The sequence below is a fragment of the Rhinoderma darwinii genome, chromosome 3, assembly GCF_050947455.1.
Source record: "Rhinoderma darwinii isolate aRhiDar2 chromosome 3, aRhiDar2.hap1, whole genome shotgun sequence".
Taxonomy (NCBI): Eukaryota; Metazoa; Chordata; class Amphibia; order Anura; family Rhinodermatidae; genus Rhinoderma; species Rhinoderma darwinii.
This window is the reverse complement of record NC_134689.1, coordinates 428,668,834-428,740,922: the sequence shown is the minus strand read 5'-3', so window position 1 is coordinate 428,740,922 and position 72,089 is coordinate 428,668,834. Positions and strand designations below refer to the sequence as shown.

Below are 72,089 nucleotides of genomic sequence, written 5' to 3'. Positions count from 1 at the left end.
TCTTCCAAATGCAATAATGTCTGTTGTTCCACAAACATGAGTCGCCTATAATGATTTTCATCCGATGTAATAGATGTCTCCTCAGATTGTATTGGACTTTCAGGCTGTGATGTTAAAAAATGCCTTTTGACCGTTAAATTTCGGACAAATTTATTTATGTCCAAAAGGGTTTTGAATATATCGAAGTCCTGGTTAGGTACAAAGTTGAGTCCTAATGAGAGGACCTTAGTTTGGGCGGGGGAAAGTGGCACTGAGGATAGGTTCACCACATCAAGATGTTTGGTTATCTGTGGTTCCTTAATCTCCGTGATTGTGCGTTTTCCGGGGTGCTTGTGTTTCTTGCCCCCCCTCTTCCCCCGTTTTTTGACGGACCAGGGTTGACATCATAGTTGGATCTAAGTTTACGTTGACCCTGAGGGAAATCTTGATCAGACTCTTCCTCTGCCCCATCCGTGGTTTCCAGCTCTGTGGAGCTAAAACTCACCCTTTGTGAGCTGGAGTTGAATCTTCGTGGATGATTGCGATTTTTGAGAATGGACTTGTTGCTACGTTTGTGGTAGCTGACTTTGTTCCAAGTATAGACCTCGTCATTATTGTAGTCTTGACTGTCTCTCAAGAATTTTGATTTTTTGATGTCCGCAATCGATTTTTCCAATTGTGCAAGGTGTTCGTCTGTTCTTCTTTGTAAGGTCAAAAAATCTGGTGAGCTGGTATGTAGATTTATTTCTTCCTTAATTTTGGAAATGTCATTTTGGATTTGGGACAACTTGATTTCCTCATGTTTGGTGATGAGTACCATGAGGTTAATAGAACATTCTGATAAAATTTTGTTCCAATCAGTTGTAAATTCTTCTGAGTACTTGTTGGTTGGCACTTTACGTAGTCTGAGACCTCTTGGGATCATGTTCTTTGATATATAGTTTCGTAAGGTGGTGAGATCCCACCATAACCTGGTTTCATGTGAGGAGAGTTTCTCCAATTCCTTGAAGTTGCTACTTAAGTTGGGGCTGGACAAATCTGTGTGTCCAGGTTCCCCAAATACTAATGCAACCATTTCAGCCCTGGAACGTTGGGGATTTGGTAGTGTTGGCATAGTTACACCTAAGAAAACCATGATTAAGAGCAACACGCTTGCTCGAAACGCGTAGGCCAAGGCCATCTAGCCCGCTATATATATACTCCTTGAGACTGCGTCTCCTGCTATTTTTAACCATTTTCTACAATAAATTTGGGAACGAATTTCCTTTTTAACTAAACACAGCGCTGGATCACTTTCTTCTCTTTCCTGATCTACTGACCGCCGGCCGTAGCGGGGATCCGTGCGAGGTGTTCGGAGACGGAATTACTGGTGAGCTGGAGGTTTCCTCCTTTTTTTCTTACTACAATCAAGTTTACGGCACATACCTCCGTGCCCACCGGACTATCTTTTACCTTTATTTGAATAATATTTCATGCATTATTGGAAGGATTTACACCAGGAATTCAACTGGATATATTAATCACTAGATGAACATTGTGAAATACGCATGAAATAATTGGAATATGTATTAAGGTGTCTCAAGGAGTTTACACTTGACATCTATTCAACTACTGCAATATATATAACTTAAATATGGCTTGTTTTTAACCACTATATGACCGACAAAATATATACCTGTACGAGTTATTTCTTTTCCAACAAATACCAGAACTGGTTTTCTTAGGTGTAACTATGCCAACACTACCAAATCCCCAACGTTCCAGGGCTGAAATGGTTGCATTAGTATTTGGGGAACCTGGACACACAGATTTGTCCAGCCCCAACTTAAGTAGCAACTTCAAGGAATTGGAGAAACTCTCCTCACATGAAACCAGGTTATGGTGGGATCTCACCACCTTACGAAACTATATATCAAAGAACATGATCCCAAGAGGTCTCAGACTACGTAAAGTGCCAACCAACAAGTACTCAGAAGAATTTACAACTGATTGGAACAAAATTTTATCAGAATGTTCTATTAACCTCATGGTACTCATCACCAAACATGAGGAAATCAAGTTGTCCCAAATCCAAAATGACATTTCCAAAATTAAGGAAGAAATAAATCTACATACCAGCTCACCAGATTTTTTGACCTTACAAAGAAGAACAGACGAACACCTTGCACAATTGGAAAAATCGATTGCGGACATCAAAAAATCAAAATTCTTGAGAGACAGTCAAGACTACAATAATGACGAGGTCTATACTTGGAACAAAGTCAGCTACCACAAACGTAGCAACAAGTCCATTCTCAAAAATCGCAATCATCCACGAAGATTCAACTCCAGCTCACAAAGGGTGAGTTTTAGCTCCACAGAGCTGGAAACCACGGATGGGGCAGAGGAAGAGTCTGATCAAGATTTCCCTCAGGGTCAACGTAAACTTAGATCCAACTATGATGTCAACCCTGGTCCGTCAAAAAACGGGGGAAGAGGGGGGGCAAGAAACACAAGCACCCCGGAAAACGCACAATCACGGAGATTAAGGAACCACAGATAACCAAACATCTTGATGTGGTGAACCTATCCTCAGTGCCACTTTCCCCCGCCCAAACTAAGGTCCTCTCATTAGGACTCAACTTTGTACCTAACCAGGACTTCGATATATTCAAAACCCTTTTGGACATAAATAAATTTGTCCGAAATTTAACGGTCAAAAGGCATTTTTTAACATCACAGCCTGAAAGTCCAATACAATCTGAGGAGACATCTATTACATCGGATGAAAATCATTATAGGCGACTCATGTTTGTGGAACAACAGACATTATTGCATTTGGAAGACCTCGCTGAGGAACACACTGAAGTTGCCATTAGCAACCAGTCAACTAAGTTTATAACCAAAAATCCTTATTACTATCCAGTACAGTCCCGTACAGAGTCCATGGACAGATTCCAATACATCATGGAAAGAGAGTTACACAGAATTAAAGATGGGACAAAAAATAACGCTCCTACCCACAACCTCACCTTGGCAGAAAAACACGCATTAAAATCTCTACAGGATAATGAAGATATCATCATAAAAATGGCAGACAAGGGTGGTTCCGTTACCGTCATGGATAAGGACATATATATTGATCAAATCAACATACTATTAAGTGATACAAACACCTACACTAAATTACAACTAAACCCTACAAAGGTTTTTTCTCTGGAGCTGAATAAATTATTGAATAGGGGTTTGAATGGGGGTATACTTACCAAGAAACAATATGATTATCTGTTAGTGGAATCTCCCAGAATACCTATACTCCAGTGGCGGATTATCATATGGGCGTTTCGGGCGGCCGCCCGGGGCCCGAGGCTCCCAGGGGGCCCATGGCAGCCCGAAACGCACATCATCTCCTAAATCTATTCAGCGCGCTAGCGCTGCTAACGGCCGAAGATGAGGAGGAGCAGGGAATTGGCCGGGAAATAGGTAGGACACGCCTCCCTGACAAGTGCGGGCCGCCGCCATTGAGTAACAGAACAGCGACGGACGGCTGTTCTGTTACTCCAAAGCAGCAAGAGAAGAGCCGGGCGGGCGGTCACCGGCACTGAGGTCAGTACAGGCTTATCCTCCTGCCCAACTGGTTCCCGACCGCTGGCTGTATTTTTACGGCCAGCGGTCAGGGACGGGTCCTTAAAACCCGAGCCATAGACGTTCTACGGCTCGGGTTTTAACTTGCTGCCCGCGCGATCGGGCAGCTGAATGTCGGGTCTCCGGCTGTCAGTGACTGCCGGGGACCCTGAGGAGAAGATAGGAGCAGCTTTCGCTGCTTCTGTCTTCTCTGATCTCTTTTACACAGCGTTCAATGAACGCTGTGTACAGGAATAGAGACAGCAGCAGCGGCGCTGTCTCTATTCCTCCCGGTGATCATGTGACTGGTCACATGATCGCCGGGTGCCGTTAGTGGCAGACTGCTGCTGGGTCTTACTAGACCCAGCACAGCCCTATTCGTGACAATCGTCACAGTGAGAGGGCTGATTTCCCCTGTAACTGGGGCTGCTGTGCAGCCCCAGTTACAGTGGAAAAACATGCTGTAAAACAAAGAAAAAAATATATAAAGTTCCCCAAAGGTCTTTTTTGACCTTTAAGGGACAGACCATAGTAATAAAAAAATAGTAAAGTGCAAAAAAAAATTAAATAATAAATACACATAAAATACCCACCCCAAAAAAAACGTTCCCCCCGACAATCATTGTTGTAACGCTAGCGCTGACTCAATTAGCCTAATATAGACATGTAATATATTAAAGTTTACGGTAGACAATGGCGATCACAAATAAAAGGTCTATTTTAGGGTAAAACTATGTTATTACCAAAAAAAATAGCTCAAACGTAAAAAAGCTTATTTTTTTACTATTATTTTCAAACTTTATGAATAAAAATTCTAAAATAGCAAAAAAGGTGTGCATAAAAATGATAAAAAACGAAACCTGCATTGTCTACGGAAAAAACGTCGCAAAAATCACGTTGGTTTTATTTTTTTTAAATAAAAATGTGTGTTTGGTGCAACTTTGTAATTACGTTTTATTAAAAAATATTTTCACTTTTTGAGATACAGCTGCTTTGTATCCTGTATCCGTCAGGTCAGCAGGACTGACGGGATCAGTGAAACGGGCCCTGCGCTAAATTATAATCTTAGATGTGATAGATTTGAGGTGGATCCTGCGTGTCACTGATCCTGTCAGTCCTGCTGACCTGACGGATACAGGATACAAAGCAGCCGTATCTCAAAAAGTAAAAATATTTTTTAATAAAATCAATCAATCACACTGATACACACACATACTATATATATATATATATATATATATATATATAATTATAATATAACGTTTTTAAATGTGTACATAGCATTGTGGCACTATATACAAGGGGGAGCGCTGTGAGGCACTATATACAAGGGGGAGCGCTGTGAGGCACTATATACAAGGGGGAGCGCTGTGAGGCACTATATACAAGGGGGAGCGCTGTGAGGCACTATATACAAGGGGGAGCGCTGTGAGGCACTATATACAAGGCGGAGCGCTGTGTGGCACTATATACAAGGGGGGGCTGTGTAGTGCTATCCACAGTGGTATGTGTGTGGCGCTCTTTATAGGGGGGGCTTTTTGGTGCTATTTACAAGAGGGGGAGGGCTGTATGGCACTATCTATAGGGGGCTGTGTGTAACGCTCTACGAGGGGGATGTGTGATATATAGAGGGGGCTGTGTATGGCGATATCTATGGGGGTGTGCAATATCTATGGGGGTGTGTAATATCTACAGGGGCTGTGTGTGGCACTATGTACAGGGGGCTGTGTGCAGGTGGTGTTTTACAGTGTGTGGTATTATTATATTCAGGCGCGCAGTGTTTGGTGCTATTATATTTAGGGGCACAGTATGTGGCACCATGATAACTTTATTTTCGTTTATAGGTGTGGAAATGTTGGAAAAGTGAGGAGACGTCTAAGTGGCAAATTCTGCAGAAATGAGTCATGGCCGGGAGAAGTCGTCATGAGCGCTGGACCGGATGGAGAAGAAAAGAGGAAAAAAACTACTAGAATCTGAGACGTCGTCACCTGTGAGTCACTAGATTTATAGAGAATCTGTCACATTTCCTGACATGTTTATTATAGGAAATCCTTGTATTTCACAAAAAGTCTTTCTGCAGTCCAGGACTGATAGACAATTTCCCTTGTCAGGAGGTTGTGTCCCTGCACAGTGTGATACTGTCAGTATGTAGGGACACCGCGCTGTGACAAGGGGAATCGTAACACTGTTAATGCTTGCCCAAAAAGGTAGTGTTAAAAATAGTTACGGTGAGGAAGGGGGGCCCAAGTTTGGGTAACAGCCCAGGGCCCATGGTCTACTTAATCCGCCACTGCTATACTCCATGCCTTACCCAAGACACATAAGGGTACAAACCCCCCTCCTATGAGACCCATAGTCTCAGGTATAGGGTCTCTCACTGAGAAAACATCCGAATGGCTGGATTCCTTTTTACAGCCATTCGTATCCAGGGTACCAGGTCATTTGAGGGACACCAAAGATGTTCTATCCATCTTCCACAACAAAATTTGGAAACACAACCATACATGGTTAACTTGTGATGTGGTGTCTTTATATACCAGCATTCCCCATCCAGTTGCCATTACAGCTCTCACACATCACCTTCACAAATATAGCTCATTTGATGCAACACTACAAGAATTTTTGATAGAAATAACCTATTTTCTAATGACACACAACTATTTCAACTTTGCTGGTACCTTTTACTTACAACAACGTGGGGTGTCCATGGGAGCTAAATTTTCTCCATCTTTGGCAAACTTAGTTATGGCATGGTGGGAAGAGTCCTTTCTCTTTTCCCCCATCAATATGTATGCGGACAAAATCCACTGGTATGGCAGATACATCGATGACCTTCTATTCATTTGGGAGGGAGATGTATCTGCCATTCCTACATTTCTGGAATTTCTAAATGGTAATGATCTCAACCTTAGATTCACCCACTCGTTCAATCAAAATACTATCAATTTTCTTGACATAAAATTTATATCTATTGTAGGTTCCTACATTGATACAGAAATCTTCCATAAACCCATTTCAGGGAACACTATCCTCCATGCCACTAGTTGCCACCCAAAACATACCATCATGGCAATACCTGTAGGTGAACTAACGCGTGCAAAAAGGAATTGTAGTACAGAGATGGGTTATACTAAAGAGGAATCTGAGACGTGTCACAAATTACAAGCCAGAGGTTATAAACACTGGATACTAGACAGAGGTAAAAAAATTGTGGGTACCAAGACAAGAGATTCCCTGTTGGAGGTTGACAATAAGAAAATTACCAAGTTGGTCGAATCTAATTCCAACATGCCGACCTTGGTACTGGAATACAGTAATCAATTCAATTTAATTAAAGAAACAGTGCTGAAATATATTCCGCTTCTATTCGAAGATTCCAAATTAGAACAAGTTTTGCAAAATGGGTGTAGAGTGGTATCCCGCAGAGGAACCACCTTAGGTAATAAGTTGTCCCCGTCACTTCTGACATGTAGTGACACTAAACCTACTTGGTTAACACACAAGGGCTTTTTTAAATGTGGAACACATCCTTGCAAAACATGCAACATGTCCAAAACCATCAAACATTTTTCTAATTCTAAAGAAGATACGAAGTTTCAAATTAAATCATATATCAACTGTAACAGTACGAACGTGGTCTATATTATCGAATGCACCACATGTAAATTAAAATATGTAGGATGCACAACCAGGAAACTTAAAATACGCATATTAGAACATTTGGGCTATATTAGGAACCCCAATATAACCAATATATCCAACGCTGCCAGACATTTTATATCTTGTCACAACAGAAATATAGACTCTTTTAACACATATGCGATAGAGAAAATTAGGGGTACAACAAGGGGAGGAGACCTCAAACATCTTCTGTTGACCAGAGAGGCTTTCTGGATATACAATTTACAGACACGTTTCCCAGCAGGTTTGAATCTCAAAAAAGAGCTCATGTTTCATTATTAAACATGTTACTTGGTTAACCAACTCTATATAGTTATAGTCTGAATACATGTTACCTTACCAACAAACTATATATAATTCTTAGAGTCCCCGCATGTCCATAAAATCTATAGGTTTTAAATATTAAGATAAATTATATCACATAGATTTATACCTGACTAACCAGATTACAACCATCAGTGCATATAAAACACATCTGACGAAATTTTAACACAAGTTCGTTTAGAAATCGGGTACATTACGAGAGGTCATAAATTATTATGGATCATACTTATCCAGTGCACACAATTCTGGCAGTTAAGATCGGAACATGGATCAAACATTCCTGAACCACTGTCCAATAAAATATATAAATCAAGTCCCACAGAGCTAGGGGAACAATCCAAGTTTTACGGGACTCAACGAATTTATCGGTTAACTAATATATTTTTTAGAACATTCTTGTAACAATTGTTTAACATAACTGCAGGATGGAAGGTATCCGCCTATCTTACATTAAAAACACTTATTCACCTTGACAAGGTGAATCTTACATTCGAAAAATCTTCATAAATACGCTTTATATTCTTATTGAAAATATCTATAATATCCAGTTTTATAGCAAATTTACAAACTTAATTATAATATAAAAATTGTAGAGAGGAATTATACTTACTGTTTACACGGAGCGTTTCTCGGGCTGTCCAAGGTGGGACTGTGTCCTCAACAAGCTTTTGACTAAGCAAGCCCATTGTCCAGCCAGGGCTGTGCCACATATATTAAAGGCTTGCGGAGGCGATGGGGGTCTCAGTATGGACCATTATGGCAGGTTCTATTCCTAAATATTAGAACATCAGTTCATTTCTTATGCCAAGTTCAAATTTCTAAAGAATAACAATAATCCCAAAATGAGGAATTCAAAGAACTATTCATATGTACACCTGAAATATATGCCAGTATGATATCTAAAATATACTCTTATGACTTGCAGTCTACAAACATACGAAATCAAATATATTAATATGATACTTTCATTCATACGAAACCATGCATGTCTGATTTCCTTAATACAACACAAACATACCTATAAGAGGAACATGATTTTTCATAGTTTATATATACGCATATATGTTGAATTCCTTTAACTCTAAGCCGAATTGGTCATAGTGGTGGGGGGGTAAAAAATCAAATTTTTTTTTTCCCTTTTTTTTCTTTCCCCTTATTAATTTTATCTTTAATGACATTTGCCACCATAATGCTTGGTTCATATATCCAGATTTTTTGTTGTATATGTTTAAATTTTTATGTGATTCAGAGAAGTGAGATTACCAGATCACGATCTGTAAATGTTCTTTTTATTTCTGTATTTGTTTTTATCTTCACTTTGTTAGTTGCATATTTGTTATGTTCCATTTACTTATGTTTGCCCCTCTTATGCTCAGTCTACATTTTCTTTCCAATGACTATTGTATTACCTAGGACCAGCCTTAGACTCCATGGTGTCCAAACCCCATTCTTCCTGCTAATGCAACGCTGGCATGTCACGGTCAGGCCTTGGAACGTCGGCCGGCTATTTATGTCTTTCTATCTGCCCAAGAACGCACACAAAACCTTCAGAAATGCCCACTTTGGGTACTTTTACAAAGCCCACCCCCTATGAGGTTAATTTCTTGGAGTAATCCAGAAAAAAACAGGATGGTTTAGAGGTAAGCATTAAGTGGAATACAGTATCAATTCAGTGCCCCTATAAGCACCATTAATATTCACCTTACTGCAAATATGACATTTAGAGCCCATATGTTACCCCAATTAGTGCCCACAAGTTCAGTAACTGACCCATAGGTAACCCTCATCACACATCTATGGAAGAAGAGAAGACTTTCTGATGTGTCACCCAGACAATAATGAGAAGATGAAATAGAAGCTGGGAATCTGCATCAGAAGACTTTTTCTTTTTCCATGATGAGTGGTCCAAGGGCAGGAAGCCGAGACTGTGCTCCCTTAAAGTTGCCCCCATCAAACAGGTGCACAGATTGTACGTAGCTAAGGCCGGGCATGGATAGGTTTATGAATAATAATATAATAGGTATTAGCTGGAGCATATATAAGACAGCCCTGATGTTATATTAGAGGGGCAGACGGTACAATGCGGTGATCCATGGGGATGGAAGCAACAACCAGTATAAAAAGTTAATGTACAGAATATTCTGTTACTTCCAGAGACCTCAGATCTAGAATCCAGTGTGCATTTTTTTTAGGCTTTTTATTTTCTATAGAAGAGTCTATGGAAAAACGTCAGAAAAAAAAAAAAAAACACCAAACCTACCCCTTTCTAAGATTAAAAAAAAGACACTGGACCAAGGAACAAAATTAATAAAAACGCCACAAAAAAGGTCCATTAACTTCCAGCTACCATCTGGCTGCAGCAAAAAATGCCAGGAAGTTCGCCAAATAAAAACTGTATTCTTCCTAAAAACGCTATGAAGACACTAAGTCCACGTTCACACAGCAGTATTGTGGTCATTATCTACATGAAATATAAATGTGAGGAAGATGGAAAACGGTCACTGACTCCGGTGTTATCTACTGATAGGTAAGAACATTACATGTCACTAGTCAGTGGCAGCCGCCATAACAGGGGGGACTGTCAGTACCTTGGTGGGGGGGACAGATATCACCCTCCGCACTCAGCAAACACTGAAGAGGGAGTCCGGGAGACAAAATACAAATATGTAATAAGTAAAAGCTTATAATTTGCAGTTTGTAATAATTGTTAGTCTCTATTCAGATGAACGTAAATTTAGTCCGTGTGACGGACGTTTTTTTTATGGCCATCACGCGGCCGTATGTATTTCTATAGGACTATTTACACAGCCGTTGTTTCAACAGTCCATGTGAAGGGCCAGTGAAAAATAGGACATGTCTATTTTCATCCATTTTCACAGTTCTCTCAATAGACTCAAGTCTATGAGAGATCCGTGAAAACAGGTCACGCACAGCTGCGACTCAGATGTGAAAAACGGCGTGTGGTCATGATCCCTGTCCCAAAAGCCATGCCTCTTTCCACAAAAATTGTGAGGGTGGAGCAAAAAGATAAAAAGTGGAGTTGAAGGGTTGATAAATTAGCACCTATTAGTGTAGGACCAGACTTAGGCTCCATGGTGCCCAAACCTCATTCTTCCTGCTAATGCAACGCTGGCATGTCACGGTCAGGACTTGACGAGCCGACCGTCTATTTATGTCTTTCTATCTGCTCAAGAACGCACACAAGACCTCCACAAATGCCCACTTTGGGTACTTTTACAAAACCCACCCTTTATGAGGTTTATTTATTGGGTCAATCCAGCAAAAAACAGAATGGTCAGGAGGTAAGCATTGAGTGGCATACTGTACCAATTCAGTGCCCCTATCAGCAACATTCATTGTCACCTTAGTGCGATTATGCCATTTAGAGCCCATATTTTACCCCAATTAGTGCCCACAAGTTCAGTAACTGACCCATAGGTAACCCTCATCACAGATCCATGGAGGAAGAGAAGACTTTCTGATGTGTCACCAGGACAATACTCAGAAGACAAAAGAGAAGCTGAAAATCTGCATCAGAAGACCTTTTCCTCCTCCATAAATGTTGGTCCAAGGGCAAGAAGCCGAGACTGTGTTCCCTTAAAGTTGTTCCCCCATCAAACAGGTGCACAGATTGTACATAGTTATGGATAAGTTTATGAATAATAATATAATAGGTATTAGCTGAAGCATATATAAGAAGACAGCCCTGGTGTTATATTAGAGGACCTAGGCAGCTGGTATAAAGCGGTGATCCAGATCTAGATCTAGAATCCAGTGTGAAAGATCAAATTGGATTTATTCACCACTTATTTCCTTTTACTTCCCCCCTTCACACAAGTGTATTATATTATGTCCTGTCTCATCCGAAATATTACATATAGTAGTTTGTTTTTTTTATTTACATTTTTTTATTGGTAAGAAAAAGAAATCAAATAAACATTACAAAAAAATGAAATAAAGTGCATTGCGCAAATACAGCAAGAAGTACACAATATAGATAGTACAAAGTCGTAAAAGGGGTGACATTGTCACAATTAGGTAACATAAGTGACAATTCCAAAAAGCAGATAAAGAATAGGGTCTAGGCCATCTTCCTAATAAAGCAGAAAGGACACAAGTTAGTTAATGTTCCTGAAGTTCTTCCAATGTAACCATGTTTTTAAGAAAGCATCCCTTGAGTGACCCTCCCAGTGTGATATCTCTTCAAAGCGGTAGATTTGATCCACCTTGGCAATTCAGAGCTCTAAAGGTGGGACTTCAGCTGAGAGCCAGTAGGTCGGGAATAATAATCTAGTATCAACTAGCATAAAACAAAATAATTTATAGGGAGTAGTAGTACCACTAGGAGGGGAAATAGACAAACAAGCCAAATCAGGGGAGGGAGGAATATTAGGTTGGCAAATAGAGTTGCATATGGCAAAGATAGTACCCCACCAGATGTGACAAAATGTACCTCTGCCAGTAGAACATCTCCAACAGATAGAGTGGGATGGTGTATAAATGGCTGTTGTATCTGGGGTCTTATACCAATGAGATAAGATTTTATAACTGTTTTCCTGTATCCGGATACATCTCGAAATATTATGAGGGGCAATTATAATACGAGAAATCTCTATGTCAGATAAGGATCTTCCCAGATCTTTCTCCCACAATCTAATGCAATAGGGGGGGGGGGGGATGATGGACCATGGAGTGCCAATTGTTTATATATTAGAGAAATAGGTTTGTTAACAGGTAGTGCTTGTGACAAAAATGTTTCAACCAAGTAACAGGTCTCTGAGTATTAAGTGTCTCATGGCAATATGACAGCTTAGTTTTATTGTAGTTAATCAAAGGGGTGTGTGTAAGGGATAGATTGAGTTGGGAGGTAAGGGACCCAAATTATTACTAGATTTATCTAGAAGTTGGAGAAGAGGACAACATGATGAGATCACAACTCTGGAGATGCTTTCTCTTATGGCGCTAGACTCAACACATTTCTGAAACAGAGTAAAGGAGACGGTAGGAGACAAATGTCATAAGCAGTAGAAAATGTACGCCCCACCCGCAGTGTTGCTGTAGTCAGAGGATTATGGGACCCAACATTTTTAATAGCTTCCTTATTATGCAAAACTAAGGTTCAAAGAGTAATCGGGGAAAGGGCCTCTTCTGTCGCTATCCAAAATTTATGGGGAGGGGCTTGTATCCAGTCAATGATTCTAGCTAAGTGTATTGCTTGATAGTATCTTTCAGGATCAGGAAGACCTATCCCACCACTAATCTTTTGTCGAGACAAAATACCCTTAGATATTCAAGCTTTCTTGCCCTTCCATACAAACCTAGAAAATAATCTATTTATAGTGGCAAAAACAAACCTCTAGGCAGTGGTATTGGTAAGGTCTGCATAATGTAGGACAGTTCAGGCAGGATGAAAGACATTACTACATTTTTCCTCCCGATCCAAGAAAGAGAAGGCAAATCTAAACACTTAAACGGCAATATGTGGTCGATGACCAACTATAGACTGAATTAGATGTCAATACATTTTTACGAGAAAAAACATAAAGCTTTGGATTACCCAGCAATTATTTTAAAATTTGAGAGAGAGCTAAAAGAGTCAAGAATCTGCTGTATTTAAGGAAACGCAGTTTCTGGATTAGTAACTACCAACAGCAGATCGTCGGCATAGGCCGCAACCTTATGTTCCTTATCTCCCAAGCGTACCCCTGCAATCTCAGTTTCCTTTCTAATCGAGTGCATAAGAGTCTCCATAACTATTAGAAACAACAATGGAGACAAAGGGCAGCCTTGGCGGGTGCTACTCTTTATCTCAAAGGATTTTGACAAGATCCCGTTAACTGCTACAGCGGCAGAAGGGGAGGCATACATGGAAAATACCGCTTTAATAAAAGGGGCAGGAAGGCTAATAGAACTTGCTTCATGTATGTCCAACTAGTTCGGTCATAAGCCTTCTCAGCGTCTGTGCTGAGAAGGACTAAAGGTTTTTTTGCTTACAGGAGTGGTATAAGATATGTAGGAGTCTAACGGAGTTATCCTTACATTCCCTATTTTTACCAATCCTACTTGGTCAGGTGAAACGATGTCAGGTAGAATATAATTTAGTCTATTGGCTAAAATTTTTGCTATCAGTTTTAGGTCAGTGTTTAGGAGAGAAATGGGTTTATAGTTGGAACAGGAGGTGGGATCTTTCCCTTCCTTAAAAATGACGGATATGTGGGCCTGTGTCATATCGGATGAGAGTGGGTGACCCATTACTTAGTGGTTAGCTATGGATAATAAGCGAGGGAGCAGAACTTCTTTAAATGTTGTGTAGTAAATTATTGGGAGTCCATCTGGACCAGGGGATTTTCCAGAAGAGGATTGGCGTAGGGCAGTATCTAAATCTAAAAGTGAAAAAGGAGGAGTCAGATCTGAACTCTGAGAATCGGAGATTACAGGCAGGGAGAGAGAGCTCAGAAAATTGGAAATAAGGGAGTTTTTGTCTCCTGCAGAAGAAGGAGCCCCAGCCTCACCTAAGTTATAGAATTCTTGCTAAAAGGATCAAAATTGCTCAGCTATGAAGTCAGGATAATAAACAAAGTTTACAGTTTGGTCCTTTAGCATATGGACATAGTTAAGTGACTTCCTTTGTTTTAACCTTTTGGCCATAAATCTAGACGCTTTGTTTCTGTCAGCGTAACATTTGTTATTGAACCTTTTACAGCCACCTTTTATTCCAGGATTATTTTGTTTTATCAATATGTCCTTTATTCTTTTATATACGAGTTTCAGCCTTATTGATGTCTTGAGGACATAGCTTCTTGTTTATGTGAACTACAGTTCTCTTAATCTTCTTTTTCTTATTATTTCTCATATTCACAGCCTATGTTCTCTTACAGTATATCAATGTAAATTATATCAATCCATTGATTGACAGTAGGATAACAAACTTACTCGCCACCACCAACTGCATACATAATAATATATTGACAATGTAAAGTTTTTTGACACTGCTGTACAATGTAACATCTATAACATTTTTAGTTCTATTAACTTGCGTTATAAATCGTCTTCTGCTACATCTGCAACATAGTTGCGCTGACACTATTTACTACTAAGCAACCGAGGCGACTCTGGTGATTAGGGCCAAGTACCGACATTTGTAGCCTTTTTCAGTAGTATCATGCCCTGCAGCTCCGCTCTCCCTTAGAGGATTCCACAACTGCTGACTACCCCTAGTCTCTCCTTGCAGGAGCCCAACTAAATTTCAACTTTTCTGGTACCGCCTACTGCTACAATTAGGCAATAGATTTGGTATGACCAGCAGCGTAAACAGAGAAGCGGTAAATTGCCACTCTCTGAACAACTCTGGATAATCTCCCCAGTTACCACTAAGCAACCACGGTATAAATACTTGTATCTTCCCCACACCCCTTTATCCCTGGCTCTGAAACGCGTCGCCTGCATCTGTACTATCATCATCAATAAAGGATTTTTGTACTTTAAACCATCTAGTGTTAGTTTTGGTTATGCAAACTCTATAATTTAGCCATAGACCCCGTCAAAACGGGAACAGCTCCAAACTAATGGCTGATTTTTAGATAGAGTACCTATTTACAGGTGCACCTATCATTACACTACTGCTGAATTATACTGGAGAAGAAAAATCAGCGACTCCTGGTGTTGTTTGGGTTTCGTTTTTACGGCGTTCTGCGCGGTGAGAGGGGTTTTATATTTCCGGTGATTGCGCGGTGTGGGGGGGGGGGTTATATTTCCGGTGATTGCGCGGTGTGAGGGGTTTTATATTTCCGGTGATTGCGCGGTGTGGGGGGGGGGTTTATATTTCCGGTGATTGTGCGGTGTGAGGGGTTTTATATTTCCGGTGATTGCGCGGTGTGAGGGTTTTATATCTCCGGTGATTGCGCGGTATGAGGGGTTTTATATTTCCGGTGATTGCGCGGTGTGAGGGGTTTTATATTTCCGGTGATTGCGCGGTGTGAGGGGTTTTATATTTCCGGTGATTGCGCTGTGTGAGGGTTTTATATCTCCGGTGATTGCGCGGTGTGAGGGGTTTTATATTTCCGGTGATCGCGCGGTGTGTGGGGTTTTATATTTCCGGTGATTGCGCGGTGTGAGGGGTTTTAGATTTCCGGTGATTGCGCGGTGTGAGGGGATTTATATTTCCGGTGATTGCGCGGTGTGAGGGGTTTTATATTTCCGGTGATTGCGCGGTGTGAGGGGTTTATATTTCCGGTGATTGCGCGGTGTGAGGGGGTTTATATTTCCGGTGATTGCGCGGTGTGGGGGGGGGTTATATTTCCGGTGATTGCGCGTTGTGAGGGGTTTATATTTCCGGTGATTGCGCGGTGTGAGGGGTTTTATATTTCCGGTGATTTCGCGGTGTGGGGGGTTTTATATATCCGGTGATTGCGCAGTGTGGGGGGTTTTATATTTCCGGTGATTGCGCGGTGTGAGGGGTTTTATATCTCCGGTGATTGCGCGGTGTAGGGGGTTTTATATTTACGGTGATTGCGCGGTGTGAGGGGTTTTATATTTCCGGTGATTGCGCGGTGTGAGGGGTTTTATATTTCAGGTGTGAGGGTTTTATATTTCCGGTGATTGCGCGGTGTGAGGGGTTTATATTTCAGGTGATTGCGCGGTGTGAGGGGTTTATATTTCCGGTGATTGCGCGGTGTGAGAGGTTTTATATTTCCGGTGATTGCGCGGTGTGAGGGGTTTTATATCTCCGGTGATTGCGCGGTGTAGGGGGTTTTATATTTACGGTGATTGCGCGGTGTGAGGGGTTTTATATTTCCGGTGATTGCGCGGTGTGAGGGGTTTTATATTTCAGGTGTGAGGGTTTTATATTTCCGGTGATTGCGCGGTGTGAGGGGTTTATATTTCAGGTGATTGCGCGGTGTGAGGGGTTTATATTTCTGGTGATTGCGCGGTGTGAGAGGTTTTATATTTCCGGTGATTGCGCGGTGTGAGGGGTTTATATTTCTGGTGATTGCGCGGTGTGAGGGGTTTATATTTCCGGTGATTGCGCGGTGTGAGGGGTTTTATATTTCCGGTGATTGCGCGGTGTGAGGGGTTTTATATTTCCGGTGATTGCGCGGTGTGAGGGGTTTTATATTTCCAGTGATTGCGCAGTGTGAGGGGTTTTATATTTCCGGTGATTGCGCGGTGTGAGGGGATTTATATTTCCGGTGATTGCGCGGTGTGAGGGGTTTTATATTTCCGGTGATTGCGCGGTGTGAGGGGTTTATATTTCCGGTGATTGCGCGGTGTGAGGGGGTTTATATTTCCGGTGATTGCGCGGTGTGGGGGGGGGGTTATATTTCCGGTGATTGCGCGTTGTGAGGGGTTTATATTTCCGGTGATTGCGCGGTGTGAGGGGTTTTATATTTCCGGTGATTTCGCGGTGTGGGGGGTTTTATATATCCGGTGATTGCGCAGTGTGGGGGGTTTTATATTTCCGGTGATTGCGCGGTGTGAGGGGTTTTATATCTCCGGTGATTGCGCGGTGTAGGGGGTTTTATATTTCCGGTGATTGCGCGGTGTGAGGGGTTTTATATTTCCGGTGATTGCGCGGTGTGAGGGGTTTTATATTTCAGGTGTGAGGGTTTTATATTTCCGGTGATTGCGCGGTGTGAGGGGTTTATATTTCAGGTGATTGCGCGGTGTGAGGGGTTTATATTTCCGGTGATTGCGCGGTGTGAGAGGTTTTATATTTCCGGTGATTGCGCGGTGTGAGGGGTTTATATTTCTGGTGATTGCGCGGTGTGAGGGGTTTATATTTCCAGTGATTGCGCGGTGTGAGGGGTTTTATATTTCCGGTGATTGCGCGGTGTGAGGGGTTTTATATTTCCGGTGATTGCGCGGTGTGAGGGGTTTTATATTTCCAGTGATTGCGCAGTGTGAGGGGTTTATATTTCCGTTGATTGCGCGGTGTGAGGGGTTTATATTTCCGGTGATTGCGCTGTGTGAGGGGTTTATATTTCCGGTGATTGCGCGGTGTGAGGGGTTTATATTTCCGGTGATTGCGCGGTGTGAGGGGTTTATATTTCCGGTGATTGCGCGGTGTGAGGGGTTTTATATTTCCGGTGATTGCGCGGTGTGAGGGGTTTTATATTTCCGGTGATTGCGCGGTGTGAGGGGTTTATATTTCCGTTGATTGCGCGGTGTGAGGGGTTTATATTTCCGTTGATTGCGCGGTGTGAGGGGTTTATATTTCAGGTGATTGCGCGGTGTGAGGGGTTTATATTTCCGGTGATTGCGCGGTGTGAGGGGTTTTATATTTCCGGTGATTGCGCGGTGTGAGGGGTTTATATTTCCAGTGATTGCGCGGTGTGAGGGGTTTTATATTTCCGGTGATTGCGCGGTGTGAAGGGTTTTATATTTCCGGTGATTGCGCGGTGTGAGGGGTTTTATATTTCCAGTGATTGCGCAGTGTGAGGGGTTTATATTTCCGGCGATTGCGCGGTGTGAGGGGTTTTATATTTCCGGTGATTGCGCGGTGTGGGGGGGGGGTTATATTTCCGGTGATTGCGCGTTGTGAGGGGTTTATATTTCCCGTGATTGCGCGGTGTGAGGGGTTTTATATTTCCGGTGATCACGCGGTGTGAGGGGTTTTATATTTCCGGTGATTGCGCGGTGTGAGGGGTTTATATTTCCGGTAATTGCGTGGTGTGAGGGGTTTTATATTTCCGGTGATTGCGCGGTGTGAGGGATTTTATATTTCCGGTGATTGCGCGGTGTGAGGGGTTTTATATTTCCGGTGATTGCGCGGTGTGAGGGGTTTATATTTCCGGTGATTGCATGGTGTGGGGGGTTTATATTTCCGGTGATTGCGCGGTGTGAGGGGTTTATATTTCCGGTGATTGCGCGGTGTGAGGGGTTTTATATTTCCGGTGATTGCGCGGTGTGAGGAGTTTTATATTTCCGGTGATTGAGCGGTGTGAGGGGTTTATATTTCCGGTGATTGCGCGGTGTGGGGGGTTTATATTTCCGGTGATTGCGCGGTGTGAGGGGTTTATATTTCCGGTGATTGCGCGGTGTGAGGGGTTTATATTTCCGGTGATTGCGCGGTGTGGGGGGTTATATTTCCGGTGATTGCGCGGTGTGAGGGGTTTATATTTCCAGTGATTGAGCGGTGTGAGGAGTTTTATATTTCCGGTGATTGCGCGGTGTGAGGGGGTTTATATTTCCGGTGATTGCGCGGTGTGAGGGGTTTATAGTTCCGGTGATTGTGCGGTGTGAGGGGTTTATATTTCCGGTGATTGCGCGGTGTGAGGGGTTTATATTTCCGGTGATTGCGCGGTGTGAGGGGTTTTATATTTCCGGTGATTGCGCGTTGTGAGGGGTTTTATATTTCCGGTGATCGCGCGTTGTGAGTTTTATATTTCCGGTGATTGCGCGGTGTGAGGGGTTTATATTTCCGGTGATCGCGCGGTGTGAGGGGGTTTATATTTCCGGTGATTGCGCGGTGTGGGGGGTTTTATATTTCCGGTGATTGCGCGGTGTGAGGGGGTTTATATTTCCGGTGATTGCGCGGTGTGAGGGGGTTTATATTTCCGGTGATTGCGCGGTGTGAGGAGTTTTATATTTCCGGTGATCGCGCGGTGTGAGGGGGTTTATATTTCCGGTGATTGCGCGGTGTGGGGGGTTTTATATATCCGGTGATCGCGCGGTGTGGGGGGTTTTATATTTCCGGTGATTGCGCGGTGTGAGGGGTTTTATATTTCTGGTGATTGCGCGGTGTGAGGGGTTTATATTTCCAGTGATCGCGCGGTGTGAGGGGTTTTATATTTCCGGTGATTGCGCGGTGTGAGGGGTTTTATATTTCCGGTGATTGCGCGGTGAGTTTTATATTTCCGGAGATTGCGTTGTGTGAGGGGTTTTATATTTCCGGTGATTGCGCGGTGTGAGGGGTTTATATCTCCGGTGATTGCGCGGTGTGAGGGGTTTATATTTCCGGTGATTGCGCGGTGTGGTGGGGGGGGTTATATTTCCGGTGATTGCGCGGTGTGAGTTTTATATTTCCGGTGATTGCGCGGTGTGAGGGGTTTTATATTTCCGGTGATTGCGCGGTGTGAGGGGTTTATATTTCCGGTGATTGCGCGGTGTGAGGGGTTTTATATTTCCGGTGATTGCGCGGTGTGAGGGGTTTATATTTCCGGTAATTGCGCGGTGTGAGGAGTTTTATATTTTCGGTGATTGCGCGGTGTGAGGGGTTTTATATTTCCGGTGATTGCGCGGTGTGAGGGGTTTATATTTCTGGTGATTGCGCGGTGTGAGGGGGTTTATATTTCCGATGATTGCGCGGTGTGAGGGGGTTTATATTTCCGGTGATTGCGCGGTGTGAGTTTTATATTTCCGGTGATTGCGCGGTGTGAGGGGTTTTATATTTCCAGTGATTGCGCGTTGTGAGGGGTTTTATATTTCCGGTGATCGCGCGTTGTGAGTTTTATATTTCCGGTGATTGCGCGGTGTGAGTTTTATATTTCCGGTGATTGCGCGGTGTGAGGGGTTTTATATTTCCGGTGATTGCACTGTGTGAGGGGTTTTATATTTCCGGTGATTGCGCGGTGTGGGGAGTTTTATATTTCCGGTGATTGCGCGGTGTGAGGGGTTTATATTTCCGGTGATTGCGCGGTGTGAGGGGTTTATATTTCCGGTGATTGCGCGGTGTGAGGGGGTTTATATTTCCGGTGATTGCGCGGTGTGAGGGGGTTTATATTTCCGGTGATTGCGCGGTGTGAGGGGTTTTATATTTCCGGTGACTGCGCGGTGTGAGGGGTTTATATTTCCGGTGATTGCGCGGTGTGAGGGGTTTATATTTCCGGTGATTGCGCGGTGTGAGGGGTTTATATTTCCGGTGATTGCGCTGTGTGAGGGTGTTTTATATTTCCGGTGATTGCGCGGTGTGAGGGGGTTTATATTTCCGGTGATTGCACGGTGTGAGGGGTTTTATATTTCCGGTGATTGCGCGGTGTGAGGGGTTTTATATTTCCGGTGATTGCGCGGTGTGAGAGGTTTTATATTTCCGGTGATTGCGCGGTGTGAGGGGTTTTATATTTCCGGTGATTGCACTGTGTGAGGGGTTTATATTTCCGGTGATTGCGCGGTGTGAGGGGTTTATATTTCCGGTGATTGCGCGGTGTGAGGGGTTTTATATTTCAGGTGATTGCGCGGTGTGAGAGGTTTTATATTTCCGGTGATTGCGCGGTGTGAGGGGTTTTATATTTCAGGTGATTGCGCGGTGTGAGGGGTTTATATTTCCGGTGATTGCGCGGTGTGAGGGGTTTATATTTCCGGTGATTGCGCGGTGTGAGGGAGTTTATATTTCCGGTGATTGCGCGGTGTGAGGGGTTTTATATTTCCGGTGATTGCGCGGTGTGAGGGGTTTATATTTCCGGTGATTGCGCGGTGTGAGGGGTTTTATATTTCCGGTGATTGCGCGGTGTGGGGGGGTTTATATTTCCGGTGATTGCGCAGTGTGAGGGGTTTATATTTCCAGTGATTGCGCGGTGTGGGGGGGGGTTTATATTTCCGGTGATTGCGCGGTGTGAGGGGTTTATATTTCCGGTGATTGCGCGGTGTGAGGGGTTTATATTTCCGGTGATTGCGCGGTGTGAGGAGTTTATATTTCCGGTGATTGCGCTGTGTGAGGGGTTTATATTTCCGGTGATTGCGCGGTGTGAGGGGTTTATATTTCCGTTGATTGCGCGGTGTGAGGGGTTTTATATTTCCGGTGATTGCGCGGTGTGAGGGGTTTTATATTTCCGGTGATTGCGCGGTGTGAGGGGTTTATATTTCCGGTGATTGCGCGGTGTGAGGGGTTTATATTTCCGTTGATTGCGCGGTGTGAGGGGTTTATATTTCCGGTGATTGCGCGGTGTGAGGGAGTTTATATTTCCGGTGATTGCGCGGTGTGAGGGGTTTATATTTCCGGTGATTGCGCGGTGTGAGGGGGTTTATATTTCCGGTGATTGCGCGGTGTGAGGGGTTTATATTTCCGGTGATTGCGCGGTGTGAGGGGTTTATATTTCCGTTGATTGCGCGGTGTGAGGGGTTTATATTTCCGGTGATTGCGCGGTGTGAGGGGTTTATATTTCCGGTGATTGCGCGGTGTGAGGGGTTTATATTTCCGGTGATTGCGCGGTGTGAGGGGTTTTATATTTCCGGTGATTGCGCGGTGTGAGGGGTTTATATTTCCGGTGATTTCGCGGTTTGGGGGGGTTTATATTTCCGGTGATTGCGCGGTGTGAGGGGTTTTATATTTCCGGTGATTGCGCGGTGTGAGGGGTTTATATTTCCGGTGATTGCGCAGTGTGAGGGGGTTTATATTTCCGGTGATTGCGCGGTGTGAGGGGTTTTATATTTCCGGTGATTGCGCGGTGTGAGGGGTTTTATATTTCCGGTGATTGCGCGGTGTGGGGGGTTTATATTTCCGGTGATTGCGCGGTGTGAGGGGTTTTATATTTCCGGTGATTGCGCGGTGTGAGGGTTTTATATTTCCGGTGATTGCGCGGTGTGAGGGGGGTTTTATATTTCCGGTGATTGCGCGGTGTGGGGGGTTTTATATTTCCGGTGATTGCGCGGTGTGAGGGGGGTTTTATATTTCCGGTGATTGCGCGGTGTGAGGGGTTTATATTTCCGGTGATTGCGCGGTGTGAGGGGTTTATATTTCCGGTGATTGCGCGGTGTGAGGGGTTTTATATTTCCGGTGATTGCGCGGTGTGGGGGGGGGGTTATATTTGCGCGGTGTGGGGGGTTTTGTGGGACGAGATGTCGATTTTGTGGGTGACATTTTGGGGACATTTTATTCCATATGTTGGAGAATCGCCGCAACCAAAAACAGCGACGTTCACATGTGAATTATTTCTGCCGATTATAACTTGATATTTTAATAATTTGGACATAACGGATGCGGCGATTACGTTACTTATTTAATATTGAAATCATTTATTGTAAAAAAAAAACAAAAAAAACATATTACAATGTATTACACTGGTTACTGGTCGGCATCAGGCAAGTTTCTTCTGAGGGCAGCGGAAGCCGCTATCTCTAAATGATCAGATGCCGTAGTCGCTATTAGTTACGGGACGGCAGCTGACGGTTTAAACTGGCGGGATTGCGCTGTCTCTGATCTTGGCAGTTGCGGCCGTGTACGGTGCAGGCTCCGCTCCTTCTAGTGTGACGGCGCACGTACAACATAATACTATAGATCTGTCATCAAGGGGTTAAACCCTCCTGTATTTCATATTTACAGCTCTTAAAATAAATAATCACCAACACTGTGCCAGACAAAAACGCAAACTACTGCATCATGGGAAATCACCTGACTGATTACAGAGGGAACGCTAAACAACAGCGGTGACCGGAAGTCATGTACACCCGAACAGACCTGCTCCACCCCATAAACGAAAAGGACCTGTGATGACGTCACCACCGTGACCAGGGGGTACAGCACTCCGCCCCTCATGTCACGTGATCATCATCACTTTACACAGCATAGGAGCTCCGCCAACTCACAGAACTCCGCCCCTCATGTCATGTGATCCTCGCCACAGGTCCTTCAATCTTTCGAAATCTAAGCTGCGCCCCTGATGCCGCGGCCACGTGATCTTCATTTCTTCCCAAGTCCTTCATTCACAACGTCTCTCCACTGATAAGCTCCGCCCCTCTTGCGCTGGTCACTTGGCGGTGACGTCATCACAGGTCCTTCAGCTACTGCCGTGTATGAGGTAGGGAGCAGCGCTGGTCGGGTGTTTCTCTGTTATCAGTTACACCTGTATGAGTCTGTATACAGAGAGCTGTCAATCATTGAGAGACCCCGCCCACTGTACTCCTATCTGGAAATTAACCCCTCCAGTGTCGGTCTCTTTGGGGTAAGTTGTTATTTCTGGTCTTTGTAGTGGTCGGATGTTTTGTGGGATGAGTCGTATTTTATAATGACATAATATTCGCTACATACAACTTATTCACTGACTTTTATACATTTCTTGTTAATGTCGTTCACCGTGCGGTTTAAGGGAATGTTGTCACGTAGCGAGTATGACCCACAACACGCAAGGAAATCACCCCGAATATTGACCCCAAATGGTGGACGTATAATCCCCCCGAATACCTACTACAGAAATACAACAAGGCCGATCCTCACCTCTCCCAGCGTTACCATAGCAACCTGCTCTTCCGGCTGTGTCCCTGTGACCCTTATAATGACATGTGACCTCTCCAGCCTGTGATTGGCTGCAGCGGTAACATGGGATGAAATGTCATCCCAGGAGGCCGGACAGCAGGAAGAAGGAGGGCATTCTGGGTAAGTATGATTTCTTTTTTTCCGGAGTTACATTTTTCGTGGTGTAATTGCTGCTTTTACGCCGTAGGAGTCACAACACTTGGCTTTCTGTTGCAGGTTTTGCATTCCCATTGAATTCAAAGGGGAAAACCCGCAACGGAAAATCAACAAAAACGCAGCAGAAATTGATATATTACAGAATTAAACTCCGCAGGTCAATTTATTAACGTTTAGGGTATGTTCACACAAAATCCGAAGCAGAACGCCTCCAAACATCTGCCCATTGATTTCAATGGGAAAAACAGCGTTCTGTTCTGACGGGACAGTTTTTTTACGCGGCCGTTTTCAAAAACTGGTAAATGATAAATGGGAGATTTTCAAATCTACTTTGAGTTATTATAGTGCAAAATTTATTCCTACAGGTAACAAGTATAAACGACTCAAATTAAACCCCACATGGCTTACACCTTCTGTGAAAGGGGCAATACATGACAAAAAAAGGGCATTTAAAAAATACAAATCTGAGGGTACATCTGCAGCCTTTGTAAAATATAAAGAGCTTAATAAAATCTGTAAAAATGTAATAAAATCAGCAAAAATACAAAATGAAAGGCAGGTGGCCAAGGATAGTAAAACAAATCCTAAAAAATTCTTCAAGTATATAAATGCTAAAAAGCCAAGGTCTGAACATGTAGGACCCCTAGATAATGGTAATGGGGAGTTGGTCACAGGGGATCAAGAGAAGGCAGAGTTACTAAATGGGTTCTTTAGCTCTGTATATACAAGAGAAGAAGGAGCAGCTGATGTAGCCGCTGCCAGTGCTGTTAATATATCAGTTGATATACTGAATTGGATGAATGTAGATATGGTCCAAGCTAAATTAAATAAAACAAATGTGCACAAGGCCCCAGGACCAGATGGGTTACACCCTAGAGTTCTTAAGGAGCTTAGTTCAGTTATTTCTGTCCCCCTTTTCATAATATTCAGAGAATCTCTAGTGACTGGTATAGTGCCAAGGGACTGGCGCAGCGCAAATGTGGTGCCTATTTTCAAAAAGGGCTCTAGGTCTTCGCCGGGTAATTATAGACCAGTGAGCTTAACATCCATCGTGGGGAAAATGTTTGAGGGGCTATTGAGGGACTATATACAGGATTATGTGACAATAAATAGCATTATAAGTGACAGCCAGCACAGTTTTACTAAGGACAGAAACTGTCAAACTAACCTAATCTGTTTTTATGAAGAGGTAAGCAGAAGTCTAGACAGAGGGGCCGCTGTGGATTTAGTGTTTTTGGACTTTGCAAAGGCATTTGACACTGTCCCCCATAGACATCTAATGGGTAAATTAAGGACTATAGGTTTAGAAAATATAGTTTGTAATTGGATTGAGAATTGGCTCAAGGACCGTATCCAGAGAGTTGTGGTCAATGATTCCTTCTCTGAATGGTCACCGGTTATAAGTGGTGTACCCCAGGGTTCAGTGCTGGGACCACTATTATTCAACTTATTTATTAATGATATAGAGGATCGGATTAATAGCACTATTTCTATTTTTTCAGATGACACCGAGCTATGCAATATAGTTCAGACTATGGAAGATGTTTGTGAATTGCAGGCAGATTTAAACAAACTAAGTGTTTGGGCGTCCACTTGGCAGATGAAGTTTAATGTAGATAAATGTAAAGTTATGCACCTGGGTACGAACAACCTGCATGCATCATATGTCCTAGGGGGCGCTACACTGGCGGATTCACTTGTTGAGAAGGATCTGGGTGTACTTGTAAATCATAAACTCAATAACAGCATGCAGTGTCAATCAGCTGCTTCAAAGGCCAGCAGGATATTGTCGTGTATTAAAAGAGGCCTGGACTCGCGGGACAGGGATGTAATATTACCACTTTACAAAGCATTAGTGAGGCCTCATCTAGAATATGCAGTTCAGTTCTGGGCTCCAGTTCATAGAAAGGATGCCCTGGAGTTGGAAAAAATACAAAGAAGAGCAACGAAGCTAATAAGGGGCGCGGAGAATGTAAGTTATGAGGAAAGATTAAAAGAACTAAACCTATTTAGCCTTGAGAAAAGACGACTAAGGGGGGACATGATTAACTTATATAAATATATGAATGGCACATACACAAAATATGGTGAAATCCTGTTCCTTGTAAAACCCCCTCAAAAAACAAGGGGGCACTCCCTCCGTCTGGAGAAAAAAAGGTTCAACCTGCAGAGGCGACAAGCCTTCTTTACAGTGAGAACGGTGAATTTATGGAATAGCCTACCGCAGGAGCTGGTCGCAGCAGGGACAGTAGATGGCTTTAAAAAAGGGTTAGATAATTTCCTAGAACAAAAAAATATTAACTGCTATGTGTAGAAATTTTTTACTTCCCCTTTCCCATCCCACTTCCCCTTTCCCATCCCTTGGTTGAACTTGATGGACATGTGTCTTTTTTCAACCTTACAAACTATGAAATATAAGTGCAGGTCACTTCTTGGGACGTTTTTGGAGCTGTTTTTCATAGACTATTGAAGAAAGCTCCAAAAACGGCCATAAAAAATGCTGCGAAAAACGCAGCGAAAACTGCGAGTGGCTTAAAAAACGCCTGAAAATCAGGAGCTCTTTTTCTCTGAAAACAGCTCCCATATTTTCCAACGTTTTTGAGTTTGCTTGTGCACATGCCCTTACGTTGCGTTTGTTTCCGCAGCTTGGTCAGGAGGTTTTCTAAATCTTATCCACTTTGCTGCTACTATACACAAAAAGAACGGAGTACAAGGCTGTATATGTAAAAATATAACACATTATATTATCACAAGAATAAGACCGATATTTAAAAAGGTTTACAATAGAGAGAAGACTCTACAGATTAGGGATACCAGAATTTGGACTTCGATACCGATACTTCGTTTAGTATTGCGATTTTAGATTCCACCAATTCGATACTTTGCCAACAGTAATAAAAAAAAAGTTCTTCTGTTTTCTGATGTGAGGCGCGAGGTGCGATGATGAATTTTGAATGTGCCTCACATTATTAGTAATTAACCCCATCATGTTTCTCAGTCATAATGGGTTAATGTGCGAGGTACATGATGGGGTTAATTACTATTATTGTGAGGCACATGGAGGTTAAATTCATCATCGCACCTCGTGCCCCACAATAAGTGATAGACAGCAGTTTTTATTTTATTTTTTTACAGCGTACACATCATAAATGATGAAAAAAAATAGTTGTGCAGGTTATTACGGCCACGCCAATACGAATATTTGTATATTTTATGTATTGAGACTTATTTTAATGTTTATTGTAAAAAAGGTGTATGTTTATTTTTTTTTTAATTTCACATTATTTTATATTTTTACTTTATTTTTAAACTTTAATGTACTGGCATATATCTATATACTGATAGTACACTGGCATATATCTATATGCCAGTACATTAGTCTATGTAATGATAGTACACAGGCAGTTGTTAGGACATACCTAAGTATGCCCTAACAACAAGAAATATGCTAAGACAGCCCTGGGGTCCTTCAATGGACCCTGGGCTGTCTGCCCATATATGGTATGTCCCTCAATCGCGTCACAGGGATTCCTTTGATGCGATCCAAGGGGCATTCCCCCCCCCCTTCTCACTTCCTCTTGAATGCTGCAGTCCGCTTTGCTCGCAGCATTCAGGAGAATAGCGGGGGAGATGAGAGGTTTCTCTGATCTCCGCCAGCAGGGCAGCGGCTGTGTAATACACTTATTGCCCCGCTCCTGACAATAAGTGTGCGCGCAGTCAGCATGAGGTGAGCTGCGGCGCAGGCACTGAGGACAGAACATGGGGGTGTTTTGCAGTGCGCCCGCCATGTTCTATCTTCAGTGCCGCCGCTCATTAGTGCAGCGCCGGCCGAATTACATCATCCTGACAGCGCGCACACTTATTGAAGGACCCCAGGGCTGTCTTACGATATTTCTTGTTGTTAGAAATGGGAAACACCCCCCGTACTGATATGTGTATACAACATATTTCATATGTGCTAGTTAGGGGGTTTTGCAGTGAACAGTAAATCATTAGTTGGACCACTTTGCTGCTACTGTAAACGCTGCAGAATTTCCTCACAGAATTCCATTGCGGAAATTTCACAGCATTTTTTTCTAGTTCAGGGAAAATATGGGAAAAAGAGTTTTTGTTTTTTTTAACTTTTAATTTTTTTTATTTATTTACTAATGAAAACATTAATTATTTTCTACACATTTTATTAGTTCCCTAGGGGTCTTGAACCAGCGATCATCGGACACTATACAATACACCATAATTGCAGTGCCACTTAGTGGGAGACTAGACCTGGGCCGCACATCCGCTGTATCCTCTCATCTGAACCGCTGGGCATCATTTATAAAAATGAACATGAGGTTTTCTGTTAACATTCTGATCACTGTATGAGCCACTTGCCACTTCACGGCAACCTCTTTACAGTGCGTCCCAACTCTATTGGTAACAGCAATGCATGGCGGCCACTGCAGCACCGCTCCTGCAGAGGGAGCAACCCAGAGGCCAAAAAGCCCCCATGCTATCAGGCCATGCCAAGCCAACTTGGCTCTGGGCCACGTCCCCCCACAAGTGCAGCACCACAGTACAGATACCACAACATGTGAACAATGCTAATGTTTTGCAGTATTTTGTCATTTTTACAGGCTTCTGTTAAGCCCTGCCAGATGCAGAGAGAAGGCGGACCTGGGGGCCTTTATTAGACACGCAGCCAGCTATGACAACCATTGGCAGCCTGTGATCGTGTCACGGGGGGAGAGCTATGGGCTGTCAGAGGCGGCCGCCCCCTCTTTTAAATGGCTTAAATGCTGCGGTCTCTATTGACTGCTGCATTTAAGTGGTTAAACGGCCAGGAAGAGAGCGATCGCTGTTCCTGGCCGTTTGTCCGCGGTGTCAGCCGTAATATACAGCTGACATCCGCAGAGTATGGAGCGGGCTCAGCGCGTGAACCCGCTCCATACATCACCCCCCCGCTGCACCATGACGTACCTGGCACGTCATTTTGCGAGAAGGGGGTTATAGGAGCAGGAAGATGGCAGACCTTCATTAGACCCCCAGGCTGCCATGACAACCATCCATACCCCGTGATGGTGTTGGAAGAGGCCGATGAGCTGTCAGAGAGGATCCCCCTCTTTCTTACAGCTTAGATTCTGCAGTCACTATTGACCACGGCATCTAAGTAGTTAAATGACCGTAATCACAGTTCTCGCAGGTCTCCAGCCTTTACAGCAGGTGTCAGATCTTCCTTATGTCATGTGAACAACTCCTGAGCAGTAAATGTCCTGTGCAGGAAGGGGTTAAATGAGTAAAATACAAGTTTATACTGAATCTTATCCCACAAAACAATGTATCACTCTGCTCCACTCCATCTGCGCTATAACATGATGATAAGATCACATTGCCTGTTCCCCTTATATATAATGTCACCTCAGCTGCTTCAGAACCTCACAGTTCATATCAAACACTGACTGCATAGTGGGCACCATGTCTTGTGAGAGGTCCGCAATGTCTCCCCGGTATCCACCATGTGTCTTGTCTTCATTGTCTGGGGGGAAATGTCTTCATTTTACTCTTCTCACCTGAGATATGCCATAAATGTCTGATATATGGGGGTCCCACCTCTATGTGGGGAACGGGGGTCCCCAGACCCGCCTGGTGAGGTGATGACTACATCCACGTGGAGAATGAATGGAGAGGTGACCACAAATGTGCACGACTCTCTCCATTCACTTGTATAGGAGTTCCAGAAACAGCCGAGCACGGCCAGAGGTGGAGCCGCATCTATGAGATATTTCTGGGATATCCTGGGGAGAAATGTCCGTGTTGGGAATACCCCTTTATTCCATGTGGTGACGGCTCTGAGAAGATGTTTCTCTCAATGATCAATAAGTGAGGTTCTGTATGTCACACATGTTGTCCCCTGTATGATTTCCATCTTCTCCTTTCTTCATAAAGACGTCTGCAGTACTAGTTCCTCCAGTTTTCTCATCTTCTCCTCCACAGCGTTCCTTCTCCTGAATGACCCACCAAGGATGGACAAGGACAGGAATGAGATGAGCAGAAGAATATTAAACTTCACCTTGGAGATCATCTACTTGTTGAGCGGAGAGGTAAACTTTTCTACATTACACCGTGTTCCAAATTATTATGCACATTGGATTTAAGTGTCATAAACATTAAGGCCTCATGCACACGACCGTGTTTTTGCGGCCGCAATTCTCCCGTAAATCCACGGGAGAATTGCGGCCCCATTCTTTTCTATGGGGCCGTGCACACGACCGTAGTTTTTGCGGTCCGTGCACGGCCCGGGATCCCGGACCGCAGAAAGAACGGGCATGTCTTATTACGGCCCGGTTCTGCGGTCCGTGCTCATTGAAAACAATGGCCGCGGCCATGTGCATGTCCCGCGATTTGCGGGCGGCCTGCGGCTGACAGTCCGCAGCCGGCCGACCCGAAAATCACGGCCATGCACACGGCTACGGTCGTGTGCAGGAGGCCTTAATTATTAGTTTTTCAATGAAACTCATGGATGGTATTGTGTCTTAGGGCTCTTTGGATCATTGTAATCAATCTCAGACACCTGTTATAATTAGTTTGCCAGATGTGCCCAATCAAAGGAATACTATTTAAGAATGACGTTATACATTATTAAGCAGGCCACAGGTTTTAAGCAATATGGGAAAGAAAAAGGATCTCTCAAGAAAACGTAAGAGTGATCATCGTACTGTGAAAAGATTTGTGGCTGCTTCAGAGCACAGACGGGTTCGTTCAGATAAAGGTATAATGAGGAAGGTTTCTGCCAAACAAATTAATAGGATTAGGAGAGCAGCTGCTAAAATGCCATTGCAAAGCAGCAAACAGGTATTTGAAGTCGCTGGTGCCTCTGGAGTCCCGCGAACCTCAAGGTGTAGGATCCTCTAGAGGTTTGCAAGTGTGCATAAAGCTATTATTCGGCCACCCCTAAACAATTCTCACAAGCAGAAACGGTTGTAGTGGGCTCAGAAATACATGAAGACTAATTTTCAAACCGTGTTGTTTACTGATGAGTGCCATGCAACCCTGGATGGTTGCTGAATGGCCACCATGTCCCAACAAGGCTGCGATGTCAGCAAGGAGGTGGCGGAGTCATGTTTTTGGCTGGAATCATGGGGAGAGAGCTGGTAGGCCCCTTTAGTGTCCCTGACGGTGTGAAAATGACCTCTGCAAAGTATGTAGAGTTTATGACTGACCACTTTCTTCCGTGGTACAAAAAGAAGAACCGTGCCTTCCGTAGCAAAATTATCTTCAAGCATGACAATGCACCATCTCATGCTGCAAATAATATATCTGTGTCATTGGCTGCTATGGGCATAAAAAGGAGAGAAATTCATGGTGTGGCCCCCATGTTCCCCTGACCTCAACCCTATTGAGAACCTTTGGAGCATCCTCAAGCAAAATATCTGAGGGTGGGAGGCAGTTCACATCAAAACAGAAGCTCTGGGAGGTTATTCTGACATCCTGCAAAAATATTCAAGCAGAAACTGTCCAAATACTCACAAATTCAATGGATGCAAGAATTGTGAAGGTGATATCAAAGAAGGGGTCCTATGTTAAGATGTAACTAGGCCTGTTAAGTTTTTTTTTTGATTGAAAGAGCTTTTGATTTCTGTAAATATGACCTCCTGATGCTGCAAATTCAACAAATTACCATTTTACTTCTCTTTACAACCTTTCAAATGTTTTGATCTCTGTTGTGCATAATAATGTGAAACAGTGCATTTTGAGTATTTTACGTCTAAAAAAAATCTGTCATTAGGAGATTTGTTCAATAAAATTTGCATTATACTCCAACGGTTGATGGCTTGAAGATTATACTGACTGTAATTTGCATAGACTATTTAGGAAAATCAGCGAAAAATAAAATTTGCATAATAATTTGGAATGCGGTGTATAGAACAAGTCACACATAGGGAAGGGACAATACATAATAGGAATTAATAGGAAGAAACATAGAAGACGACGGCAGGAGGAGATCCATGGTCCATCTAGTGCCCCCAATATTATTTCCTTTTTAGTTTTGGCCTCGTTCTATTTTCTCAATGTCTTTTTATAGGTGGGGTCTCCAGTATTACAGATGTGGGGTCACTAGAGCTCTATACAGCGGGGTAACAATCTCCCTCTTTCTACTGAGGGGGGAATATTGTGTTCAGTTCCCTAAGTGTCTCTCTCCATACACAGGAGTACACAATAGTGAAGAAGACATCGGGTGACTGTACGACTCCCATCGTCCATGAGTCAGGAGGATGGAGCAGTAGTCAGAGCACCATCACAGAGCCTCCCCCTCACTCCGGGATACATGAGCAGAAGATCTTAGAACTGATCTACAAGATGACTGAGCTGCTGACTGGAGAGGTGACACTGCTGGGAATGCTGGAAAATTCTACAGTAACAGCACTGGAGGTGTCTGGGTGATGACTGTATCATTGTGTGTGTCAGGTTCCTATAAGGTGTCAGGATGTCACTGTCTATTTCTCCATGGAGGAGTGGGAGTATCTAGAAGGACACAAGGATCTGTACGAGGAGGTTATGACGGAGAACTACAGGCCGCGCACATCACAAGGTAAGAAGAGACAGATATATATATATATATATATATATATATATATTGGCCATTACTGGGGGCACAGGCTGGACTAGCGGCCATGTTGAAGTCTTAATATCGTCGTGTGCAGCACATATACACGTGTGTACAATGACATGTAATGTAGGAGCTCCACAATTTCAGCTCTTTTCACATCACGTTAGATCATTACGTTTCCTGTATATGTCCAATAAATTCATAGCGCTCTATTCACCAGACTAATAATAAAAGAGTTTCCTTGGCTACAAATGTTTGGCATTTTGTATGTAATGCTCATGCTCTCATTCCCGCCGTACTCTCCAGGAGTCCGCTCAGTAACTTGTAAATTATTTTGCTGAAACTGAGGGTTTTGCCGTGGGCAGGATTTGAACTCTAAACTTCATCTACATAACGACATGCTGGGGGTTCAGTGGCTGCAAACCTACTGACAGGTTCCCTTCTAAATGCTGCCAGGACTCCTAGAGAAAGCCTGTGAGACCTGCTTCCCCCACCCACTCAGAATGACTGACAACTTTTCCTTTGTGATCCTGCTCATAAAATCTGAGGGTGTGACAGACGTTCCTGATGGAGCCGATGCCTGAGCTCCGAACGCACGTTCCTTACTTTACCACCTGTCTGTGCAGACCATGTAAGAATCGATGCTGGAAGGGGTTAAAATCGGCCCCCCACAGACATTGAGATATAGCTTCTGTAAATCTGTGATGTGGGGGCCATTACTTTACACATCTGTGCACATTTGTGGGAGGGAAAATCATGTTCTGTGGCTGTTGCACAGGGACCTCGACACTGGTAGTGAGGACATCAACATTTTAATTTCGGCTTTGATCAGTAAACATAGAAGTGTGTGTTATATAGACAGATAAACAGTAGTCATGTATTCAGTCACTGTGTGTTTCCTACAGATGGATCCAGTAGGAGAAATCCACCAAAGAGATGTCCCAGTCCTCTGTATTACCAGGACTGTCTAGAGGAAAATCACAATGTCCCAGAGAATCATCAGGTAGATGAAGCTGGGCCCTATACTAGATCTATATAGGGGGGTGTGGAGCTTTTTGGTCCAGCGGTCATAGATGTGGTCATAGATTTTGGTGGTTTCTTATGTTGATCTGTTAGATTCTTCGCACTCTGCTGTTTTGTACTGAATTTTTACATATTTGAAATCAGGGGGAAGATCTGACAAATATTAAAGCAGAGGATGAAGCAGAAGAAGAGCGGGTGAGGGGTGATCAATCGTGTAAGAGTGAAGTGGAGGAGGAAATTCCAGGAGGTTTTACCACAGGTCAGTAATAATCATATTAGAAAGTTAATTGGGAGGTTTGTTAAGGTTGGGTTCCTCCTTAGTTCTAAATTACAGTAACATGTCAGACATTGTGTTCTACATAGTGCAGGACCTGAGGGAGCTGTGACTGCACATAGAAGTTCTCTACAAGTTGTTCTATGGATCCGGTCATGCACCAGGTTTGGCGTCAGATTTTGGGGACACCAGCTAGGGCTGGGCGATTTTTATGATTTAAATCAAAATCACGATGAATTGAACACGTAACCTCGATTACGGTTAATGAACAATTTGTAGGCCACACTCTTTTTGAATGCCACGCCATTGGATATAGATCCCCTTAGCCTGCTGTATATAATATATCCCCTGACACTGCCCCTCACACAGTATAATGCCCCCATAGCTGCCACCACGCTACTTTTTTTTTTAACCTCAATGCCTACGCGCTAGTGCCCGCCCCAGTGGTATATACACAGATGAGGATTATATACAGGGATGATGGGGTCCCCTATATTACAGGGGGTTCCCCAGTCTCTGTTTAGTGACGCAGAGACTAGAAAACCCTCTGCAGTCAGCCCTGGGGACATAGAAAGGACCCCAGGGCTGTCTGTTCAGTTTGCCTGCTGTTAGGGCACACTGTGTGATGTCATAGTAACACAGTATAATCTATTAGTATACATGAGTATTCTAATACTTTATAAATCACAAATAAAGTTGTAAATAAAGTTATCCTGACATGGGATTAAAAAAAAGTCTTTATTTAACAAAGTTAATTTTATTGCCCATACATTACATAAAAATAAAAAGCCTACACATATTGGGTAACCTAAAGAATTAAATGACAGATTTTTTTTAGCGTGAAACGTGAACGGGATAAAAAATAAACAAAACAAAGAATGATGAAAATCGCTTGTTCCTATATTTTCGCTGCAAAAATAAATTATGTAACGTGTAACTTTTTTCAATTCCGAAAACGCCCAAAAAAGTATTTAAGTTCTACCCCATAAAACAAGTGTCAATATGGGGTTAAAGGCCCCATGTAGTAATGCCGGTTATGTCTTTGGTATGTCTTAACCCCTTTCCGCCGCAAGCATTTGTCACTTTTTTTATTTTCGTCTTTTCCTCCTTTGCCCGGCCATAACTTTTCTGCCGATACAGCCATATGAGGGCTTGATTTTGAGGGGGGAGTTTTTTTTTTGCTGTTCACTATGCGGTAAAAACAAAATGTTAACTTTAGTCTGCGGGTCAATACGATTACGGTGATTAATATATTTTATATGTTTTTTTATTTCTATATATATATATATATATATATATATTTATATTTTACTACTGTTTTGAAGACTTTATTTAGCGGATTTGCAGAATATACTTGTCATGAACAAATACGCAGTAAACAGTGAGGTTCCTGTTCTTCCCAAACCTCTGTCCCTACCTACTTGTACGACCCAACCTAAACGACGGCGCACAACTGGGCGGCGTTCCCTATACTGGTACAAGTGAAACCGATATATAGATAAGACAGACAGTACGAAATAACAAAGGGTCACCTGGGAAGTATACGGAGGGAGAGGCAGGGCAATTGCGCCACGGACAAGTCTGGGCGCAAAAGGCAGAGTCAGGCAGGCAGGGACAAACCGTGAGAGTGCGGAAAAAACAAAAGTCAGAAGGCAAAGAAACGTCAGAGTCCAGCCGAGGTCAGGTCACAAGAAGTCAAAAAGCAAGTCGCCCAGGGGAGTCTGAAACAAGGGAAAGCACCAGGCAAGGAAACACTGATTACAGACAAAGGCTAACTATCCCAGGCTGAACTAAATAAGGAGAGGGCGGGAGCTCAGGAACATCAGCCAGGCTGGGCGACGCCTGAGAGAGTAACTCGATGTCTTGGAGACCGAGGGAGCCGCAGTCAGAGAGTACGTGACAGTACCCTCCTTTTACGAGGGGCCACTGGATCCTCAACCCCCGAACCAGGTTTGTTCGGAAACTTTTTATGAAAGTGTTTTTATAAGGGTCCGAGCGTGGATATCTTGGACTGGTACCCAAGTCCCCTCCTCTGGACCATATCCTTTCTAATGGACCAGGTAATGGATAGACCCCTGAGCCTTTCTACTGTCCAGCACCCTGGCCACCTCGAACTCCTGTCCCTCGGGTGTCAATACTGGGATGGGGGGTTTCCCTATGGGAAGGATGGGGGGAACAAATCTTTTCAGAAGGAAGGAATGAAACACTTCGTGGATGCGGAAGGAGGGGGAAAATTTTAAGCGGAAGGAGACCAGGTTAATCCTATCCATGACCTCATAAGGACCGATGTACCTGGTGGTGAACTTTCTGGAGGGTACCCTCAGGCGGAGGTTCTTGGAAGATAACCAAACCCGATCTCCCACCAAGAAATCAGGATTAGCCGAACACCTTTTATTGGCTTGAAGCCACTGGTGGTCCTGGGCTGCCCTGAGATTACTCTGGACCTGGTCCCAGATGACCCTCAAATTCCCAGTGAGTAGCTTCACTTCAGGGTTATCTGATACACTTGGGGAAAATTAAGAAAACCGGGGATTAAAACCATAATTAGCAAAGAATGGAGAAACTCCTGACGATGTGCTGATTTGATTATTGAGGGCAAATTCTGCAAGCACCAAAAACCTTAACCGTTTATCCTCCGCGTCGGCCACGAAACATCTGGGATACTGTTCCAGAGACTGATTGGTCCTCTCAGTCTGGCCATTAGTTTCTGGATAGAAGGCCGATGAAAAGGACATGTCTAGTCCTAACTGCTTGCAGAACGCCCTCCAAAACAACGATACAAATTGGACCCCCCCTGTCAGAGACGATGTTAACAGGTACCCTGTGCAAACGTAAAATATGTTTAATAAAGAGGTTAACTAGCTCTTTAGCATTGGGCAATTTCTTCAGGGGAATGAAGTGGGCCATTTTACTAAACCGGCCTACCACTACCCAGATCACAGACCTGCCCTGGGACGAAGGGAGATCGGTGATAATATACATGGCTAGATGGGTCCAGGGTCCTTGGGGCACCGGCAAAGGATACCGCAAGCCTGCAGGTCGGGATCTGGGAGTTTTAGACTGGGCGCAGGTCTCACATGAGACCACGTAGGCTTGGACATCCCGTAGCAGCCCTGGCCACCTGAAACCATGGGTGACAAGGTCCCTGGTACCAGAGATGCCTGGGTGACCTGACAAGACTGAGTCATGACACTCCTGGAGGAGCCTCAGCCGGAAGTGTAGGGGTACAAACAATTTGCCCCCTGGAAGGGCTTCTGGGGCAGAGTCCTGGCTGGCCGTGTTCTCTGTGGACAGGTCAGAGTCTACGGTTGCCACTACCGCACCAGGAAGCAATACTCCTTCCGGTTTGGTCTCAGGCGGAGGGGTGGCCAGAAAACTACGGGACAGAGCATCCGCTTTAATATTCTTTGAACCAGGACTGTAGATAACAACAAAATTGAACCTGGTAAAAAAAAATAGAGCCCATCTATCCTGTCTAGGGTTGTGTCTCTTGGCTGAATCTAGAAAGACCAAAGTTTTATGGTCAGTGAGGACCGTGACCCAATGGCTTGCCCCTTCGAGAAAATGGTGCCATTCCTCGAAAGCCCATTTGATGGACAGCAGTTTCCGATTACCCACATCGTAATTTTTCTCAGTGGGAGAGAACTTACGAGAAAAGAAGGCACAGGGTCGGAGGTGAGTGTGAGAAGTAGGACCCTGAGACAATACTGCGCCCACACCCACCTCGGAAGCATCCACCTCTACAATAAAGGGTTGAGTTTGATCTGGTTGGATTAGTACCGGGGCGGAGGAAAAGCACCCCTTAAGGAGCTCAAAGCTCGGACCGCCTCCAGAGACCAGTGGAGGAGATTGGCACCTTTTACGGGTGAGGTCGGTAAGGGGTTTGGTGATTTACTGAAATTTTTGGGATAAAACGTCTGTAATAATTTGCGAACCCTAAAAACCTTTGGAGGGCTTTCAGGGAAGCAGGCCGAACCCAGTCAGATACCGCCTGGACCTTGGCAGGATCCATGCGGAAATCTTTAGGGGTAAGGATGTGTCCCAAGAAAGGCATCTTTTGAGTACCAAAACTACATTTTTAAAATGTAGCGAACAAATTATTCTCCCTCAGAATGCGGAGGACAGTCCTGACATGTTTGACGTGCAAGTCCCAGTCTTTGGAAAAAAACAAAATGTCATCTAAGCATACCAACAAGAATAGTCCCAGATAGTCTCTAAAAATATAATTTACGAAAGTCTGGAACACAGCTGGCGCATTACATAGACTGAAGGGCATAAACAGGTACTCAAAGTGCCCTTTGGGGGTGTTAAAGGCAGTCTTCCACTCATCCCCCTTACAAACTCTAATCAGGTTATAGGCCCCCCATAGGTCAAACTTAGAGAACCATTGGGGCCCCCTGAACCTGATTAAAGAGATCAGGGATGAGCGGAAGTGGGTGTTGGTTCTTTATGGTAATATTGTTAAGCTGACACTAGTCGATACAGGGTCGGAGCCTCCCGTCTTTCTTCCCCACAAAGAAGAAACCAGCACCTACAGGTGATGAAGAGGGGCGAATGTACCCCTTGGCCAGGCTCTCCTGGGTATACACCCTCATCGCTTCACGCTCAGGGCAAGATAGATGAAAGATTCTACCTTTTGGGGAGCTTGGCTCCAGGTACCAGGTCGGTTGTGCAATCGTGTACTCGATGAGGAGGTAACTCTACAGAGGCTCTTTTTGAAAAGACGTCACTGAAGTCCTGAATAGATTTAGGAAGAGTGTTCCTCTCCTCAACGAGACTGACTCTTAAGGTGGACATACAAGATGACAAACACTTCTTACCCCAAGTAACAAGTTCCCCCGTCACCCAATCTAAGATGGGGTTATGCTTGCGCAACCAGGGGAGACCTAATAAAATCTCGGTGGATAGCTCCTTAAGGACAAACATAGTACATTCCTCAAAGTGAATTGAACCAATCTTTAAACAAAACACAGGGGTAGACTGGAAAACGTGCCCGCAAGCTAACGGGGAGGAGTCTACCCCTACCAGGGGAACAGGAACAGACAAATTAATAAGGGGTAAACCAATCGACAAAGCAAAACTGTGGGAAATAAAATTGGCAACGGACCCTGAGTCCACAAACGCTGAACCTATCCCAGTCTTGCCCAAAAATGACACATGGGCTGGCAAAAAGACCTTATTAAAACGAATAGGAGATACCTGTGCACCCAAGTAACCTCTTAGTCGTGGAAGTTTTCCGGAGACTTCTTTCTTGCGTATGGGACGCGATGAGTAGATGGTCCGCGTCTCCACAGTAGAAGCATAAGGCATTTTTGCGGCGGAACTCCCTGCGAACTTTCGGATCTCCTGTGATCCCTATCTCCATCTGTTCCTCCTGGTAGTCAGCTGAAGAAGATGGCACTGGGACAGCTCGAGACCTTGGAGGATCGGCTGGAGTAGGAGGACCGGACCGTTCCTGCCGACACTCCTGGATGCGTCAGTCGAGACGGACAGCGAGATTCATGAGCTGATCTAGGGAGTCGGGGGGGGGGGGGTAACCTACTAGCAGGTCTTTCAGGGCGTCAGTCAGTCCTAGCCTGAAGTGGTACTTCAGGGCTGAGTCACCCCAGGTAGATTCCACAGACCACTTCCTAAACTCAGAGCCGTACTCCTTTTCCGGCCTCCTACCCTGACGAAGTCCCCCTAACTGAGTTTCAGCGAACGCTGTCCTGTCGGGTTCGTCATAGGGATGTCCCAGGGCGGAAAAGAACGCGTCAACAGAGGAGCGTTGGGGACTAGTGGGAGATAAGGAAAATGCCCAATCCTGCGGGTCCTCCAGTAGACCGGATATGATGAGCCCCACACGTTGAGACTCAGAGCCAGAAGAATAGAGCCGTAACGGAAAATAAAGCATACAGCTATCATGAAAAGATGCAAAAAAACATTTTATCGCCAGAGAAACGATCGGGTAACTGGATTTGGGGTTCCAGCATAGATGCGGGAGGGTAGGCTGCCACGGGTAACTCAGGGACGGCCACCTGCGGGGCATACTCCTGCTGGTAGACTCTGGGCCAGATCCTGCACCAATTGGGTGAAACCCTGCATTTGCTCTGTTAACACTACCAAAGGGTCCATGGCAAACACAGCCAGACAACAGGGAAGACCAGATAATGGTCTGTAATTCTGTCATGAATAAATACACAGTAAACAGTGAGGTCCCTGTTCTTCCCAAACCTCTGTCCCTACCTACTTGTACGACCCGACCTAAACGACGGCGCACAACTGGGCGGTGTTCCCTATACTGGTACAAGTGAAACCGACATACAGATAAGACAGAGACAGTACAAAATAACAAAGGGTCACCTGGGAAGTACATGGCGGAAGAGGCAGGGCAATTGCGCCACGGACAAGTCTGGGCGCAAAAGGCGGAGTCAGGCAGGCTCAAACCGGGAGAGTGCGGAAAAAAACAACTCAGAAGGCAAAGGAAAGTCAGGAGTCTAGCCGAGGTCAGATCACAAGAAGTCAAAAAGCAAGTCGCTCAGGGGAGTCTGAAACAAGGGAAAGCACCAGGCAAGGAAACACTAATTACAGACAAAGGCCAACTATCCCAGGCTGAACTAAATAGGGAGAGGGTGGGAGCTCAGGAACATCAGCCAGGCTTTGATTGGCCTGACGCTCCTGAGCTTCTATTGGCTGCAGACAGCCTCAGTCTGCCATGTCGGGCGACGCCCGAGCGAGTAACTGTCGATGTCCTGGAGGCCAAGGGAGCCGCAGGCAGAGAGTACGTGACAATACCGTAATATTTTTGTATTGCAGTATACTGTATTTTTTACCGCCTACTATTTGAGCCCTGACAAAGAGCAGAAAGATGGTAGACGTCATTAGGCCCCTAGGCTGCCATGACAACCATCGGCATCGTGGGTGGAGGGGCGAAGTGTTGTTGAAGGGGGCCCCATCTTCCTCTTTCTGATGGCTACGTTGTCTCTATTGAATGCGGCATTGAAGGGTTAAATGAGCGGGATCAGACTCCTCTCCGATCCCACTTGTTGCAATGAAGTGTGGGCTGTAATATGCAGCCGACACATGCAGTGAATTGCACAAAAACAAGGCCTTTAAATATCTTAGTAGTCTTGGGGTGTATAAAGACATTGCGGTTAAGTTGCGGTTGGAACCGCACAAAAAATAAATTAAATGCATTAAAAAATACCTATTAGTTTTTACAGCGATTCTAGGCAGGTCACAATTGAGCTCGGCATCTAAGGTGTTAAACGGGCATAATCAAAGTGAGTATTGCACAACCCACTCCCGCTGAGTATGGAGTGCGCTCATCCTGTGAGCACGCTCCATACCTACCTTTAACGCTAGTCACATACATGGGTTTATGTGTAATTTTTGTTTTTTCACTTTTTATTTTTATGGCCTATTCATCAGAAAAGACAATTGGGGAACTTTTATGATTTCATTTTGTTTTTATTACACTATACTTTTCTTCTGTAACTGGCACTGCACAGACGGGAAGATCAGACCTGTTTGGGTGAGTTCACACATAGCGTAAATATTGCGGATTTCGTTGCGGAAAATCGGCAGCATAATACAGTAGCCGCAAAGTGGATGAGATCTGAACAAATCTCATTCACACTCTGCGTAAATTAGCGGAAAAAACGTTTAGAAATTGACCTTTGTTTATTTATTCCGCAGCGTGTCAATTGTATTTACGCAATCGCTACTTATTTGTTGCGGGTTTTCAGCATTAAATTCAAGGGGAGGTAAAACCCACAACAAATAGCAGTTGTTGCATTTTTTGCGGCGGCAAATCAGCGATTCCGACACAAAAAACACAACTCTGAAGAAAAAAAAATTCTTAACCAGAAGTCTATTTCTTTGTCCAGGCCGGCCTCCTGGGATGACGTTTCAACCCATGTGATCGCTGCAGCTAATCACAGGCTGCAGCGGTCACATGGGATGAAACTTTATCCCAGAGCTGCATGATGTCGGAGGGATGCTTCGCCATGGTCGGTATCGTTTTTTTTTCAGTGCAGTTTTCAGCAGCGGACACTTTGGCCCAAAAACTGTACCACAATTTGGTGCGGTTTTTATGCCGGAATTCCCTGTGGTGCACAGGGTGAATACACTGTGTGCTTTTACACAGCATATCCACCCTGTGTGAACATACCCTTGTAGTAACTATTGTCACTGATAGGGCTGTGCTGGGTTCAATTAGACCCAGCAGCAGCCTCCTCCTACTATCATCTCGGGAATCATGTTGTCACGATGCGGGGTGTGGACCCACTGGGCCGTACCACGTAGCGGGATGGCAGCTGGCCAAACCGGTAAGTACAGAGTTCAATTAGTTCAGCGAGGGTACCTGAGGCAATCGTAGGCAGTAGCTAGGCAGGCACTTCCAGAACCATGCGGCGGGAAGTCGTCAGGTGAGGCGTAGCCGATCAAGCGTAGACCGTAGCACAGCATGGCAATAGCACGGCACTAGGACAAGGTAGCACGGAAACAGGATATGGGATACAGGAGCAAGGTACACTGGGAAACTGGAAGACACTGGGAGACCATAAGCACGACAAACAATTGGTGACAATTAACGCTCTGGCAAAGAGCCAAAGAACAGAGCCCTCTATATAGCCCAGGGCATCCTGGGCTAGATTGCAGACTTCCTGCAAAAATTTGCGCACTGGCCCTTTAAGGACGTACACGCGTGAGTGTGCGCGCCAGCCGGAGACACTCGAGGACCGGAAGTGAGTGCCAGCGACCTCACAGGAGGACGACTCTGCAGCGAGGTAAGATGTCCATGGCCACAGCCGTCGAGGTTAACGACCGAACGACGGACCGTGGCCATAGACGGGGCATGCAGACGAAGCCAAGGCAAACCCAGCAGCACGGGGTTGACGGCCTTGGACAGGACAAACAGGAAGATGAGTTCAGCATGAAGGGCTCCCACTTGGAGTCTCAACGGCTTGGTTACGGACACAACTGGGTCCGGCAATGGCAGTCCATCCGCCAAGGCAACGATCAGCGGCCCTTCAAACGGGATAGTAGGCAACTGTAAGAGATCCACATGGTCCTGTCAGACGAAGTTGACTGCAGAGCCGGAGTCCAGATATGCGGAGACCTGATGGGACCTCGCGTCAGCAATGATGGTTACTGGAATTAATATTTTGGAAGAGAGTTCTTGATTCAATGTGTTGACGCCCAGGGTTGATGTGTTGACGCCCAGGGTTGTCTATCCAACCAAACCTAGGCACTGGGGTTTTTTGGCTTGTGAGGACGCAGACGCACTACATGGCCAGCGAGGCCGCAAAATAAGCAAAGTCCAGAGATGCGCCTGCGCTGTTTTTCCTGGACCGATAATTTTAGTCGGTCTACTTGCATCGGGACCTCGAGCAAAGCAATAGAAGCAGGCAAGAGGGGTTGCTGAAAGTTGGACGCCAGTCTAGGGTGCCGACGCTCCTGATGAACCTCAAGAGATCTTTCCCTCAGCCTTATGTCTACCCGAGTGGCAAGCAGAATAAAGTCGTCCAAGGCAGAAGGCAGGTCTCGAGCAGCCAGTTCATCCTTGATCTCGGACGACAGGCCATGTCAATAGGATGACACGAAGGCCTCATTGTTCCAGGATAGCTCTCCTGCCAGAGTCCGGAACTGGATCGTATACTCGCCCACGGAGGCGTCCTCTTGGCGAAGGTTGAAGATGGCAGTGGCTGCCCATGACACTCGCCCAGGCTCCTCAAAAACAGTTCGGAATATTCGCACAAACTCCTGGAAATCTTGTGTCTCGGATCCATGACGTTGCCAAATAGGATTAGCCCATGCCAGGGTCTTGCCAGTCAGGAGGGATATGATGAATGCGATCTTGGCTCCATCTGATGGAATTGCTGGAGAGTGCAGGGTAAAATGAATGTGGCATTGGTTCAGAAACCCTCGACAAGCTATGGTGTCTCCATCGAACCGAGAGGGCAATGGCAGCGAGAACCGAGGATCGGGACAGGAACCGCCAGGAGGAGTAACAGGAGGATCGGCTTGAAGAACTTCCATAGAGGCAGGAAGAGAAGCAACTAGCATCCCTAGCTGCTTCGCCATAGAGTCCACTGCCACAAGGAGCTGATCTTGCCTAACTCGGAGATCCAGCAGATCCGCCTGCATGTCTTGGGAGGGTGCCAAGCCCTTGAATTAACCAGCGGAGTCCATGGCCAGAGCGTACTGTCACGATGCGGGGTGTGGACCTACTGGGCTGTACCGCGTAGCGGGATGGCAGCTGGCCAAACAGGTAAGTACAGAGTTCAATTAGTTCAGCGAGGGTACCTGAGGCAATTATAGGCAGTAGCGAGGCAGGCACGTCCAGAACCAGGCGGCGGGAAGTCGTCAGGTGAGGCGTAGCAGATCAAGCGTAGACTGTAGCACAGCACGGCAATAGCACAGCACGACACTAGGACTAGGTAGCACGGAAACAGGATACGGGATACAGGAGCAAGGTACACTGGGAAACTGGAAGACACTGGGAGATCATAAGCATGACAAACAATGGGTAACAAACAACACTCTGGCAAAGAGCAAGAGGACAGAGCCCTTTTTATAGCCCAGGGCATCCTGGGCTAAATTGCAGACTTCCTGCAAAAATGTGCGCACTGGCCCTTTAAGGGCGTGCACGCCCGCCGGAGACACTCGAGGACCGGAAGTGAGTGCCGGCGCCTCACAGGACGACGACTCTGCAGCGAGGTAAGATGTCCATGGCCACGGACATAGGCTGCTGGTAAAAGTTATATGTCACCCCAGTTCTGGATTTATAGGAATATAGGTTGGCAGAGGAATAGAACAACAGATTTCTCTTAAATTGTCACATGGCTAAAACTTGAATGGGGCCTCTTCACTAGGTCCACCATATTAGTACTGGACAGTACCCTCTTTCCCCTTAGAACAGCCTGAATTCTTAGTGGTATGATATTACTATGTACTGGAAACCTTTATTACATATTCTGATTGATAACTTCACTCTGCCTATTCCACTGCATCCCAAAGATGTTCTATAAAATTGAGATCTGGTGACTATGCAGCCATTAGGATATACAGACCTCATTATCATGTCCATGAATTCAGCCTGAGATGTGTGCTTTGTCTCGTGACACATTTTGTTAAATGTAGACTGTGGCCAATATTCGATTGTCTGTAACGTTATTAGGTTAAGATGTTGTATGCATTATTAGTATTTTAAGGGCCAAATGTTTTGGCAGAGAACAGGCTTCATTGCCAGACAAGGTTCTGTTGTTGGAGAATTTTATTTTTTTACAAAGTCAAGCTTTACTTAATAAAAGTGGAGGACTGGGTGTAAATCTTAATCCTGGACTTTGTCATGGATTTATCCCAAAGTGTTATACAAAGCGTTGTAAGGTTGGAATCACACATATAGTTTTTGATCTGAAGCCAGGATTGGATTCAAAAGGCATGGCTTAAACTTCTTCCTGCTTGATCCAGTTCTGACTTTGGCTCAAAACACTGCATGTGTGTTTCCAGCCTAATATGAATATTATACATTTGTCAACTTTTCTATTTTGAAATAAAATCACAAAACAAATTTTTAATCCTAACAGAAAATCCCAGTAAGAACTCTGAGGGAAACTTCAGGTTATTGCTAAATTATAAAGTAGAAGGTGAAGATCTCATCCAGCACTCTTCAGGCGGAAACCTCATTACCCTTAATGTACATTCAGGACTTCACAGTAAAGACCTATCATATAATTTCACTAATCATGAGGAACATTCTCCTGAGCAATCACAGATTGTTACCACAAGTACAGCTCAGAAAGGGGGTAAAAAGTTTCAATGTGGTAAACCGTTCACAAAAATCTCAGGTCTTTTAACAAAGAAAAGTATTCACACAGGAGAGAAGCCGTATTTATGTTCAGAATGTGGAAAATGTTTTGCACGAAAAGCAAATCTTATTACACATGAGAGAATTCACACAGGAGAGAAGCCATATTCATGTTTAGAATGTAGGAAATGTTTTGCAAATAAATCACATCTTGCTACACATCAGAGAAGTCACACAGGAGAGAAGCCATATTCATGTTCAGAATGTGGGAAATGTTTTGCACGAAAATCAAATCTTGTTACACACGAGAGAATTCACACAGGAGAGAAGCCATATTCATGTTTAGAATGTAGGAAATGTTTTACCCATAAATCATATCTTGTTGTACATAAGAGAAGTCACACAGGAGAGAAGCCGTATTCATGTCCAGAATGTGGGAAATGTTTTACAGATAAATCAAATCTTGTTATCCATGAGAGAATTCACACAGGAGAGAAGCCATATTTATGTTCAGAATGTGGGAAATGTTTCACAGCTAAATCAAGTCTTATTGCACATAAGAGAAGTCACACAGGAGAGAAATTATATTCATGTTCAGAATGTGGGAAATGTTTTACTACAAAAGGCAAACTTAGGGCTCATAGGAGTAAGCATACAGACGAGAAGCAATTTTGATATTCTATATGTGGAAGATGTTTTACAGAGGAATTACATTTTGGAACTCCTCAGAGAATTCACATGGAGTAGAAACCATAATCTCGTCTAGAATGTGGGAAATGGAATAAGATTAAAAAAAAATATTTTAAACACATCAGATTATTCACAGACATTTAAACAGCCAATACGATTGTTTATTTTTTTTGGGTGGAATTAGCCTGGATCTGCCAAACACCAAAATTATGTTTACCTGAGGTCAACTGTGACTGGGATCTATGAAGGAAAAGTATTGTGGATATAAGGAAGAAAAGAAGAGCCTTGTGTAGGCTATGTTCACATCTGTGTCGAAGGCTACGTTAGGGGCTTTCGTCGCAGATCCAGCAGGTTTTGCCGGAGTATACCAAAGACAATAGCGCGGCATGCTGCGCTATTGTGTCCGGTGAAATCACGGGCACCCCCACAGAAAGCTGACAGAACTCATTAAAGTCAATGGGTTCCATCAGCAACCGGCGGTATCCATTGTGAAACGGTACCGTTGGTTCCATCATTCCCTTGTTCTGCCCCTTTGATGGATCAGAACATCGAAACACGCCAACACAGGTGTGAACCCAGCCTTACAAAGCAGAGAAGCTGAATTCTCACCATGAATCCTGCTTCTTATTACAGTATTCATAAATTCCCCCACACTGCAGGAGAATCCAGACTGACAGTAAGGGCAATGTAAACGTTTTTGTTTTTAACATGGACTTTTTTTATTTTTGACTTTCATTAAAACAGTATAAAAAGATAAAGATCATGGAATTGAACAAAAAAAAATCACTAAGAAATTAACTTTGCAGTTGGATACAATAAAAATTCACAAATCTTTTTTTTCATAGAAGGAAATGTCATAAGTATATTTATCACTAACTTAAAGACCTAGAGTTAGACTTCGAGTCGATAGCCCCGAAATCACGCCCATATGCGGGTGATTAATGCCCACACGGTTTTTCTGGTAATTTCACAGTATTTACTGACTAAATCGTGTGTCCATTCATCACCTATGTGGGTGTGGTTGCAGCTGACGCTCCATCTGTTCTTACCCTCAGGGTAGATTCACTTGCGGCAGATTTTTAACAGAAATTTCTGAAACTAAAAATCGTTTTATGCATCTGAGTGGGGTTATATCTGCAGCATGCACATGGATTCTGAAATCACCATGCAGATGAATGGGACAGCTGCAGGCAATTCTGGACCGAAACTGCTATTTGTGAACTGGAATTACACATGCAGTTTGGCTCAAAGAAACACATGAAAAACTGCACCTCAAAGTGAGAAGTGGATCCAGCCAGAAAGAGAAGTAGAAGTCCTTCATTTATATTTCCCATTTCTTTTTAATACACTTTTGGTTTTGGTAAAAAAAAAAAGCTGCATGTGTGATTCCAGCCTTAGACAGAATCCAGGAGGAACTTGTCTCATTTAAACCTCTGACGTTTGGTTTACCCTTTGTTAGTGAAATGTGTGGTATTACCATGCCGAGATCCGGAGCACTCTGAGGCCTTCAGAAAGGTTATGGGTGTCTATGATTCAAGAAAGGAAAGCTGGCAAAACTATTAGATGTCAATCATTCCACTGTCCAGAAAACCATCTACAAGTGGAGATTTCAGACAACTGCCAATTGGTCCAAGCCAATCTGTCTCCGTAAGATCAGCCTGAGAGCAGAACACAAGATGCTGAGAGAAGTTTCTGAGAACCCCAGAATTTATTTAAAGATATACATGCAGATTTTGCCACTCTTGATGTCCACCTTTGCAAAATTGATGTGAAAATGAAAACTTCACAGAGGTATGCCAAAAGAAAGCCTTAGTTATACAGAAAAAAAACATCAAGGCAAGACTATAGTTTACTCGTGAACACCTATCAAAGAAGAATCAAAAAGTTATTTGTCCCCAGTACCAGAAGACCTGTTTGGCATAAATTATAGGCCGCATTTCATCAGGAAAAAAACCTGTAAATGACTTGAGGAAATGTTATGGTTTGGGATTTCTCAACTGCATCAGGGCCTGGGCAGCTCATCCTCCTAGAATCCATTATGAATTCTACATTGGCAGTGGCTGTTTGAGTGTAATGTAAGATCGTCTGTCAAAAAGCTTTAAGCTCCGCTAAAAGTAGACTTTGGAACAAGACAATACCAGTAAACCCACCAAGGAATGGTCCTAAAAACAGAAATGGAGGGTTCTTGAATGGTCAAGTGAAAGCCTGGTTCTAAATCCCATTACGTTGCTGGAGGGGGGGGTGTCAAACTGGGTTAGCATTTTTCCCATGAAAGTGTAGGAAACAAATTCTCCCATGTAAGAAACTAGTAGAATGTAAAGCCTCATTCACATTTGCATATTTTGGACAATATTTTACATCAGTATTTGTAAGACAAAACTAGGAGTAGGTCCAAAACATGGAAGACGTGCAGGTCTTTCCATTATACTTTTCTATGCTTATGTTCCGCTTCCAGTTTTGGCTTACAAATACTGATGCAAAATATGGACATGTGAATGAGGCCTTATAAAAAATAAATTTTAAAAAAATGCAGTAGGCTGGTATTGCGAAAGGGGCAGAACCAGTTATTTCAGCCATAGAAGGAGATGGCATATCTGTGAGGTGTTTTTTTTTGTTTTGTTTAATAAATTATTGCAAATTAAATTTATCATTTTTTTCTATTACCTTTTATCTTTTTATACTGTATGAATGAAGATTAAATTGATACATATGTAAAAAAAATAAATAATAATACATGGGGTGTGTTTACGTGACTGTAGTCGGAGACACAGACACTGCATGCTCCATACAAGTGTAGTTTTTAAGGATAAGATAATGATTGTGAGTAAGACTTCGTGACATTAGGGTTTTACCTTACACATGAGAAAACATTATAGTTGTGTTACCATCCACAGAGCAGGTTTAACATGAACTACCGCTCCTATCCTGACACGGCCCCGCAATGATCTCCCATCATCTTACACTAAACTTTATGTGTAACGTGTTGTTCGAATTTTATTTTTTAATAAAGTGATTGATTCTCACAATGTTTGTTTTTGTTCTCGGCGTTTGCTGAATTGGATTATATCAATGTAGATAGACAAGCGGGAAACTGCAATGTGGGAATACAGCAGAATAAAGGAATATTCCCAACACAGGATGTGCCATAAAAGTCTGGTAGATGCAGATCCCACCTCTGGTACTCGCACCTATGTGGAAAATAGGGGTCTCCTGAACCTGCCTGATGAGTCGGCTGCTGCATCATGGTGTATACATTGGGCATATACTAAATCCATGTTCCTAAAAAAAAAAAAAAACCCTCTTGCTTTAAGAAAGCAAATCTAGATGTTTCCGGCTGAGAAAGTCCACAACTACGCTTTCTGATATTTTTAGATGGGCTGATGTGAGGGACAGATTTTTCTTGTTTCAGATGACATGAATAGTATTGTCAGACCCATAGGTTGTTTCATATTTGCACAGGAATGTAGAGATTATGTTAATTTTTTTGTCTAAAGCCACAAGCAAAAAATAAATTTAAATGCCATACTGTAAAGAGAATTGTATAAAGATATCTTGAAGCCACAAAGATTTAGAAAAAGGGCTAAAATCTTCTCATTCAGTTCCAGGGGAAAAATAAAAAAAATTACAGAACAGCGCTACATAGGATGAGTACATTCAACACATTCCCAATAAAATCAGTCGGTGTGGGGCTTACCTTTAGGTGTACAACCATGTAGGTACTCCACTTTATTAGAGCATGCATGTAATGAGAATGCTGCAGGTACCCCTTGTGTGCAATGCCCACCACGTTGGGACTTTTGGGAATCAGCAGACAACTGGACCGGATTCCATGTCCAAAAAAAAAGAGGCACCGAAATGTTTCTACGTTTTAAAGCTTTATAGGATGTCTCAACAATACTAGACATTTCCGGGTGCTTTGAACCCCTTCTGTAGGTCAGAGACATTTTCACAACATGACCGTCATCAAACATTGCGGCTGGGTTCACACAGGACAGAAATTTTCCACGTTTTTGTCTCAAATCTCTGGTGAATCCACAAAAAAATCCACATGTGTCTTCTGCTGCAAATTCACCTTGGATTTCAACCCTTCCCCATTGAAATAGGTAAAATTTGCAACAAATCCGCTGGCCCCTAAGCCTCACAATAGACTGAAATTCCTATTCTGTAGGGAGCACTTTTCTGCATTCATCTCATCATCACAGGCAGCATTACTCTGACAGGTAACACCTATATTTAGATAACACAGGATCCACCATTCATAATAGACTGATCCGTCCTGTTCTGTAGAGATTACTTCTCAGCAATCATCTCATTATCATCACAAGCAGGATTACACTGACAGGTAACACCTACATTATACAGACAAAAGTACTGGGACACACATCTTAGGTTCACACACCGTGTGAACCCAACCTAAATAATTGAATTCAGGTATTTCATTCAGTCCCCTTGCCACAGGTGTATAAATCAAGCACCTAGCCATGCATTCGCCTTTAAGAATTTTGTGAAAGAACGGGTTGTTCTAAAAAACCTCACTGAATTTGAGCGTGGTGCTGTAATATTATGTTACCGTTGCAACAAGTCAGTTTGTGAAATTTCTTCCCTCTTAGATATTCCACGATTAACTGTGAGTAGTTTTACTGCAAAGTGGAAGCGTTTAGAAACCACAGACCAAAGTAAAGTTACAGACCAGGGTCGACGAGTGATGGGATTCATAGTGCATAAGGTCCGCCATTGCTCTGCTGACCTAATAACTGCAGAGTTCCCAACCTCCTCTGGTATTAACAAAAACTGCCCTGTGAGTTTAACGCCATGGATTTCCATTGCATGCAAGCCTTATATCACCAAGCATAATGCCAAGCATCGGATGGAGTGGTTTAAAGCACGCTGCCTCTGGAGTAGTGGGAATGTGTTTTGTGGAGTGACGAATCACGCTTCTCCATTAGTCTCGGTTTGGCAAATGCCAGTTGAACGTTACCTACTTTAATGCATTGTGCCAACTGTAAGGTTTGGTAGAGGAGGGATAATGCAATGGGGCTGTTTTCCAGGGGTTGGCCTAAGCCCCTTAGTTCCAGTGAAGGCAAATCTTAAAACTTAGGCATACGAAGACATTTTGGACAACTGAATGCTTCTAACTTTGTTGGAATGGTTTGGGGTAGGCCCTTTTCTGTTCCAGCATGACTGTGCGCCAGGACCATAAAAGGCATTGTTGGTGTGAAAAGATTTGACTGACCCGCACAGAGCCCTGACATTAACCCCATCGGGAGTTCATCCTTAAAAACAATGTATTCACCTTTGATCACAAAATCTATCACCAGATCAAAGGCACTGCAATGGGCACAAGAGTGGCACCGAGTTATGCCAACATTTTTAGTGGGACGTTTGAGGAAACACATATTTGGCAACACCCATATCATACTTTTTAAAAGATATATAGACAACATATTTTTTATCTGGGAAGGAGATACAACCACTGCCACAATGTTCTGTCAATCACTGAATAAAAACACATGGGGAATTAATTTCACCTATAATATCCGAAATAATGAAATAGACTTTTTAGATCTAGTTATTACAAAGACAGAACAAAAAATTATTACACGCACTTTAAAAAAAAAAAAAGTGGATAGTAGTAGCTATCTCAATTTTTATAGCGCCCATTACACTAAATGGTTGCATAATATACCCTATAGTCAGTATCCAAGAGAAGGTGTATGGGCAGCACAGTAGAATAAACACCTCCAGGGCATAAGGGTGCAAGCCTCCAGGGATCCGACTTGTAAATCCCCAATGGTATACAAATATAAGGAGAAAGAGGCAACACTCCAAGGTTCAAAAAATAGAACGTTTATTCACCCATCAGTGAAAAAGGTGCAACGATCCAGCTGCTCAATGCAGCCTTTGTCAAGCAATATAAAACGGACAATTCAGTGCTTTTATACAACCCACAATGGGAGGAGTTACAAAACGGATATAAACATTCAAGTAAAAAATTAAACATTTATAAGTGTATATCAAATCGACCATCATCATAATGTTATGACATTTATAAAATTGTGTTTAGTGAACATCCAAGAAGGTATTTTATTCAAATAAAGTGACATAGTGGCAGATCGCACAAGATATCCTGATTAGAGACAAAATATTCTGCAGCTACGCAGACTCAGGTGGAAGAAATCAATGCATATGTGTGTTTATTTTATGAATGAACATACAAACATTGGCACTCACCCAAAACGAAGGTACATAACATGGGACGTGTAGTGCGCCAAGTTCAAACAGCTACGGTGTTCATGTAGTCCAACTGCGCATGCTGAGCACTAAATCACGTGGTAAAGATATCACATGAACGGCTGTCAAAACAGCCCCATATTAGCGTCTTAGCAAGCATGCATACATACAAGAGCACCGGAGAGAAAACAAAGAACAGGCAGCAAGAATATAGATCCCAGACCCCAGAGTAAGTCTATTAAGATCAATGAATCCTACTTGACCCGACCAATATCACCAATATAGGTGACATGGTCAGAAATCATGACAAATATGTGGATAAAACCACGTCATAGTGTCTAGATACGAAAGGGTTCTAATGATCTCAAAGAAAATAGAGCAATTCAAGCGATATATCAATGGGGGTCATGAGTAGTAATAAAGTACAATAATTTTATACAGTATCTACATCCACAAAGGAAAAAGCACTCTAAACGTCCATGTGTCCCTCGGATTGGGTCAGCATCCAGAGAAGAAATTCAGTTATTTATAAATCAGACCTGAAAAATAAAATAAAAATTAATTATCCAAACTTACAAAAAACTCAAAATTCCAGAAAAAATATGTGTGATCTAATATAATATAAAATAAATATAAAATGTATGTATATATATATATATATATATATATATATATATATATATATAGAGATAGATAGATAGATAGATACCCCTCATAAAAATAGAAAAATAAAATAATTAAATTAACTCTTACTACATAAGGGGACAATATCATCTAGTAGCAGTATGGGAAAATACCACAATCCACAGTATCCTAGGCCAAAAGAAATCTATGAAAATGCTTTTAAATTACACTCAAAGTTGAGTCCTTAGGTTGCAGCGTATCAAGTCTACTAATCCACTCCACTTTTTTCCTTTTTAATACTTTCTCCCTATCAACACCCCTTCTAAGAGGGGGTACATGATCTATGATAAGAAAGCAAAGCTGGTTAACCCTATGTTGGGCTTCACAGAAATGTCTGGGGATAGGTAATTCAATCTTATTTGTATTGATCGTAGATTTGTGTGTATTGAGTCTAATCCTACATTCCGTAGTAGTCTCACCTACATATAACAGTTTGCATGGACATATAAGAACATAGATCACAAAGCTCGATCTACAGGTTAAAAAATGTCTTATTTTATAAGTCTTACCGGTCTTTGGGTGTGTAAAGGAATCTCCCTTAATCATTAGACCACAATTCACACAATTTAAGCATGGGTAACAACCACATCGTGAGATACGATCTTGTCTAGCCAAACTCCCACTGTCTCTCTTACCTATATCAGTTTTTACTAGTCTATCTTTCAAGTTAGACGATCTCCTATAAGAAAATAGAGGGGTGGGGTTTAAATTCTGGAATATCATAAAAATTCCCCAATATAGGCCAGTGTCTCCTAACCACCTGCATAATTTTGGGACTGTTTGTGTCATAAGTGGTGACACAAGGGATACGTTTTTTTATTCTTAGAACCTCTAATATCTTTAGAGTGATCCCCTTGACTCTCGTTAGTTCTAACTCGGGCAATATGGTACCCGACAAGTATCTGGGTAACCCCTAGATCGAAATTTCTCCCATCTCGTCTAATCGACCAATCATAGTTGATTCATCGTCCACTATTCTCCTAATCCTCAGCATCTGACTAAAAGGAAGTGATTTGACCATCTTTCTAGGATGCCTACTCTCATACCTTAAAAGGTTATTACGGTCTGTACTCTTTATAAAGAGGTCTGTCACTAGATGGTCGTCTCTAATAAGACGGGTTGTATAAAAGCACTGAATTGTCTGTTTTATATTGCTTGACAAAGGCTGCATTGAGCAGCTGAAACGTTGCACCTTTTTCACTGATGGGTGAATAAACTTTCTATTTTTTGAACCGTGGAGTGCTGCCTCTTTCTCCTTACATTTGCATCCCTATAGTCAGTACATGCGGATTGGAAAAAACTGTACACTTGACACTGATTTTTTATAGACAAAGTTGCATTTTATATAAAGGTTTTAGAGAAAAAAATTATCCTCACGCACTGTTATCTGATGCTTACAAAAAACACAGTCGGAAACAAATGGAGTGTCTTCCAAATACCAGTAAAAAAGTTAACACATCAAAGTACAATAATACATTTTCATTAAATTTTGTTACGAAATATAACTGCACACAAATACATTAGAGACATTATCAATAAACACTGGCACATCCTACAAATTGACCCCTACCTGAGCAATAGTCTACCATCTAAACCTCTAATCACCTTTAAGAGGGCAAGAACGATCAAAAAACATCTTAGCACCTAGCCGTGTGAATTTTGATTGTACCAAAGTAAAACCATCCATTTGTGGAAACCAAAAATCAGCCAAAAAAGGCAGTTCCAAATGTGGAAAACCGAGATGTCTTTGTTGTGATATGATTACCAACACAGATATGTTCGAATCAAACCAAACCAGAAATAAGTACAAAATTGAGACAAATGTGAATTGTCAATCACAATACATTATATACCTAATTAACTGTGAGTGTGGTATGCAATATGTAGGCAGAACTATACAACCGTTACACTGTCGGGTTAATAAACACAGATCAAACTGTAAAAATAAATATCTATTGCATAGTATCTCCAAACACTGCACACTTACGCATAACAATAATTTTGCGTGTTTCACCATTACTCCTATCGAACATATATCTGAATCTAAAACAAATAGTTTTGAGTCTCTCTGTAGAAGAGAGAACTATTGGATATGCAAATTACAGACCCTAACACCGGAAGGTCTTAATGAAGTGATGGAGACTACTATATAATCCGTCATTACCACACTAATAACATTGACCCCCATTTCCAATAGCTTCCAGTTTGTTGTGCTAGCATTAAATTGTAATTTTTTTTTAATATTAATTCATTAAATATCATACTTAATTATAAAGAGTTACTAAAATATACGTATACTTATGAGTCTTTATGTCATTATAAGATTTTATATGTTCTTAATAATTTTATTAATTTTTTTATATAAAAGAATAACTCCGATATTAGATTGACTATAACACATTTTTAATTGTTTTTATGTGTTTTATATGTAATTTTATTTGCATTTACCCACACATTGTTTTTAACGACAAAATTACCTATTACTTTTGACCCGGTAGTGGTTAGCATTGCCGACTCCTTTCCCGGTTATATAACAGGGTTTGCGTTCGTTTTAACCATTTGTACTCTGCCTAAAGAAGAGACCTGTTCGGTCTCGAAACAATTTATTGTTGTGTTATTGTACAAATTAAAATTATTATTTTTTACTCACCTTGTCTGCCGACTGGGTTTAATGATCTTCACGAATACCGGCTGCGCCAGAGAAAAACTCACATTTTCCCCTAACTTATTCTCCATTAACCCCATCGAACACCTTTGGGATTAATTCGAACGGAGATTGCGAACCAGGCCCTCTCCTCCATTATCTGTGTCTGACCTCACAAATGCTCTTCTGAATGAATGGGCAAAAACTCCCACAGACACCTCAAAATCTTGTAGAAAGCCTTGCCAGAGGAGTGTAAGCTGTTTTAGCAACGAAATGGAGACCGATTCCATATTGATGCCTATAGATTTAGAATGGGATGTGTAGTTGACCCAATACTTAACTCCATATAGTGTGTATAGATAGTGTGTGAAAGGTAGCACTTATATATAGATAACACAGGATCCACCATTGACAATAGGTGATGGGTACAGCTCCCCCTCCTTTTCTGCACAAGTCACAGAGCACGCCTAGACAACGTTCCCATAGAAGTCAATGGGTCCTCTTCGGTTCACAGGTTCTTACAGGCCATGTGGCTGCTGTAAAGCATATCTCTAAATTCTGTTGACAGCAGCTCAGGCAAGCTGGCTGCCTCCATAATCACGTACGAAAAAAAAAAAAAATCAACAATAAAAAAATGATTATAAAAAAGATTATGTTTCACTATTTGGTTTTAATTAGGTAAAAAAAATATAGATAATACTTTCCCTTTAAAGAGGAAAAAGTAATAATCTACAACAACAAAAAGTAACACTTTCGGGAAGGTTATTGACATTTTAACGTGACTGTTAGGGGGTTAAATATAAATGTTTGTAATTATGTTTTTTTGTCTGTTAGAGAGTTCAAATTGTAACAACATTTTTAAGTCCCAGGCTCCTTTTAATACATTAGGCGCAGATCTCGCCAAATCCCCCTCCACTTTGGTGTAAAATATGCCATTATTAGTAAATGTGGCCATTGGCTTCATTATTTTATATTACAGGTGACCTGGTTATTGTTGGGACCTGCCAATAAGATGGTGGCCTGTAGCTCAGTACACATTGTGACATCATAAGATGACATCAGTATAATTCCAGGATGCCATCCTGTGATGTCATGTGATCTGATTAAACATTATGACATCACAAGATTCCATTATAATAATACTATCATGTATAAGCCGGAGCTCTCCGCTCATATCAGAAGATGAAGACCAAGGGCAGAATACAGGTAACTCCATTATCAACTTCTGAAGTCATAGGGCGATTTATTAGGACTGGCGTTTCATACACCAGGTGTAAACTGAATTTGGTCACCATGAAATACGCCAAATTTATTAAGAGGGAAATGATAGACACCACAATGGAACCCAATGGACCCCATTACAAGTCATATCCGGTGCCATTACAGGTGTGAACAGAGCCTTATTTATCACTTGTCTCCATGTCATCACTTGTAGCATGACAGTAGTATAGAAGATATATGAATAATATAGTCAAGGGCATTGCTGCCCCATAGTGCCCACCAAGGGGTTTATTACATATAACAACATACAGCCCTGTATACAATTACTGAATCATTTACCACGTAGAATAACGAGCTGCATGTTATTAATGTAATAATGCCACAATCATATATTATAGAATCTGTATGATCAGCACATAGATACGTTATGTCATATATAATACAGTGTGTATGACAAATAGTGCAGACAAACAGCGGTGTTACCATAGCAACCAATCACAATAATATTATAGAGTCTGTATGATCCGCACATAGATACATTCAGTGGCGGATTAAGACCATGGGCCCTGGGCTGTTACCCAAACTTGGGCCCCCTTCTCCACTGCCACGCCGTAACTATTGCTAACACTACCTTTTTGCACAAGCATTAACAAATGGGTGTTACGATTACCCTTTCACAGGGCTGTCCCTACATACTGACAGTATCACAATGTGCAGGGACACAGCGCCAACCCCCCATGTAGACAGCGCCACACACACACCCCCTGTAGCTAGAGCCACACACACCCCTGTAGATAGAGCCACACAAACACCCCTGTAGATAGAGCCACACAAACACCCCTGTAGATAGAGCCACACACACCCCCCTGTAGAGAGCGCCACACACACACAACCCCCTGTAGAGAGCGTCACACAGCCCCCTATAGATAGCATCACACAGCCCCCTATACATAGCATCACACCGCACTCCCCCTTATATATAGTGCCACACAGCGCTCCCCCCCTTGTATATAGTGCTACACAGCATCGCTACACTGCAGCCCTGGGATGACATTTTATCCCATATGACTGCAGCCTGTGATTTGCTTGTGATTGGCTGCAGCGGTCACATGGGGTGAAACGTCATCCCAGGAGGCCGGCGCGGACGAAGAAACAGAATTCTGGGCAAGTATAGGATTTTTATTTTTTCTAAATTGCGTTTTTACATAACATCTGTTATTTGTTGCGGGTTTTACCTCCCCATTGAATTAAATGGGGAAAACCCGAAACAAATGAGCAGCGTTTACGCAAATACAATTGACATGCTGCGGAATAAAAAACCGCACCGCAGATAAATTTCTGAGCTTTCCAGGGTTTTTTTTTTCCCGCTTACCATTTACGTAGCGTGTGATGAGAATTGTTCACATCTAATCTACTCTGCTGCTACTGTATTAGGGCTTGTCCACACTTAACGGAATTGCTGCGTATTTTCTGCCCGGAAAATACGCAGAATACGGTAGCAGCAAAGTGAGTGAAATTGACCAAATCTCATCCAGACGCTGCGTAAAATTTCCGACCAGACATTTTGTCCTGCGGTGCATATTTCTCGTACTGCAGCATGTCAATTCCTGCTGCGGAAAGTGGACAGAATTGCTGCGTTTTTTCAGAGGAGACGTCACCATCTCCCAACATTGAGAAAAAGGCAGCAAAATACGCACCATCTTCTGCAGTAAAAATTCAGGAAATTGTGCTTTTTTTCTGCAGCAAAATTATATATATATATAGCAGATATAAAAAAAATGGCGACAGCACCCTGCAACACTAATGCCACCTAAACCACTAAATATAAATAGATATGCACTAAAGCTAAATCTACCTACAAATAGGGAGGTTCTTAGTGCACATTTTGATCAAAAAGTGTTAGCCCACCTGCCACAACAAGGCGACCTCTGTAAGGTGGGAACCTACGCTGCACATACACCCAGAACTGGGACTAAGCCTACATATATACCTGGGGATGGTAGGATCCAGCATTGAACTGATTAAAATCACCCAGGGCAGAGTGGGAGGAGTGCAAGAACAAAAAGTGGAGGCAGTCACTAACCCCACATATATGGATCCCATAAACACAACAAAAATTGAACAGCACATTCCAACTAAATGATACAAAATACGCAGGTGCAAGAACACCTATGACTGCAGATATACAGCAGATATAAAAAAATGGTGACAGCACGCTGCAACACTAATGCCACCTAAACCACTAAATATAAATAGATATGCACTAAAGCTAAATCTACCTACAAATAGGGAGGTTCTTAGTGCACATTTTGATCAAAAAGTGTTAGCCCACCTGCCACGACAAGGCGACCTCTGTAAGGTGGGAACCTACGCTGCACATACACCCAGAACTGGGACTAAGCCTACATATATACCTGGGGATGGTAGGATCCAGCATTGAACTGATTAAAATCACCCAGGGCAGAGTGGGAGGAGTGCAAGAACAACAAGTGGAGGCAGTCACTAACCCCACATATATGGATACCATAAACACAACAAAAATTGAACAGCACATTCCAACTAAATGATACAAAATACGCAGGTGCAAGAACACCTATGACTGCAGATATACAGCAGATATAAAAAAATGGCGACAGCACCCTGCAACACTAATGCCACCTAAACCACTAAATATAAATAGATATGCACTAAAGCTAAATCTACCTACAAATAGGGAGGTTCTTAGTGCACATTTTGATCAAAAAGTGTTAGCCCACCTGCCACGACAAGGCGACCTCTGTAAGGTGGGAACCTACGCTGCACATACACCCAGAACTGGGACTAAGCCTACATATATACCTGGGGATGGTGGGATCCAGCATTGAACTGATTAAAATCACCCAGGGCAGAGTGGAAGGAGTGCAAGAACAACAAGTGTATATATATACACACACACATATATATATATATATATATATATATATATATATACATACATACATACATACATACATACATACATGAGTATGCACATTATACACATCACAGACACACATGAGTATGCACATTATACACATATAAAGTACACATGAGTATGCACATTATACACATATAAAGTACACATTGTAAGCACACATGAGTATGCACATTATACACATAAAGTACACATGAGTATGCAAATTATGCACATATAAAGTACACATTGTAAACACATGAGTATGCACATTATACACATATAAAGTACACATAAGTATGCACATTATACACATATAAAGTACACATGAGTATGCACATTATATACATAAAGTACACATGCATATGCACATTATACACATATAAAGTACACATTGTAAACACGAGTATGCACATTATACACATATTAAGTACACATGAGTATGCACATTATACACATATAAAGTACACATTGTAAACACACATGAGTATGCACATTATACACATATAAAGTACACATGAGTATGCACATTATACACATATAAAGTACACATTGTAAACACATGAATATGCACATTATACACATATAAAGTACACATTGTAAACACACATGAGTATGCACATTATACACATATGAAGTACACATTGTAAACACACATGACTATGCACATTATACACATATAAAGTACACAATGTAAACACGAGTATGCACATTATACACATATAAAGTACACATCACAGACACACATGCACTTACCTTTTATGTACGATATTTGTGAGTCTTCACTGCAGCTCTTCTCCTGCTCACAGCCCGACACAGAGCCCGCTGACAGTCTCCCCTCCCCCATGTCCCGACTGCTAGCAGCAGGAGGAGAGATGTTTAGAGCAGGGAAGGGGGGCTACAGGGGGGGCTTCTAAAACAGCACAGACCACAGCTGCTAAGTAGTAGCGAAGCTCCCCTCACCTCATGACAGGTGCGGTCCCGGCACTGGGGCTCCCTCCAGTGCTAGCGACGCCACTGGACATGAGGGGGTTCGGGTGGCCATGGGCCCCCTGGGAGCCTTGGGCCCTGGACGGCCGCCCGAACCGCCCTAATGATAATCCGCCACTGGATACATTATATCATATATTATACAGTGTGTATGACAAATAGTGCAGACAAACAGCGGTGTTACCATAGCAACTAATCACAATCATATATTATAGAATATGTATGATCAGCACATAGATACATTATATAATATATTATACAGTGTGGATGCCAAATAGTGCAGACAAACAGCGGTGTTACCATAACGACCAATCACAATCATATATTATAGAATCTGCATGATCAGCACATAGATACGTTATATCATATATTATACAGTGTGTATGACAAATAGTGCAGACAAACAGCGGTTTTACCATAGCAACCTATCACAATCATATATTATAGAATCTGTATGATCAGCACATAGATACATTATATAATATATTATACAGTGTGGATGCCAAATAGTGCAGACAAACAGCGGTGTTACCATAGCAAGCAATCACAATCCAGCACCGTTGTTGGTTGCTATGAGCAACACACACTTTTTGTCAGAACTCGTTTACAAAGGGATTCCCCAGAAGTAGTGCAATGTAAAAGTGGACATGTTACCTGCAGTAACCAATCAGGATGCTGCTTTCATTTTCCAAGAGGCTGAGAAAACATAAGAGCTGATTAGTTGTCATGGCGCCCAACACTTTTCTCCTGCACTTCCCAAGACCTATTTGCGATGCTCCTGTATGTTACATCAGTGAATGTGTCTAATTTAGCATCATCATCCTCATCATCACCATCATCATCATCATCATCATCATTATTAATATGGTTGTTATTATTATTATAACATACTGTGCCTAGTACTGGCAAAAAGTGTGTGGAGTTAACCACAGGAACCAATCAGAGTACAGATTTCATGTCCTACACTGCACTGAAAACATAAAACATAAAATGTGATTGGTTGTCACAGGCAACACAGCAATTTTGTTTCCCACAATCCTCATGGGCCTCAGTGTGATATCACAATGCATTTGGGGAGATTTTTCATGGTTTGTGTTATTTACAGGTCGGCTCCGATCATCATATTTTGATATTTGCAGAAGAATCAAAGCCAGAATATATTAATCTCAGCATCCCTGAACGTCCATAATAAGCAGCCGCCGGCGCAGAAAAAAGAGCTCACACTTCTTTTTATCAACAGACCCCAGGCCAGACTATCCTAATAATACAGATCCCAAACTACCCCTAACTGCAGACCCCCAGACCAGACTATTCTCTTACTATAGACCCCAGAGAAGACTCCCCCTAATACAAACTTCAGACCAGACTATCCCTAAATACAGACCATAGACAAAAATACTTCTAAATACAGACCTCAGACGAGACTACCCCTAAATACAGACCCAAGACCAGACTACCCCCAGAAAAACAGACTGCAGACCAGACTCCCCCTAAATAAAGACCACTGACCAGACTCCCCTTAAATAAAGACCCCAAATCAGACTCCTCTTAATATAGGCTCCAAATCACACTCCCCCTAAGTTCCAGTTCTCTGGCCGGGGACTCCATAGTGATCCATTTTTGTCACATATAAACATTATTACATTTGCGGTGGCCAATTGGTCTAACCAGCTCTGGATCCCGGCAGCAGCACTTTCCACAACCAGCTGGATTGCTCACTTGCTTGGCGTGCTTATACATCTGAACTTTGGTGAGCATATATCTATCTCTATTTGACTATACCGCCTTGGATCTACCTGCACCATGTGGCGCTGTGCTTTTTCCTCTATTTCTCTACTTAGTAACCAGCAGTCAGGGTGATAGATATAGAGCAGCCGATCCTGCAACACGTCTAGTAATAGTATTAGCGGCGCTGATCCAGGCTTTATAACTTATCGCCATTTTCTGCGGTCAAGAAGGAATTTTCCCCCTGTGATACTAATTGGCCAAACGTGTCCAGGGTTTTTTTGCCTTCTTCTGGAACAACAGTTTTATGTATAGGGATGTCCTTCACATTAATAACATAAATATAAAATACATATAATAAAATGAATCTTCTTCCATATTACAAGTCTCCTGTGTCCTTATTTCTCAGCATGTGGTGGAGATTAGTATCTAGCGGAGCTTTCTGGGCTTTGTTGTATTGTTTTTTATATATGTATAACTATTAAAAAAAGAATCATCTTTTGTTATAGCTGCCGCTGGCGCATTGATCGTGGCTGTTATCACAAAGGGCAGGGAGATAATATTCAGCAACATAAAGGAGCCTATGAAAGTCTTTAACTCTGTGGGAAGCTGCGGGTGACTGCACATTTTCCCTGCAGAGACCTATGTGATAATACACAATGTTCATTCACATTATTGCGCTCGGATGGATAGGCAGAAGTCAGAATAGGCGACAGACGTTGTAACGGATATGGCAGCAATAGGTCAAGGCAGGCGGCAAACGTCGTAACGGGTATGGCAGCAATAGGTCAAGGCAGGCGGCCATCAAGGATAGTCAAGTTCAAGCAGAGGTCAGTAACGGGAAATCCAGACAAAGGCAGAAGGAACGGAAACAGGGAACTATGACACAGGGAACTCACGGGGAACTTGGTTGAACAAGCAGGGATGGAAGGGAGGAGGAACCTTAAATAGGAAGTTCAGGGAATTAAGGCGCGCACTGGCCCTTTAAGGCAGGATGAGTCAGCGCGCGCCCTCTAGTGACAGCAGCCGCACATTGGAGATGCCGACCGCGGAAGGAGGTAATGGCTGCACTCACCTGACGCCGTCCAGGGCCAGTAGAGCGTCCGGACCGGGTAAGTGGAGCTCGGGATGAGCAGCTGATGAGGGAGGGTGCAGGAACCGGAGCAGAGGTCGTGGGAATGGCGCGGCAGCCGTTACAGTACCCCCCCTTTACTCCCCCTCTTTTTAGGCTTGCCTGGAAACCTTCGCTCAAAGTCCTTGATGAGAGCTGGGGCGTTGATATTCTCCACAGGCTCCCATGATCTCTCCTCAGGACCATAATCTCTCCAGTGGACTCGGTACCATAATCTCCCCCGTGATCGTTTGACATCCAGGATCTCTTGAATTTCAAATTCAGCATCAGCCGCTGGTACAGGATGGACCGGAATTTTCTTAGAAAATCGGTTGAGTATGGTGGGTTTTAGCAGAGAAGTCTGGAAGGAATTAGAGATTTTTAGGGACTGAGGAAGGCGAAGTCTGAAAGTTACTGGATTAATTTGTTTAGTTATTTCATAGGGACCCAGAAACCGAGGAGCTAGGTTGTAACAAGGGGTCTTCAGACCTATGTACCGGGTGGATAGCCAGACTTTATCCCCAGAAAGGAGCTGCAGCGGTATCCTGCGTCTTTTATCCGCATCTCTCTTAAACCTGGCTACGGCTTTGTGGATGGATTCCTTGGCCGTCTGCCAAATCCGTAGAAAGTCGCGGTGGACCGTGTTAGCAGCTGGAACCTCAGAAGGCACAGAGACTGGTAGAGGAATTCCTGGGTGCTGGCCATACACCAAGAAGAAGGGAGAAGAGCGGGTAGATTCCCCCGTATGGTTGTTGTAGGCAAATTCGGCCCTAGGAAGCAGACTTGCCAAGTTGTCTTGTCTCGGAGACACGAAATTCCTGATGAAACCTTCAAGTATTTGGTTTATCCGCTCTACTTGACCATTGGATTGGGGATGGTATGCGGAAGAGAAGTCTAGTTTGACCTCCAGCAGTTTGCACAAGGCTCTCCAGAACTTGGATGTGAACTGAACTCCTCTGTCAGAAACAATGTGTTTAGGAAGACCATGCAGGCGAAAGATGTGTTCGACAAACAGCGTTGCCAGTCGGGAAGATGACGGAAGGCCTGAGAGAGGTACGAAGTGCGCCATCTTGGAAAAGCGATCCACCACAACCAAGATTACGGTACACCCAGCAGAACTAGGCAGATCGGTGATGAAGTCCATTGCGATGTGCGACCAGGGAGAGTCAGGCACAGGCAGGGGGTGCAAAAGGCCAGCAGGTCTTGAATGGGAGACTTTATTTTGAGAGCAAGTGGAGCAGGCAGAAACAAAGTCTTTAGTGTCTTGGGACATTGAAGGCCACCAGTACTGACGACCAATCAAATCAAGAGTCCTTTTGATGCCAGGGTGCCCAGAAACCCTGGAAGCATGACCCCAACGCAGAACACAATCCCTTTGTTTAGGGGGTACGTAGGTCTTTCCTCGGGGAATGTGTACCACTTCAGCAGGAGCAGCGATCACAATACGTTTCGGATCTATAATAAACTGGGGACTGGTCTCTTGGTCTGTGGGGTCAAAACTGCGAGATAAGGCGTCAGCCTTGGTATTCTTTCCAGCAGGTCTGTAATGAAGCTGAAAATCGAATCTGGAGAAGAATAATGCCCACCGAGCTTGACGAGAGTTTAGGCGTTGAGCAGTTTGTAAGTATAGAAGGTTTTTATGGTCTGTGTAAATGATGATGGGGTGCCGTGCACCCTCAATCAGATGTCTCCATTCCTCCAGGGCCAATTTAATAGCTAAAAGTTCTTTATCTTCAATTCCATAATTTTTTTTAGCGGATGTGAACGATTTGGAGAAAAAACCGCAGGCCACGAGTCTCCACAAGTCTTCTGGGACAGAATAGCTCCAACTCCCACAGAAGTAGCATCGACCTCCAGAACAAATGGTTTGGTGGAATCTGGTCTATGTAGGACTGAGGCAGAAGAGAAGGCAACTTTAAGAGCTTGGAATGCGGCTTCGGCCTCCGTGGTCCAGTCTTTAGCATTAACCCCTTTTTTGGTCAGAGCAGAAATAGGAGCCATCATAGAGGAGAAATGAGGAATAAACTGGCGGTAATAATTAGCGAATCCTAGCAGGTGTTGGACCGCTTTAAGTCCTTGCGGACTGGCCAGTTGAGAATTGAGGACAGCTTGGCTGGATCCATTTGAAGACCCATCCATTTGAAGACCCTGGTCGGAATTGACATACCCCAAGAAAGGCAGGCTGGTTCTCTCGAAGAGGCATTTTTCTAGCTTGGCAAACAGGGAGTTCTCTCGTAGACGTTGTAACACCTGGCGCACATGCACATGATGGGTTTGAATATTGGGGGAGAAGATTAAAATGTCATCCAGGTATACCACCACACAGCTGTATAACAGATCTCGAAAAATGTCATTAACAAAGGCCTGGAAAACCGCAGGAGCATTACAAAGTCCAAAGGGCATGACAACGTATTCAAAATGCCCATCACGAGTATTGAAGGCGGTTTTCCATTCGTCTCCCTCGCGAATACGGATTAGATTATAAGCTCCACGAAGGTCTATTTTGGTGAAGATCTTCACCCCCTGTAGACGGTCAAAGAGTTCTGAGATCAATGGTAACGGGTACTTGTTCTTTAACGTAATATTGTTTAATCCTCGGTAATCAATACAAGGACGCAGGGAGCCGTCTCTTTTTCCCACAAAGAAAAACCCTGCGCCAGCAGGAGAGGAGGACTTACGGATGAATCCTCTCTCCAGATTTTCTTGGACATACCTGGACATGGCCTCAGTCTCGGGCAAAGACAAAGGGTAGACTCTACCTCTGGGAGGCGTGGCGTTGGGGACCAGGTCTATGGCACAGTCGTATGGCATGTGAGGAGGCAGCGATTCAGCTTGTTGTTTGCAGAAGACATCCGAGAAGCTATTGTATTGAGTAGGAAGTCCTGCTGAGTTAGGTTCTGCAGACTGAGGCTTAGGTGGGCGAATAGATAGCAGACAATGTTGGTGACAGAAGTCACTCCAGCAAGTAATTTGACCTCCAGTCCAGTCAATAACAGGAGAGTACTTCTGCAACCTTGGTAGAGCTAGAAGCAAAGGGTTCAGAGAGTTCTTTAACACATAGAAGGAAATACGTTTCTGGTGCAGCGCACCTGTTAACAGGAGAATGGGTTTGGTGACGAGATAGATAGTTTCCTGTAGGAGACTCCCATCTACAGAAGCAATGGACAGCGGATTCGTGAGTCTTTGCACTGGGATTTGGTAGCGATTTGCCAAGGACTGGCACAGAAAATTCCCAGCAGATCGGGAATCTAGGAAGGCTTGAACGTCGAAACTGGTATGGTCATTTTCTGAGAGGAAGGTATTCCACCTAGGGTAGCCTCTCCTACTTGCCCTAGGCGTTGGAGTTTTCCGGCCTCACTGGGCAGTGTCTGAGGAAGTGCGTTTTTCCACCACAATACAGACATAATGTAATGACGGGGGTAGGGAAACGGACAAGTAAGCCCTAATCTACCCGCCACTCTGTCCCTGCCTACTTGCAACGACCCGCCCTAGGCGACGGGGTACAACTGGGCGGCGGTCCCTACGCTCAGTAAGTGCAAGAGACAAACAGACAAGGGAACACAAAGCAAAGGGAAATGGGGCAGTTGCCCACGGCAACACCGTGAGCAACAAGAGTGTTGAACGAGCCGAGTAAAACCAGGAGTGCACGAGGTACCAAACGCAGAGCAGGAGAGTAGTCAGAAAGCCAGGGTCAGTATGGAGCAGGATCAAATAGTCAGAAGCTGTAGCTGGGCCAGGAAACCACACGAGAAGAATCACAAGCAAAGGAGGAACAGGAAAGTCCAACAGGAAAGGCAGGTATAAATAGACAGAGGGCGGGAGCTAGCTCCATCTGGCCAGGCAGCGATAGGCTCTCCCACTCCTAAGCCTGCCATCCTGAGTGGTGGAAGCTGGAGTCAGTCTCAGAGACATAGACTCAGGTGCAGACTGATTACCTATGGGCGTATACACAGAAGTTGTGCCCACATCCCGGGCGGGTACCCAAGTCCTCTCCTCAGGCCTGTATCCTCTCCAATGGACCAGGTACTGGAGGGAGCCTTGGACCATCTTGCTGTCCACAATCTTGGCCACCTCGAATTCCAGCGTTTAAGGAGGGAGGCATGAAACACGTCGTGTATTCGAAAAGATGGGGGCAACTCCAGTCGGAAGGAGACAGGATTGAGGACTTCAATGACCTTATACGGCCCAATAAACCGGGGAGCAAACTTCTTGGACGGGACCTTAAGGCGCAAGTTCCTAGACGATAACCACACCAGATCCCCGACCATAAACAAGGGGTTAGCAGAACGTCTTCTATCAGCCTGAGTTTTTTGTACGCTCTGGGACGCCTCTAGGTTCTTCTGAACCTGGGCCCAGACTGTGAGCCTGCCATCCTGAGTGGTGGAAGCTGGAGTCAATCTCAGAGACATAGACTCAGGTGCAGACTGATTACCTATGGGCGTATACACAGAAGTTGTGCCTGGCAGATCCTTTACACATAAATTCAACTTGCGTCTATTGTGGATCCTCGATGTCATCTGGGTGATGGTGCTTGGAACCCAGGCAACGCTTGGCACAGCGGGTAGAGGCGGTAGGATGGATAGGCAGAAGTCAGGACAGGCGGCAGATGTCGTAACGGATATGGCAGCAATAGGTCAAGGCAGACGTCTTAACGTGTATGGCAGCAATAGGTCAAGGCAGGCGGCAGACAAAGATAGTCAAGTTCAAGCAGAGGTCAGTAACGGGAAATCCAGACAAAGGCAGAAGAAACGGAACTATGGCACAGGGAACTCACGGGGAACTTGGTTGAACAAGCAGGGTTGGAGGGGAGGGGAACCTTAAATAGGAATTTCAGGGAAATAAGTCGCACACTGGCCCTTTAAGGCAGGACGAGTCAGCACGCGCGCCCTCTAGTGACAGCAGCCGCACATCGGAGATGCCGACCGCAGAAGGAGGTAAAGGCTGCACTCACCTGACGTCGTCCAGGGCCAGCAGAGCGTCCGGACCGGGTAAGTCGGGCTAGGGACAAGCAGCTGATGATGGAGGGCGCCGTAACCGGAGCGGAGGCTGTGGGATTGGCGGGGAACGGCGCGGCAGCCGTTACAGGTTGTGCAGGATTAGAAATACTGTACATGGCCGCTTTCACTTAAAAAAAACAGCGCCACACCTGTCCACTGGTACAGTGTGGTATTGCAGTAAATAGAGCATTCACTTCAAGGGAGCTGAGCTGCAATACCAGACATAACCCATGTGCATGTGTGGCACTGTTTCTGGAAGAAAGCAGCCATGTTTTTATAATTCTAGACAACCCCTTTAACGGGTATCCGAGTACATTAATACATGAATACATCGAGTCTTAGCAGTAACTCTCTGCTCTGGCTCATAGGGGGGTGTCCTGAGCAAGGGATTCACTCTATGATGTTCAGGAACAAATGAGATATAGGAGCTACAGTGCAGCTCCTATATTTCGTTTGTTCCTTGATTATTTACCTGGAGACTTTGTGCACGTAAGCAACATGGATAATGAACATACTTTTTCTACTACACCCAGTGTATTTGCCTATAAATCTGATGACATCGACAGAATCCTAGAGGGCCCTCTGGGAGATGTGACCTTTCTTGAAGTACCAGCAAAAGTGGATCTCAAACGTTGCTTTGAATATGAGTCTAAAAGAGAAGTAAATTTAACATTGCATCTTTCCTTGTTGAGTGAATATCACAGATATAATAGGATACCCAGAGGTCTAATATCCCATCTTAAACCAAATCTTTTTCCAAGACACGTTGAGCTTTATACGAGACTGGGAGGTCTATCGAACAAATATGCCTTGGATGGTATTCTTTTAAATATTGAAATTTTACTGAAGGAAAGCTTGGTGAGTCATTAAAAGAAGCAGGACTCTGGAAGTAAATTGAAAAATCTGATGGACCCTATGGAATTCACTAAATATTTGGACAAAACGGACACATTCTTGTCTAAATTCAAACAAGAACAGGAGGAGATTAAGAGGCATAAATGGTTCAGAGACCAAGAAGACTACATGTCCGGTCGGATATACAACTGGCAGCAGGATGAACAAATTGGGAAAAGACCGCTGAAAAGAAACATACAGAGGAATAAACTCAGAAGCAAGAGTACCACAAGATATGAATCAGCTACAGATTTTTTATTTGAGGACCCACAGGAGAATCTAGGAGAGTACTTGAAAAAAGGGAGGATCCTGCAAGGTGCTGCTGCGTGGCTGCTTGTGAAGTATTTGACATTGATAAACGAAGTAATAAATATATGTTTATTGTAAAACAATGGTGGCTACGCGTTTCAACGCTGTACTAGCGTCTTCCTCAGGCCGTTAAAATGACACTCAATAAAAGGGTTTCTTATATAACAGCACAAATTAGAATACACAGGAAGGAACCAAAAGGGCAAAGGTCAAAGGGTGGCCATGTAAACGTATAAATGGATGTTAACCCCTTAACGACCACCCACCGTCTTTTGACGTCAGACGGTGCAGGTACTCAGTCTACAACGACGCCTTTTGGCGTCGCTGTAGTAGAGGGGGTTTAGCGGCACCCTGGTGAAGTCTGCACTAAAATCCGGCTGTAAGTAACAGGTCCTGTTCTTAGTGCAGCCATCAGGACCTGCCGATTTCGTCGTAACATCATGTGACCGCTGTGACAGCCAATCACAGCGGTCACATGCTGTTACTGTGTACAGAGCCGCCGGGAGTGTCTAAATGACAGCTCCTGCTCTAAGAACGAGCTGTTGCTACCAGCTCTGTTCTTAGAGCAGTGATCAGGAGCCAATAGTATTGGTTCCTGATCTTTTGTGTTCACTATGAGATCCAATCATAGTGATCACTACAGTAAAATAAAAGTAAAAACATGTATCTGTTTCTCCTCACTCTGTTCTAGCTGTGGAGAGAAACAGATACAAGTGTGTTAGTGTCCCCACACAAAATCACTTGTTCCTCACACACAGTTTAAAAACAACAAAATTTTTTCAGTATTTTATAGTATATAGTATCTACATATATATATATATATATATATATATATATATATATATATATATATATATATATATATAGGGAGAGACATAGAACACAGCAACGGCACCAGGACTTCAGAGTAGATGAAAGCAAAAAGTGGATTTATTCACCTCAGTAAAGCAACGTTTCGGTTCAACAGGAACCTTTCTCAAGCCATAACAAACTAAACAAAGTGTCAGGTATTTATAGGAGGAGTGTACATAGATTGACAATAACACAATTAGATGCATAATTCCATCCATAATTCCATCAATACACTGTTTATATGTATTTTATTATATTTATATGTTTCACAGTGGAAGAACTATGCACACTTTTTGTATGTCTTTTTATATAACTGGCACATATCTATGTATATGTTTTGATGGAATTATGCATCTAATTGTGTTATTGTCAATCTATGTACACTCCTCCTATAAATACCTGAAACTTTGTTTAGTTTGTTATGGCTTGAGAAAGGTTACTGTTGAACCGAAACGTTGCTTTACTGAGGTGAATAAATCTACTTTTTGCTTTCATCTACTCTGAAGTCCTGGTGCCCTTGCTGTGTTCTATGTCTCTCCCTATTCTTTTGGGGAATTGATTCACCCCCAGGTAACGAGCACATGGCCTGATTTTTTGGAAACCATTGGAGTGCTGTGTTCATCTACCATTGGACTGTATATATATATATATATATATATATATATATATATATATATATAAATATAAGTATATTTACTGTATATACTAAGAATCGTACTATAAACTACTTTCTTTTTAGGGTACTCTGTTAGACGGCGTGCACGCTGTTAGACGGCGTAGGTTGCTGTTCTGGGCTTGGGTTTACGGTTTGTGTTAGGCGTAGGGTTTAGGTTTAGGTTTGAAAAAAAACGTTTAATTCCTTTAGTGTTCTTAGTTGATTAGTTGATAAAAAAATTTATACCGCTAGTTACATTTATTATTTGCGGTTTAGACTGTATTATCATTATGGCTGCCAGAAGATACAGCGTTGAGGAAGCCTATCAGATGCTATGCTCAGATACGGATTCTGCATCTGAAGTTGAGCTTTTACTTGAAAGCGACAGCGAAAGTGTCGCTTCAAGGGATTCTACGAATATGAGACCAAGCACCAGTGATATGGGAGACGGTGCAGTTGCCACAACGTCCGTTCAAAGTGCAGCCCCTGAAATTGCACAACCCCACCGAACCGATTTAGTGTGGGAACCCACAAGTTTATTTTCTTTCAC

At 43.4% G+C, this 72,089-nt stretch overlaps 1 protein-coding gene across 2 annotated transcripts; it reads left to right on the top strand.

The window, feature by feature from the left end:
* Positions 1-23,188: 23,188 nt before the first annotated feature.
* On the top strand, positions 23,189-48,957 carry LOC142750295 (uncharacterized). 2 transcript variants are annotated; one of them, XM_075859287.1, is made up of 7 exons: positions 23,189-23,318; positions 29,903-30,009; positions 32,117-32,290; positions 32,375-32,498; positions 33,422-33,519; positions 33,684-33,798; positions 45,384-48,957. In XM_075859287.1, the coding sequence occupies exons 2-7, from the start codon at positions 29,932-29,934 to the stop codon at positions 46,277-46,279; spliced, it is 1,485 nt and encodes a 494-aa protein (XP_075715402.1). In that variant the 5' UTR covers positions 23,189-23,318; positions 29,903-29,931; the 3' UTR covers positions 46,280-48,957. The 2 variants fall into 2 exon arrangements, with proteins under 2 accessions (XP_075715402.1, XP_075715401.1); XM_075859286.1 differs by having other exon boundaries at positions 23,189-23,462.
* The last annotated feature ends 23,132 nt before the right edge of the window (positions 48,958-72,089 follow it).

Coding starts and splice junctions, on each gene's coding strand:
- LOC142750295 (XM_075859287.1), top strand. CDS start 29,932: ATGGACAAGGACAGGAATGAGATGAGCAGAAGAATATTAAACTTCACC. Junction 30,010..32,116: donor TCTACTTGTTGAGCGGAGAG/GTAAACTTTTCT, acceptor CTCCATACACAG/GAGTACACAATAGTGAAGAA. Junction 33,520..33,683: donor ATGTCCCAGAGAATCATCAG/GTAGATGAAGCT, acceptor ATTTGAAATCAG/GGGGAAGATCTGACAAATAT.